Genomic DNA, 66,678 nt, shown 5'->3' on the forward strand with positions numbered 1-66,678 from the left:
AATACTATATCACTATATATTATAATATATCACTATAGTCTATAATATAATTATAATATACTACAATATATTATCACTATAGTATTATATACTATAATATACTATTATATATATATATATTATATAATATAATATATAGTATATTAAAACCAGAAAATCGGACCGAAACCGGTATAACCGAAAGTACCGGTTTAGGGAGGTAACCGATGCGGAATCAGTTCTTAAAAATTACAAAACCGGTGCATAGCGATTCGATCCCAAATTTTATCCAAGACCGGATCAAACCGGACTAATTACACCCCTAATTCTACACAGGGAATTCCTATGTAAATGTGGATTGCGTTGCCACAGTTTTCTAGTTTGGAGTAGGAGTCAACTTTATCCGTGAACATCTTCCCTTTTCATTTACTGGGAAAGGATTTCTCTGTTGAGTTTTTGCTGGTGAGCTTCCTTCACTTGGATCTTTGATGCGAAATGAAGGCAATGTTGCTATGGGAGCTGAAGGTAGCATTGCTCTGTGGACTGATCTGGTATTGAACACTGCATATTAATCAGATGATTGTTGCCTTGGGATGTCTGTGTTTATCCTTCTTGCTTTGACTGGTGCCTGCATTTCCGTTGGTGCTTGAATGTTATGCCTATAGTTTGAGTTTTCTGCTCGCATCCATGGCCCATATTGGGATATTTCCGGCACATCCCCGTAAATTGGGCAAGTTTGGGCGATATGCCCTAAGCAACCACAACCATAGCAAAAATCGAAAATCCTCTCATACTTTATCAGGATCTTTTTCTATGCTTTGCTCGGACGGTTTAAATCAAAGCCTTCTGGAAGAGGCATTTCAATGTTAATTTCCACCTTAATTCGAAAAAACCTCCTCAATGCTACTCCAAAGATTGAAGCTCTGGCCACTTCAATGCCTAGGACTTTCCCTGTTCTTTCAACATTCTGGTTGGTGAGCATCTCCAGAGGAAGCTCGTAAAGTTGGACCCAAAAAACAGAGGAATTAAGCTTAACTTCGTGAATGCTTATACTTGGAGACCAATTTTTGAGAACCATATGAAACCCTCTGAAGTTCTAAGGCCGGTTGGCTAGGACCATTTCGTTGTTTTGTTGGGATGGAAAGGTAAAGAGAAATGTGTTGGTTTCAATGTCTTCTATCATGAGCCCCAACACAAAACTCAACACAAACTTTAATGGTGACATGTAACGTATTTTTGTTTAGGGGTTTTGATGATACTGGTCTACCTATTAGGGTTCGGTTGGAGAAATGTTCACTAAACTGAGCTCTGGTTCAAGGCGAAGATCGTTCCATGATAAAGCCTCTGCTTGGCTAATGATTTTGTCAATTTCTAATTGGTTGGTAGGCATTTTAGGTGGAGACATCTGAGAATGTGCGAGGTGAGAACTAGGGATTGGGAGTAATAGGAGGTGATGAGATTTTCGGGAAGGGAATGGAAGGGATGTGAGGGAGTGGAGATGGAAGGAAGATTGTGTTACTGGAAACTAAAACAAACGACTACTAAGAGGGGTCTAGCACACTAACGAGATAGGGAGGACTCATCTTACAGAGAGAGCGAGTCGGAAAAATTGATGTATTTACATTTTTACTTACAAGACTCATTTTGTTAATTTTTTTTTAAAATTTTAAATTTTATAATTTTCTACCCATCAATAGACTTCATGTGGATAAGTAAATTTTTTATAAGTTTTTATTAAGTACATGTAACACTACTTTATATAAGAGACCTGAATTATTTGATATTAATGAGTGCATCTGTTTATATTGTATAAGGAAATGATACTCCAACTTATGATTTTCCATCACAAAGTGTACTGAATTTATCTTTTTTTTTTTTTTTAAGATTTGTGTTTGTTTATATTTTAGTATTGTGTTTTTTTTAAAAAGAAAAATATATAAAAAATACTTTAAAACAGGAAACAAAAATAAATTTACACATTTCGATTAGAATTGTTCATTCGGATTCTGGCTCGAAAACTTGAGTATATCCAGATCAGAATCCGAGTTTTAAATCCAGACCGGATTAATCCGGATTGGAATCCAAATAAATCCGAATTCTAAAAAATCCGAATTCCAGATGCCGGATTCCGGGTTGAAACGTTTTCTTTTTTATACATAAAAAGGAAAACCTATATTATTCGTATCTATACTTTATATTAATAGTATTATATAATGTAATACTATTATTATTCTGTTTGTAGTAATTTATTATTCGGTTTTCTTTTGTAGTCCGGCGGGGTGAAGCTCCTTGTACAAGTTATTTACAAAAGTAAAATGCTAGATCTACGGCTGGGTGCTCCCGCTGCCATTTTATTTTTATGTATATTTTTTATATAAATTTTTTTAATAATTTTAAATATTTTAAAAAAATTATAATATTATTAAAAAATATTTTTTTAATCACCAAATAAAATAAAAAATATTTTTTTAAAATTTTTTATTTTACTTCGCGATTAATAAAATATTTTTTAATATATTTTTTTAATTTTATGATTAAAAAAATATTTTTTTAATAATGTTCTAAATTTATTTTATTTTTTAAAATATTAAAAAATTTATATAAAAAATAATTTAAATAAAATATTTATAAAATAATCCTACACTCCAACGGAAGAGACATTTGTCCTTGTACACACTGTCGAATGTGACAGTTTCGAAATATTTAATAATTTATTATTATTTTTAGTTTGTTAGTACTATTAGAGATTCCGAACGTTGGTCTCATTTGGCTGGAAGTTTTGTTTTTTCTTTAATTCCTGTGAAACAAGTTTGGGCTCTGCGCACGATTTCCCTTCTTTTTTTTTTGCTATGACTTGATGTGACTTTACAGGCTTACAGCTTTACAGCTTCAGAGGCTCAGAGCTATAACATAGACACGGTCTACTTTAAAAAATAAAAAATGAAAACTGAATTCCAACTCAAAAGAACCCGGTATCGGATCGGGTTTCAAACCCGGATCCGGACAAAACCCGATCCGGACTGGACTGGTTTTGGCAATCAGAATTCTGGTCCGAATTTGATCTGGATCCAAACTTGAAACCGGAATCCAAAAAATCCGATTTCTCGGATTCCAGACTGAGTTGGAAAAAATTCAGAATAATAATAAAATTATTATCTTATTACTACTCTTTTTTTTTTGTATTTAATTTTTTTTAATTTTTTATTTTATTTAATGATTAAGAAATTGAGTATTAATAAAGTTATATATTTTTTTAATTTTTTATTAATAATTAAAAATGTTAAAAAAAAACTTAAAAAAAAAAAAAAAACTTAAAGTACATTTAAGTAATAGATGGATAGTAATATGAGAATAACCTTTCATTGCCCAACAAACCCAAATGAACAGGCTTTAATGTACTTTAAGTACAAATAGACGTTTATATTCGCAGCTCATCTTAACTTATCTCAACTCATCTCACTATTATTCATTACTATTCAGTAACTTTAACTCACAAATCTCACTACTATTCACAACTCATTTTATTACTATTCATAATTCATCTCAACTTATCTCAAGTCATCTTCGAATCCAAACATCTCCACGTATCAAATTCAGTACCACTATTGGTAGCTCTAGCGCCACCCTATTATATTGAGTTATAAAAAAAGTTTAAAACAAGTTCTCCTACAAATCAAAATTTTCAATATCACAGTATGTAAAATATATGACTCACAACGACTTAGAAGAATAATTTTTTATGTTTAGTGGAATTGGAGTCATTGGTTTCTTCCAAAAGATTTTGGCTGTCTTTACTTGAGTCTCCGGAGATGTCATGTAGTAAATCCAGATTGGAGAAGTGGATGGTTTTATTTGCTTTGGGTTGGAAGTTGGAACAGAGTGGCCATTCCCTTTGGGCGAGGAAGAAGGCCATGATACACCAGATCAAACAAATTAGATTGAATATATTAACAACCTATTGAAATCATGGTGATTATCAGAAGAAATGAAGAGAAAACTATATGATTGTTTATGGCAAGCACCATCTGCTAACACTCTCCCATACAATGACAGTAATAAAATAAAAATTACAATGAAATTAAAATTCAAACAAGATTAATTTCGACTTGATTTCGATTGAGATGCAGATATCTTGCTCTTTTAACTTGTTTCTTACGAGATACAACAAACATATAACTCGAACTAACCTTATACAAGTAGTTGAGTCCAAAACTCTACCAGGAGAAGAAAAAAAAAAACAATTCTCCCTTGTCCAAAAATTCTCAAAAAATATCTACACACTTTTTCTTTTATTATCTCTTATACATATAATATACTAAAGAGTAGCGCTACAGCCCCCGTTGGGGGCTCCCGCTGGGGGTGTAGTGTTGTTTTAGATGTATTTTTTTAAGTTATTTTTTATATAAATTTTTTAATATTTTTTAATATTTTAAAAAAATAAAATAAATTTAGAATATCATTAAAAAAATACTTTCTTAATCAGAAAGTAAAAAAAAAAAAAATCATTAAAAAAATACTTCCTTAATCACGAAATAAAATAAAAAATTATAAAAAATATTTTTTTTATAATTTTTTATTTTACTTCGTGATTAAAAAAATATTTTTTAATAATATTATGATTTTTTTTATTTTTTTAAAATATTAAAAATTATTAAAAAAATTATATAAAAAACAATTTTAAAAAAAATACATAAAAATACTCTGTACCCAACGGGAGCCCCAAGCAGGAGGTCCAGCATTTCCCAATACTAAAGTAGGCAACTACCCAACTACTATGTTCAGAAAATTGAGAAGCCTATTAAGAACAGTAAAACATTACCCCAAAAAGTTTCAGCCACTAAACATATTGAGCAAATGAAACTTTAAACGCAACCAATTAAGATTGGAACATTAACCAAAAGGAAAGATATGAAAGTCACAATCCTAACGTCAGTCGTCCAGACCCTGATGGTCAATCATTTTTTCTTTTATCTACCAAAAGATGTAACACTCGGTAGGAATCAGTAAAGGGTTTTATTGATAAAGTAAGTTGAGATGAAATGAGATAAATTGTATTGATATAAAAATTAAAAATTAATAAAATATTATTAGAATATTATTTTTTAATATTATTATTGTTTTAAAATTTAAAAAAATTAAATTATTTATTATATTTTATGCGAAAATTAAAAAAAATTGTAATGATAAGATGAGATGAAACACTTGTATCCAAATCGGGCTGAAACCAATAAAACTATTAAGATTTATTTGGAGTTGTGTTAAGAATCTTAAAAAGTAATTAAATAGTATTAAAAGCTCTTTGATAATAAAATTAAGTTGTTTAGATGTTACATATTAAAATACTTTTTAATTTCAGATAAGTTAAAAAGTATGTTTGAAGAAAAACATTTTCTCAAAAGATTGTTAATGAACGAAAAGATCTATACAACTGTAAAATAATTATAATTTTAAAACTTTAATATAATCATAATTATTAAAAAAATCAAATAATCATCATTTATGTTTTTATAAATTAACTAGGATACAACAATTGATAAGGTAAATTGCAAAGTGGGGATAGGAGTAATAGTGCGAAATTGGGATGGCAAAATCCTTTCAACTTTGAGGTCAGAGAGAAATTTTTCGAGGTGCATGCTTAGGAGAAGCTGTTGCAACTTGGCCTCGTTTGGTTACGCAATTCATATGAGATGAGATGAGATATTTTGTTGAAAGTTTTTTTTTTTTAATCAAGAAATCCATCATCTTTCATATATCAGTAAAGCAGTCATTACAACTCTTATCTTGTAACACAACAGAAAAAAACTCCTCAGGGCCATCCTCTATCCGGACCAATTGATGGGCACCAAGTTCTCCATCCATTGACTTGATTTTGACTTTTTTGAGTAAGTTTTTAAATTGATTATGAGGTCAAGAGATTTCATTCTCATGGGTTCATATCACCAACTCATCACTAGAATTTACAGCAAACTGTGCAAGAAAGTGAGCTACTCTATTTTCTTCTTTATATGTATGTTTAAGTATCCAATTTGGACGTGTACAAAGAATTCCTTTAATATCTTTTATAACCTGTCCATGCCATTCCAAACACTTCTCTCTATCATTTACAACTTTAATCACCTCCAATGAATCACCTTCAAATACTACCTTCTATATATCTCCATAAAGTAATAGCTTCAGCAATCACAGCAGATTGGATACAATCTTTTGGCAGGCATAGAGAAACATGTATATTCCCTTCCTCGTCTCTAACCACCACTCCAGCTCCTATCTTTCTCTAGTTTGCCTTGAAAGCAGCATCCCGATTTACCTTTACAAAACCTTCTCTTGGAGCTTCCCATCTAACCATCATTCTTTTCACTGCAGTAGGTTTAATTCTCTCTATCCCCCTCTGTTGTGCTTGTTGGAACTCAGCAGCACAATCCTAGGGCTATTAAACTTCCCTTAAAAAATCCACCCATTCCTTCAAAGCCATATATATCGCATAACAAATACCACCAGCTCCATACTTTCCAAGGGCAATTAAGCTATTAATTTCCTCCATACCACAACCAAATCCACCTCAGATGACATCCACTTCTGCACTGGACTTTCCCTCTCAACCCATACATCCATTGTTGTAGGATAGCTCTATAAGATATGGCAAATAGTTTCATCTTCCCATAAACAAATAGGACAAATTGGCTTCTCCATCACCTTCCTTCTATAAAGGTTCTCTTTAGTGGGAAGACAATTGTTAAGAGCCTTCCATAAAAAAATTTTAACCACTCCCAAGGTATTGAGTTGCCACAATTCTCTCCATCCTTCTTTGATCTTCCTCCCATTAGATGGTTCCCCTTTCAAATCCTTCTTCCTGCTAAGATCAAGATGGTAGGCACTCCTTACACTGAAGCATCCATTCTTAGAGTAGGCCCATATTATTCTATCCTCCAAACCAATATAACTCACAGGGATATTGTAGATAACTTCAACTTCCTCTTCATTAAAAGTAGCCTTCATTACCTCTCTATTCCACTTACCACCATTCCCTATCAACTCTGCCACATTTGCTTCAACATTCAGATGCTTAAGAGGAGATTGCACTCGATGAGAAGGTTTACTGGGTAGCCATTTATCATCCCATACTTTAATGTTTAAACTGTTGCCCACTCTCCATACAAGCCCTTCCTTCAGCAGTTTCATAGATCCCCATATATTTCTCCAGATCATAGAAGATCCATAGCCCAGCTTAGAGTTCAATACATCAGAATTTTTAAAGTACTTAGCCTTTAACACCATAGCAGTAATAGAGTCTGATTTATTGACAAGCCTCCAACACTACTTAGCTAAGAGAGCAGTATTGAAGCTTTCCAACTCTCTAAAACCAAGTCCCCCAACCATCTTTGCACATCCCATCTTCTCCTAGCTAGTCCATTGAATTTTTTTCTCATAGTTTTTATAACCCCACCATAATCTAGCCATGATACCAACTATTTCCTTACACAACCTTTTAGGCAACCTAAACACACTCATGTGGTACGTAGGAATAAACTGAATAACTGCCTTAAATAAAACTTCTTTACCAACAGGGGATAGAAACTGATTTTTCCAGCTATTGACCTTCTGCCAAGCCCTATCCTTGATTCCCCTAAAAGTGTCATAACAGGCTCTTCCAACCATAGTAGGCAAATCCAAGTATTTTTCACAGCTATTTTGCACCCTTGCCCCAAGATCTTGCACAATCCTCTCATTCTCTTCCTGTCTAGCTCGGGAGCTAAACAACATAGTGGTTTTTTGTAGATTCATGCACTGACCAGAAATTGCTTCATATACCCTTAGGATTTCCTTCACTTTCAACCATTCAATCCACTCAGCCCTTGCAAAGATGATACAATCATAAGCAAATAGGATATGAGAGACCCCTATATCTATTCTTGCAACAATCATTCCTCTTATTTCACCCTATCCACAGCTGCATTAATAAGGCTACTTAGCCCCTCGGCACACAACAAAAATAGGTAGAGAAATATTGGATCCCCCTGCCTAATGCCTCGTGAGGGGTATATAACATCACCTGGCATTCCATTCACCAACACGACATAAGATACAGAAGTTATACAATCCATAATCAAACCAACTCATCTCTCCCCAAACCCCATTCTCTGCATAACAGCTTTTAAATAAGCCCACTCAACCTTGTCATAAGCTTTTGAGATGTCCATTTTTAGTGTCATACTTCCTCTTTTCCCCTTAGATCTGGTCTTCATTGAGTGCAATGTTTCATAAGTTGCTATAACATTATCCAGGATCAACCTACCAGGAATAAAGGCACTCTGATTTTTAGCAATGATCTTATCAAGCACCAACTTAAGCATGTTTGCAAGGGTCTTCAAAATTAGCTTGTACAAAACATTGCACAAGCTAATTGGTCTGTAGTCACCAACCTTCTTAGGCTCAAACACTTTTGGTACAAGGGCCACATAAGTAAAGTTGATGGATTTTTCAAAGTACACCCCCATTCAGGAAACTGAGCACTACATCACAGACCTTATCCCCAACTATAGGCCAAAAGGTTTGAAAAAAGCATGCCCCAACCCATTTGCTTGGGGTTGTGGTATAAGTCTTAAAAAGTGCTTAAATATCTGTTGAGGTCATGTTTCACTGCCTGGGCAACTCCCCGCTGCTAAGCACGGTTGGGATCATGTTTAGATAGAGAATTGGGGGGGCTCGGGGTGCCGTGGTACCTTTGTTGCATAAGTTAGTCGTAGGGAGAGGATGAAAAAGCGAGTGTAGGAGAAAAATGTTTAATCAGAGATAGCATCCCAGAGGGTGTGTGAGGGTATTTATATACTTGGCCAATGGGTCTTTTGACAAAGGGATTCGAGGAGGTGTTGTCCGTACTTGTCAACCGGATCATGGGGGTGTCACCCACATCCCTTCCTGCCATGTTCTATGTCAGCCTTTCGTCAGGTGGTAGGGCCCTACGCCTGATCGTGGCAACCATTGACACTTCAGTCCATGTTGTGTTGTGCTTGGTGCCGTCTTCCATTTAATACGGCACGACCATGGTCAGGCGAGTCCGTCGTTGGTACTTGAGTGCAAGGGTTGTCCCTAGCATCCTGCTCCTAAGTTGTCGGTGCCTTTGTCTGTGCTGCTTTCAATGCTTGGGTGTCAGGGTCATTCCTGACATCTTGATTTGACCTTGACACCTTGATTGTGGGTGGTTAGAAGCAAACCATACTTCTAACCGGGCCCCATGTAAGGCGTGTCTACTACCATTTCCCATTATGGGCCTTCTAGGACGGCTTGACCTTCTTCGGCCTAGTCTTGGCCCATGTTACCCGAGCTACTTGGGCCAGACCCGTTTAGTTCAGCCTAGGTCTAAGGGATCACTCCTTTCACAACACCTTTAAAAACTCTTTAATAGAATAATTAAGTTGTTTGGATATTACATATTAAAACAATTTAATCTCAAATAAGCTAAAAAGTGCTTAAACATGTTTTTCTTGATAATGCAGAATGTAATTTGAATTTTAAAAAGACTGTCAATGGACGAAAATGCCTATACAAATTTAAGATAATTATAATTTTTAAATTTTCAAGGATATGGTCATAATTTTTAAAAATTCAAATAATTATCATTTCTACCTTAGGAAACACTTTTTTAATTTGTTTCTAAACAAACGTAATGTGTTTGAAAGTGTTTTAAATATATGGTTACTAAATAGTAAATAATTTTTTAATAGTAGAACTTATTACTTGTTATAAGCTATAAACCTTAAAGTTATAAGTTATATTTCCCACAACAATCTCAAATATGCACATAGTTATAAATATTATTTTTGGTTAAGTTATATTTCTCATCGCAATTTTAAATATGCGCTTAAGGATATAAAAATTTTAAAAATAAAAAATAAAAACACGTTAATGACTACTCTCAAATTCAAATGCCACCATTATTGCATTTGAAAAAAAAAACATTAAAAAATTATATTATTAAAAAATACCAACACAATGTACCTGGTAAGACAAGCAGGCTGCTAGCTTCTATTAACAAGCTAGTCACATATGAAATTACGACTATTAATTTATTGAGTCCTTCTATATAGCATCCACTGTAGTAGTGCACACAATGCACATACTACGTGGATGCATGTGGTCCATTTGTTTTTTTTTTTTTTCTCTGCAAAACGAGCAGATGAGAGATGCTACCCCTCTCTCTTCCTCTCTCTCTCATCATCTCTCTCTCATCATCTCTCTCTCTCTAGCTCTTTCTCTCTCTCATCAGATCTCTCTCCATCTCTCTCTCTCATCCCTCATCGTCTCTCTCTCTCCTTGACTCTCTCTCATCCCTCATGCTCTCTCTCTCTCATCTCGGCCTCGCTCTCTCATCGTCTCTCTCTCTCATCAGCAGCTCTCTCTCTCTCATCCCTCATCATCTCTCTCTCTCATCTCAGCCCCTCTCTCTCGCTCATCTCGGTTCTCCGCTCTCTCTCTCATCTCGGTCTCTCTTTCATCTCAGACTGACTCTCTCTCTCATTAGCAGCTCTCTCTCTCATCTCCGCTTCTCTCTCATCGGCTCTCTCTCTCTCTCTCTCACACACACACACACTCATTCTCGGTCTCTCTCATCTCTGCTTCTTTCTTATTGTCTCTCTCTCAGTCAGATGGTAAATTAGACTTAGGGAGATATGTAGTCTAGATGATGCCACATCATGTGTACAAAATGGTTGTTCCTAAATAGTGACTGCTATCTATATTTATTCTAATTTATTACCCGACTTGCAAACTTGGCACATTAGGCTTTGTGACGTTATCTAATAATAGGATGGATCAAATATTTATAAATATTTTTATCGTATTGTTTTTTCACATTTATATGAGTGAGACACGATCCTCATATCTCGACATGGATTACTATCTTTTTTAAGTTTCAAAGTTAGTCATGGAAAGTGTACTTGAATAGTGAGATGAGATGATTATTATTTTAGAATTTAAAAAAATTAAATTATTTATTATATTTTATATGAGAATTTAAAAAAATTATAATGATGATATGAGATGAGATGAAATAAAATAGATTAAAAATGTTTCATATCTAAACTGGCCTTAAATTCTCAATTTCTCCTTCCAGTTCTAACTTCATCGCATTCTCATCAGCTTAGCTCGGCTTTTTTGGACTTTAGGTTAAGAACTCATCAATTAACAACAATTACATTGAAATATAATAGAGATCTCTAAGTTCAGTCAGAACTTAGAGTAGAAGAGACATACGCATGAGTTGATTCTATAATATTTAGAGTCCTTCTATATAGCATTTATTGTAGTAGTGCACACAATACACACACTACGTGGATGCATGTGGTCCATTTGTTTTTTTTTTCTCTGCAAAACGTGCAGATGAGAGACGCTACCCCTCTTTCTCTTCCTCTCTCTCTAGCATCTATCATCATCATCTCTCTCTCATCAACGACTCTCTCCGGCTCTTTCTCTCTCTCATCAGATCTCTCGCCATCTCTCTCTCTTTCCTCGACTCTCTCTCCTCGACTCTCTCTCATCCCTCATACTCTCTCTCTCATCTCGGCCTCTCTCTCTCATTGTCTCTCTCTCTCTCTCTCTCTCATCTTGGTTCTCCGCTCTCTCTCTCATCTCGGTCTCTCTCATCTCAGAGTGAATCTCTCTCTCATCAACAGCTCTCTCTCTCTCATCCCTCATCCTCTCTCTCTCATTGTCTCTCTCTCGCTCATCTCGGTTCTCCGCTCTCTCTCTCATCTCCGTCTCTCTCTCATCTCGAACTGACTCTCTCTCTCATTGGCTCTCTCTCTCATTCTCGGTCTCTCTCTCTCATCTCTGCTTCTCTCTCATTGTCTCTCTCTCAGTCAGATGATAAATTAGACTTGGAGAGATATGTGGTCTAGATGATGCCACATCATATGTGCAAAATGGTTGTTTCTAAACAGTGGCTGCTATCTATATTTATTCTAATATTTATGGTTGTTGGGTAAATTCATGAGACATTAGGTATTTATAGCTTTTTTTTAATCTTTTATTTTTAGATCCTAAAATTCTACGATTCATTCAAAAACTAAGGCACGAAATCCTTGAAGGGCCCTCATGGCATCATCACCAATATGAGCTATTAGACTTGGATGCAAGACGCAACCCTGCCCGAGCGCTAAGACGTATATACTTCCCCTGGATCCCTCTCTCTTTCACGCGCACGCACGCACAAACACGTTGAGGGCATGTCGACACTGAAAGAGATCCTCACCCGGCGGCCTGTGGCCGCGACGATCCGTCTCACGGTCCCCGCCGGAGGGGCTCGCCCAGCACCACCGGTGGGACCTGCTCTGGGACAGTACCGGTTGAACCTGATGGCCTTCTGCAAGGACTTTAATGCCCGCACGCAGAAGTACAAGCCCGACACACCCATGGCCGTTACCATCACCGCTTTCAAGGACAACACCTTCGAGTTCATCGTGAAGTCCCCCTCTGTCACCTGGTACATCAAGAAGGCCGCCGGGGTCGAGTCCGGCAGCAGCCGACCGGGCCACGAGGTCGCTTCCACCATAACTCTCCAGCATGTCTACGAGATTGCCAAGGTGAAACAGTCTGACCCTTATTGCCAGTACATGCCCTTGGAGTCCATTTGCAAGTCCATCATTGGGACCGCCAATACTATGGGGATTAAGGTTGTGAAGGAGTTGGATTAACAATATTCCAAATCCTGTTCTTTTGATTTGGTTGTCAGCCCCTTTACTCGTTCTTTTCAATTTTTCTAAAAGATGGGCTTAAAATTGTGGTGATGGACTTGTGGGGTGTTGTTCTTGTCTTGAATTTGTTCTAGTTTGAATTTTAGTTTGATCATTAGAGTGTTGCATAATTCCTTGGTGATAAGATATGGAAGTAGTTACTTGGAAATGATACTGGTGAAAAAATGAAAACCTTTGCAATATTTTCTTTATTCCTTAACCTTCATTTACTGACACATATTGATTAGTATTTGACAACGTTTACAGATCATATTGATTTTACTTCATTTTTGTTTTCCTTTGGAACAAATTTCTGTATTTCAGATGCATGTTTAGAGATCTTGTTCCATTAAATTTTGTGTTGCTTCTATTGGATAGAGTTGAGGAATTTGGATAGCCTATTCTGTTGAACGAGCTGGAGAAATGTAATCAACCAGGTCTTGAGAATTTAGGATCAACTAGCTTCCCAAAATTTAAGAGGAGTCAAGGGGAGAAGTACTGAGCTGGTGAATGCATCGCATGGTGTTAGGAATTCACTATTTTATTTCTTGCATTATTGGAACTGCATGTTGGATATATGCAGATATCAGATTCAGTAGCAGTGCACGAGTGCGTAGTGAATATTGAACAACCCTGGTCCTGCATTTTCCTGTCTAGTTTACTAGTAGATTTTCAATTTTTAAAGACTTGTGAATGCACTGCAATTTGAGCTTTTGGATTTTTATATGAGCTTGGCAGGCCATTTATGGGAGTGAAAGTAGCAAAATTGGGGGGCATGTCCAAAAGTAACAGACCTGCTGTGCTTATATTAGCATTTTGTGCTCAGGTTTACTTGGAGATAAACCATTTTGCATCATGGTTTTTCTGGATGAGGGATTTATAGCCATTTGTCTTTGGAAGCTTGTTTCCAAAAGTGTCTTAGATCTTGGGTTCAGAATCATGGGTTTCGTTGCTTGATTCAGCATTGAAACTCAACCATCCATCTCCTTGATTTACACCTTTATACATATTATAGTATGTTAGAATGGGCACTTTTTTGTCTATATTTTCTTCCAGATGGATTTCTATTCTTTTGTGGCTAGTTCTTAAATTGCTTGTCAAACAATTGGAAACCTTGGCTTCTAATATTGGACAATTATTTTCTTTTTCTTTTTTGTTCCATTATCTAGCAACCACAAATAGGGCTGGGTGGCGGGGCACCCAGACCCAACTTGCCCGCCCAAACCGCCAGCCTGTTGAGTGTTGAGCAATGGGAGGACAACTATTTGTTTTTTTTTTCAAAGCTAGCGAGCAGGTGGGATACTCACCTGCCTGATAATCACCCGTCAGCCCACTATACATGTATATTCGAGAAAAGAAACCCAATCTACCATTACACATTCACACTGTTGCCAATCTCTTCTCCTTTCTTCTTCCCTTTTATTCTTCTTTTATTCTCTCGTCTCCTTTTCACAGGTCTACCTCATTTTCTTCTCTCTTCTTCTCCTCATGGATCTAGCTTTGTGAAGGGGAAAAATGCCCATAGCTCATAAATTGGGCCCAGCCCACCAAGCTATCACTAGAGACAAAAGGGAGACAAGGAAAGAGATAAAAGGGAACAAGAAAAGAGACAAGAGGGAGACAAGAGGGATATGAGGGCTATAAGTGTCAGAGGGTCAGAGGGAGAAGGCAAAATGTTCATGCAAGGGAGATCTGCCAACTCATGGCAGTCTGCCATGTACAATAAAGAGTCAAGCAAACATATAAAAGGGGATGTCCAGACAACATAAAGGAGAGATAGAGATAATGAATTGACGACCTCTACTTTGGAGACCAACTCAATACTCCCTAGATCAGATCATCTTCTTCTTCAGTAGCCTCTCGAAGAAGAGCTCCAACATTCTCTATACAGTGAGATATAAGGATCCATGAGTGATATATCATAGTGGAGACTTCCCTCTCCAAACCCCCCTGGACGTAAGCCTGTTGCCGAATTACGTAAATCCCCACCCCCACCCCCACCCCTACTCCCGCCCCCGCCCCCGCCCATGTGGGAAAGGGGTGGCCCTGCCCATAGGGGGCGGATAGCACCCCTAGTATAATTGCAAATAATTCATCTTCCTTTATTTTGTTTATAAATGGTATTAGAGAACTCTAAACCAAAAGTGACTAATCAATGGTATTGGAAGATGAATGAACCACGTGGCCCATTTAATATGAAAGTATTGGTAGCCTTGCAATCTTGCCATTTCGGCCAAGGCTAGTTCTGAAGTAAAAACAAGCCCACGCTCAAGGCTAAAGAATAGACTTCATGGTCAGGGCTACTAACTGCCCAGTACAGGTTGTTAGCTGCCCTCTCCGCCCCCTACACCCACTGCACGGGGTGCTCCCCAACCACCTTGCCTTTGATCCAGTTCAGTTATCTTGGCCTAAAATGGCCCAGAAACATATTCAAATATGTTTTTGGATCCAGAATTTAACTACAATAATAAATATATTAAAAAACTGAAAACAAAAAAATATTATATGGATAGAAACTATTAACTAATAACTATATACCAAGTTCCAACTAATATTATTAAGTATTAACTAATAATCATAACTAACTCCGGCACTAAACTATTATAATTATACAAATTAAAAAAACTAATAAACTATTACAATATTACAAACTCATCTAAAAATAGTAAATATTACAAATTGCACTACTAATTATTGTAGCAACATTACAATTAATTATAAATAAACAAAATCATAACATTTCAAATTTGATTAATTTGGGATAACGATGAGTTCACTGAATTGTGTCGAGATCATAAAACTTGCAATATTAATAAGTTAAAAATAAAAGAAATTAGAATTATAAACTATAAAGTTATAAACATGAAACAAAAATTATGGAAAAGTTTTATTGCAAGCGATTTCACGCACCAAATCGCTCACCGATATTAAATGTAAGACATTCTTCTCTCAAATTTTTTTTTTTCAATAAAAAAGTTATGTGAGTGTTGGTACGCAGTTTGGCACCAAACTAGTTGTACCTAGCAAGCCTCATTTAAAAAACATGCATATTGTGCCCATGGCAAATTGACAATGATGGGTCCAAATTTCCAATACAAACAAAGTTATACTGCATCGAAGATAGTCATAGACGTCGTCTCATGTATCACTATAACAATTAAATTTAAAATTAATAACGATTAAATGAAAATAAATAAATTAAAATAAGAAAAATAAAATTCAAGTCCAATGATTACCAGATCCAGGTTGATCACCACCCTCCTCCTCGACGTTGGTCACCTCATAGTCAAGAACATCCGGAACATGAATTGAAGTCCCGTGATCCAAATCTGCATGCAAATCAAAGCCTCCACAATGGTAGGAGCTAATGAACTCCGAAATGAATCCAATATGTGCCCTCTGGTGCTAAAGGCAATGTTTTGAATACCGTACCGGACGTCGTACCGGTCAAGGCACTGGAACGAAATATTTCGGTACTGGTACCGTTTCGAGATAGCGTTTCGGGATAACGTTTCGGGATAGTCGATATTTAAATAAATTATATATAAAAATATATATAAAATTTATATTCCAAAATAATAGTCTATATATAAATAAATTATATATAAATACATATATATAAAAATTATAAATAGTCTAGTCTGAATTAGGGGTTAAAAAATAAGTTTATAGTTTGAAAAAAAAAAAAAACAGGCCGAAATATCGACCGGTACCGGCCGAAATATAGGCTGGTATAGGCCAAAATTTAGTCCAGTATGGCCGGTATCGGCCGGTATTTTAGCCGGTACGGAACAAATATAGTACCTGTACCGGCCGGACGGCCGAAACGAAAAATTTCGGTCGTACCAACTGGTACGGTACGAAATTTAAAACACTGACTAAAGGCCGACTCTGAGACTACGGTGCTAATAGGAATGACCAAAATATTGCGGGCTATCTCTCCAAGGGCGGGATATTTCACGACATTTACATTCTACCAATTTAATATATCAAAGTCTCGTGAAAATGGTTGAAGCTCCGCTGCCAAGTATTTGTCTAACTCTAACTGAGGCTCTGTAGAACTCCAGACAAAGGGGTTCTGCTCCAACCTCTCACCCTAGTCCAATCTACGTCTTTTTCTAACCCCATCTTCTGGAACTGATGAAGGTAGGTGTAGGTGCCGCAATATTACCACCCCACAAGATGATAAACTTATTAAATAATCTACCAAGGGTTTTCCTAACCTTTGCTGCAATATGCTTCGCCCATGTTTGCCCGTACGCAATTCCCAATCCATATATCATGCCATCTACCTTAAATCGAGGGTTAACAACAAGAGCTACATATAATAAAATATTAGCCCTAGTGAAATCTCTCAAATACTTTTCGTATTTCGTCCTTATAATCAATGACATCTTCCGTAGCCTAATGTGACAACCCGCGACCATGTCATATAATTCTTTTTTTTATCCTACATATTTGCTGACATAAATGATGCGATGTGGGGTACAAAGTTCTAGATAGCGTCATGGTGACCTTGTAGAAAAGTCTAAAAAAATCTACAAAAATAGATACAACTTTCTAATCATCATCCATAGGCTTCCTTCATCTCCTATGATCATCAAAATATTTTACATATTGAATGTGTTCATCACCCAATAATGCAAATGCCAACTTATATTCTTGGGTCGCCTCCAATATAAAAAATGTTGAGTTTCATCGTGTAGACATATCAGTACAAAGACCCTTCTTGGATGTTAGTCCCGCAGACCTCGCAACAACCTTGACTTTCTCCAATCTCAAAGAAGAATATCTCACGCATCTCACAGCAGTCCTAACCCGAGCAATCAAGTCATGAAGATCCTTCAAACCATCAGTGACAATACGATTCAGAATATGTGCCGCACATCTCATATGCAAACAGTCACCACTCATAATTGTCTTATTTGCCTATCTAAGATAGATCTTAAGATGTCTCAATGCGACATCGTTAGACGAGACATTATCAACTGTGACTGTAACAACTCATGTCAACCTCCAATCCTTTATTATGGCTCCAAGACTCTCTCAATCGTCTCACCCTTGTGATCGGTGATTTGAGAAAATTTTAATTTTCTTATGCAATGTCCAATCAGAATCAACAAAATGCATAGTCAAAGACATATAATTAAAATTTTGGACCGATGTCTAAGTATTGGTAGTGAGGCAAACAAATTGACCCTTCAACTTATCTTTTTTAGAACAATAATGGTTTTTTACATCCTTTGATACCGTGTGGCGAGAAAGAAGATTAAACTTTGGTTCCAAGTAGCGAGAATATGTTTAGAACCTTTTCTCATCAACAACTTGAAAATGTAGCTCATCCATGATGACTATACGAGTTAGGTGTCTCCTACACTCATCGGAACCATACTTAGTATACCCCCTTTACGTTGCACCCCCACTACTCTCATCCGCCATTTTTTCAAGTCCAATCTCTACTCTGGACCGGCTCTTCTCTTGTAATGATCTTAATATTAGACTTTTTTTGCATTGTTCTTCTAGGTGCACCTTTAACTATGAGGTACTATGTTTCTTAGAGTTGCGCATCCATAAATTTTACCACAGTGATTACACTTTGCTTGGGGGTTATTGTGGTCACACCCTTTAGTTTGGTGAAATGAGACCAAACTTTGAAAGCGGGTTTCTTGCTGGTCTTGGGGGTGGGGGCAAGGTTCCGTAGGCATAGGGGTAGGTGTTGGGCCAAAAGTAGCAATAGGGTAGGGGTAGGGGTAGGGGAGCTCGCACTAGAATCTGTCGAATTTTTCATGAACTCAAGTAAATAATAAATCTAAAATTATACCAAACATGACAACATGCCAAACAATTAATATCTAAGTATTGACATCCAAACATGGCAATAGGCAACATGCCAAACAATTAACACCCAAGTATTAAGTTTTAACATTCAAGTATTAGGTTTTAATATCTAACTCCAAATATTAAGTTTTAACATCCAAGTATTAGCAAATACTATGCAATAAACCCTGTAGTTATAATTTGTTTATCAGAGTTTAAAAATTAGGCAAATACTTTTGAAAAATGTGATATCGAGGAATCAAAGTTCTAGCTAGTTCATTTAACTTGGAGTAATAAAATTTAGTTAGATAGGGGCATTTTCAATCAAAGTTTAGCTGGTGAAACTTTTACTAATTTCTTAAGGAAGATCCAAGTTTTCACATCTGTTTTGGTTTGACAAAAATGGATTGACTAGACTCTTAGAATGATAAGTGGAGAAGTAAAAGTAAATCTTGATTTTGACGCAATGGCCATGAATCCGTATTCTGTAATTTGTGCGTGTGTTTGTCTCTATATCATGTATGTGTGTGTATATATATATATATATATATGTATGTATGATAATTCTGTCTAGAAATAGACTCATTTTTTGATATTATAAGAATATTTTTTTTTTGTTTTATTTTAGAAAAAAATACATTTTCTTTCATCATACAATTTGATATATATACATATATATATATATATATATATATATATTACAAGTCCGACACAACAATTCTAATCACAACAGTAACCACCATAGTATATTTCCATTGGAATCGATGACAATTCACATGTAATAATTAATTCTATCGAACAAAATGTAAACAAATCAAGATCTCAAAAATCTCAGCAAGCATATGAATTCTAGGGTACAATATTCAAACATTAAACAATTAAATCATGAAGATGAACATGAAAACTTCAATCAAAGTTCAATCAATTCACATGCACATTCATCCTCCACAACACACAATTCACAATCTCATCCTCCATTTAAATTTTAATAAAAAAAATGCAAAAGAAAATGGGAAAACCCAATTGAAAAACTTACATTCGACAAGAACCACGATGGGCGACTACAGCAGGCGACAGAGAGTCGAGACTTCATGAAGCAAGCCCAAGGCTCAAGATTAGGAGCAAAGAGATTGGGAGAAAGAAGAAGGAAATCGCAGACAGGAAAAGACGGGGGGATTCCCCTTAGGTTAAAAACCCTACATCAAACGAAGCCATTTTGCACAATACAAAACGACACCGTTTGATGTAGGGTGTTTAAAAATACCTCCATACATAATATGACGTTGTTTTGCACAATGATAAAACAACGTCATTTTGATGTATGAGGGTATTTTTTTTTTAATTTCTAATATATATTTATATATATAATAAAAAGCGGGGGCGGGGCAGGAGTGCACCCCATCCTGTCCTCGTTGTGGGTGCCAGATGCCGGTGAGGCCACCCACCCCCCGCATTTGGCAGACGGGGGCGAGGCCTCACTGCCCACCCCCAAGTTATACGGTGGGTAAGTGTCACACATTACTTTTGAAAAAAGTAAGTAAAAATGAGATTCATGTGAAAAAATTTAATTTTTTAATTGTAGACTATACTATTTTTCAAAAGGAGTGCACGACACTTGCACAACCCATGACTGTATCTAATATATAGCATTGAGTAATGTTACGTACAGTCATGAAGTGCATAAGTGACGCGTAATCCTTTTAAGAAATAATGAGATTCACTATTAAAAAAATTAATTTTTTTTTTATGTAGATTCCGTATTTATTTTTTTTAAAATAATTGTGCGACGCTTATATACTTTACGACTGTAAATATCATTTTTCTTTTACCTTACTTTCAACAAAAAAAAAAGACTGGTCTACACACAAATATTACATAAAAATATTTATATGTGATAAGATTGTAATTCTTTTTATTATAAAATAAATTTAACTTGTCAGTTGAAAAATTTTATTCATCATTCAAATATAACACAATTATTTTTATTTTTTATTCTTTGGCGTAAAGATAATGACTATAATAAGTTATTAATAACTCTTATCAATTAGGCAAAATCCTTGCACAAGATTTGCGTGTTAAGCAAATATTTCTCTTTACAAAATGACTAAAGAATCCCTCATCTCTCACACGTGGAATTCGGACATTGGATACAGCAGTTCGTGAACTACCCGTGGAATTTGACTAATTTTTGTATTTTGCCCCTTTTTTAATTTAGTTTTACGAATTTGCCACCTTTACGGAAGAATTTGCTCAAAATATGGATAATTCGATCGAAATTATATTATTCTACGTTCTCCACCATCGATCGGTCTTATTCCTTCCACTGCCGATCCCCTCATCTCCCATGAGAAGCTGAGCTCGTTTCATCACCCCTTCTCCCATGGCGAATACCGTTATTTCATCCCCATCCTTCATCGGCCCGTCCCTTCCGTCCCTCTCTCGCCATGGCCTCCACACCCTCCCTCACCGAGGTCGGCTCTTCTCTACCACCACCAGAGTCAAGCTCAGTTTTCATGACATCCCTCCCATCGATTCCGTCCACTCTCCGGTTGATTTATCCGCTCTCCTTAACAGGGCTGAAGGCCTACTTTACACCCTCGCGGACGCCGCGGTCGCAGTCGACCCAGCCTCAAGCTCTGCTGAGGCCGCCGCGCAGAAAAATAACGGGTGGTTCGGGTTTATCTCCGATGCCATGGAAGCTGTTCTCAAGGTAAACATATATGAATTATTTGTCGGTAGTTGTGTAATTTTGCAAGAAAAGGTGAGCGAAATTATTAGATTTTTTTCTGTTATAATTTGCAAAGAGACATACGAAGTAAGTTTTGAATGAATTGCTTGTTGACTCCTGTAGGTATTGAAGGATGGACTTAGTGCTGTGCACGTTCCATATGCGTATGGATTTGCAATTATATTGCTTACAGTTATTGTTAAAGTTGCCACATTTCCCTTGACAAAGCAACAGGTGAGTCTTTCACTGTAAATGCATCAGATTCCAGAGTGCCTGTACGGTTATTATTTGCTGGCCTCGGCCGTGTTGGTATTATTAGTTCGTAGCATTCACTACTCTTTGTAGGTTGAATCAACACTAGCTATGCAAAACCTTCAACCAAAGATTAAAGCCATTCAACAAAGATATGCTGGTAATCAGGTGAGACGCTATCTCGGTTATATGTGATCGCACCAATCATTCAGTTTGAGCAAAAATATTTCGTACTTATTAGTTTGTTTTGGCCCCAAAGTAGTAAATATTGTGCTTTCTGATATCTCTATCCCCCTTTTCTGTGTTTAGGAAAGAATACAACTTGAGACATCAAGGCTTTATAAGCAAGCAGGGGTTAATCCTTTGGCAGGTGTTCTTTTCATAAATCTGTTAACGTTCCAATTAATACTCTCAAGTTCAACTTGTTGATTCTTATTCCAATTATATGTTCATTTGGTCGTTGGTCTTCAGGCTGACAAAAGTTCAAAATTCTGATGTTGTCCATGGCAATATATTAATTGTCATGCAAAGATGGCCTTAAAATGCTAATCAGCTTATACACACACATGCATATATTAACATCTTATTGATTTTCCTGCAAAGGTTGTTTCCCCACTTTGGCTACTATACCAGTCTGGATAGGGCTATATCAAGCTCTTTCAAATGTGGCAAATGAGGTAATTAAGAGGTTAATATCTTAGTATTGTTTTGGTGATGTTATTGGACATAAATCTTATACATTCAAAAAAAGTTGGTCATTGCTAATTTTTGTAAAAATTGTATCTGAAGGGACTGTTGACAGAAGGTTTTTTTTGGATTCCCTCTTTGGGTGGCCCAACTTCAATTGCTGCTCGACAAAGTGGATCTGGCGTTTCTTGGCTTTTTCCATTTGTGGTAATTACACTTTACTTTCACATGTCTCGTGGAGCTAAGAATTGTATTGCAGTGTCTTTAATTATATTGCTAACATTCAATCTTTCATAGCAATTCTTAAGTTAAACTCCATTTTTATGGATGTTTTTATCTTAATAACTGATCATGGAAGTGTTAGCTTGAGCTCTCGATTTTTGGCTCATATCTGAAACATGTAGTGAAGCAGAGATTTTTGGTCAGTAGTCAGGCATCAGGATGCTTTTGGTATTGTGGCTTGTTTCCCACACTGTCCTGTCTTCCCTGTCATCCTTAATCTCGTCTATTGTGTGCCTTGACCAAGACTTATCAGCCAAAAGAAGAGAGATAGGTCATTTCTGAAGTTTGGAAGGTTAGGCTTGCATTGGCAGTTTGACGTTTCTTCCTGTTTTGTCAGCTTCCATCTTTAGTTAGGTAGATGCATGTCATGGGTGGTAAGCATGTCCTAGGATATGAATGAGCTGTGTTCCACAAATATCTTTGAGGATCTACAACATTAGGTCCACAATTTACAAAGCGGGTTAGGGATACTGCCCTCATTTATCAGTTGTATTTTCTACTTGTATGGCACTCGATGCCCAAGTTTTTTTGCATGTTTATGCATTTGATGTAGCTTTTACAATCCATAATTCTTCGTGCAGGATGGCCATCCACCTTTGGGCTGGAATGATACTGCAGCATACCTTGTTTTGCCTGTCCTCCTTGTTGTTTCTCAGTATGTTTCGATGGAGCTCATGAAGCCTCCCCAGGTAAAGCATTGGCCTCTTCCCTGAATCTTTTCATTTCTCTGTTCTCAATTTTTCCTTCTAAGTATCATGAAGCCTTAATTGTATTTTTTTGGCAGACTGATGATCCATCTCAAAAGAACACTCTTCTTGTTCTCAAGTTTCTTCCACTCATGATTGGTTACTTCTCCTTGTCTGTCCCATCAGGATTATCCATTTATTGGTTGGTTTCTCATTAGCACTTTCACTTCCTTGTATCAGTCCCACCAGGATTATCTGCCTCCATATGCTTTTGTTGATAACTGCTTTGTTAAATAGGTAATCAAGAGGTTTTATTCATAAAACTTATAAAAAAAAAGTTTTATTCATAAAAGTAGGCAAAGCCCAAGTATACAGGGAGTATACATGAAAAGTACCTAACTAGGGTTTACCACCGAAAGTAGAAAATCATGGACATTAAGTCCATTAACAACAATGGCCCTCGCTCATAAGAACATAGTTTTAAAAAAGAAACTTTAAGCTCATTCATTGTTCTCTCACGGTCCTCGAAGCTTCCATCATTTCTCTCCCTCCAAAGACACCAACACATACATATAGGAACCATTTTCCAGATTGTTGCCACTTGTGAATTACCTCGAAGGCCTCTCTAGCTTGCAAGGAAATCGACAAGTCTAAGAGGCATGACCCATGATAATCCAATTCCCACAAAAAAAAAAAAACACCATCCCACATGGTCTTGGCCACCTCGCAATGTAGAAGTAGATGATCTATCGATTCTCCATTCTTCTTAAATATGCAATACCCGTCCAGCACCATTACCCAACACTTCCTTAAGTTATCTGTGGTAAGAATCTTGTCCAAGGATGCTATCCAAACAAAAAAATCTGCTTTTGAATGAGCTTTTGACTGCCATATACTCTTCCATGGGAATGTGGTCATTTTTGAGCTCGTTAAAACATGGTAAAACGATCTGACGGTGAATCTATCTTTCTTGGAGGGGCTCCAGTTCATCTTATCTATGGTACCCTCGGTCATGCTTACGGAATACAATGCCGCATAGAACTCTGCAATAGCCTCCAACTCCCAATCTTGGGTTGCCTAATGAAACCTACATTCCATTTAGGGGAGCCACTAGAAAATACCACGAGGCCAGCTATCGTTGCATTCTTCGCTCGTGCAAGCTAAAAAATGGCGGGAATGTGTCTTTGAGGCTTTGTTCATCACACCATTTGTTGTACCAAAATCTGACACGAGTACCGTCCCATCACAATATGTTCATGTCTCCGGAAGATCTCTCACCCTTTTCTAATGTATTTCCACAAGCCCACCCCATATGGGCTACGTACCTCATTTGAGCACCATCCTCCCTAGGGCTGTAATCAGGCCGAGGCGAGCCAATCTTTGGCTTGCCAAGCTCGGCTTGACTCAAAATACTCAAGCTTGAGCCCGAGCCCGAGCTCAAGCTCGAGATTTTTATTTATTCTTTGTTTGAGTTCGATTCGGTAAACTAAATTTCCAACTCGAGCTCGGCTTGAATTGTTTTTTTTTTTTTTGAATAAGATTTAATAAATAATACATTAGATTATTAAAAAATAAAAAATCTAATATTGAATTTTTACAACTAACAAGTAGAACCTCTATTGAATTATTAGATTTTAAAAATTTATAAATAATTAATATCTAACTAGTTGATATTTATCCATAATAACAATATATTATATGCTCACAGAAATTATTAATACATACACATAATATGATAACATATATCTATTTCATATATGGTTTCCATGTACTAGTATATGAAATTATTAAATCTTATCGACTAATTATTTTACAAATTATAAAATATAACTATAAAATATATTCAATATATAGAGACGCAAGTAATTAATTAGGTTACATATTATATATTTAATTGTAAAAGTGCTATACTTATATTATTAGCTAATACATATATATATGTATATATATATAGGTGCATGTATATATTTATCAATATATGAATGAACATTAATCAAGTCGAGCTAACGAGTCGACTCGGGCATAAACTAGCAGGCCTTAGCGAGCCTTAGCCGAGTCGAGTTTTGTCGAGTATATGTCATTTACTAATCGAGCGGGTATCTGTTTTCACTTTCACAAGTCGAGTTCAATTCAAGTTTAACCGAGCGAATACCAAGTGGGCTATCGAACAGATTGGTTCATTTACAACCCTAATCCTCCCTAAACTGTGAATCTATAACGGACTTCCATAGGGCACCCCTTTCGTGTTGGTGCTGCCACAACTATTTACCCAGCAGAACTTGGTTGAATTTCATCAAATTATGAATCCCCAATCCACCCCTAGAAATTGGAAGACAGACAATTGACCAGTTTACCATATGAAATTTGAACTCTTCCCCCAACCTACTCTACAAGAAGTCTCGGTATAACTTTTCAATACAATTGGCAACCTTTGTGGGGAGCGGGAACAAAGACAGAAAATAGGTGGGTAGGTTAGAAAGAGTACTTTTAATCAAAGCGAGCCTACCACCTCTAGACAAATACAACCTCTTCCAAGAAACCAATCTGCATTCCACCTTCTCAACCATTTTTTGTATAAATATCACTCTTTTGACACATGCAGAGTAGTTCATATGTCCGACAAGAATATGAAATAGTATAAAACTTTGAGTTAGCCCTATGACCCTTTTATGATTTTGTTGCACCTTCTGATTCTGCCCCATAATTTTGTGATTTGATCTACTATGCTGAGAATTCTCACAACGATAACAAATATGTTTGCTCAGTCCAATAGGGTGTCTCTGAAAGTCTGAATCTTCTTTTTAGCATTAGTTATTTCATTTTAATTCAAATAAATAATTAATGCCAGAAAGAAGATTCCGACACTTAGATTAGCAAACTATCCAATTGATTATAAGAACACATGCACCCTATTGGACTAATAAAATAATAAAATATATTTATTATCATTGTGATTATTTTGGGTGTAGCTGAATGGTCAAAGGGTGGGCTTGGAATGCAAGTTAGACTGGGTTCAATTCTGAGTTCATTTTTTATTGCCTGGTACATGGTATGTTGCTCGGCAGATTCTTTGTGATTGCTCTCGTAACAACTAACATGTCATGAACTGAAATCATTAGATATTTTGTGATAAAGTTAAATCATAGGGTGTTTGACCGATATATTTCCTTTTCTCCTTTTTTAAGCTTTATGCATGGACGTTATAAACTATGTATTCTGAACAAACTTGTTCGTTTGTTAATTCATAAAATTTATTGTGTGATTGTTAGGTTCACAAACAATGTTCTCAGCACTGCTCAACAAGTATGGCTACGCAAATTAGGTGGTGCAAAGCCTGTTGTAGCTGAGAATGCTGGTGGAATCATTACAGCGGGACGTGCAAAACGATCAGCTTCTCAGCCAGTACAGCCTGGCGAGAGGTCAGTTTTACATTACGTAATGCATACTAGTATCCTCAGCTTTTTCAAAGTTTTCTTACTGGAAAAATGGCAACCAACAGGTTTAGGCAGTTAAAAGAAGGAGAAAATAAGAAAAAGTTGAGCAAGGCCCTGCCAACAGAAGATGTTCAGAATCTGGCTTCGACATCTGATTCTGAGGATGATCCAGATGAAGAGACTAAGGATAAGGTAAAACTCAACTTTTAGTTTCTTACTATCCATTCAGTTGGAGTATTGTTGCTGTTTTCCTCCCGAAGCATTTTATTATGCAACAATATCATGTTTTCTTTTTGTGAGTAACTGTTAATGCAAATAAAGAAGCAAAGATGAAAGAGCTCCGTATTCTGTTGTTATGATACTCATGCACGAGCAGATAACCCTTCATCTTGATTGCACTTTTGATATCGTATGATGACTGCTACTTTTTTAAAATTATATTTTTATCCTTTAAAACAAAAAGAGCGCACTAGTTGAATGTTTAGGCTCATCAGTAAAATTTATTGGACCAACAAATAGAAGATGCAGAATTCATATGGCAGCATGATCATGAGCTGATAGTGTTGACATCCTGGTGGCAGTTGGTGGTTCCACTACCTCTAGTTTTTCATTGCAGCTATTGTTGTGAAGTTGACATTGATTGGTCTTTGGCTTAACACCAAACAATAAAGAAAACAAGCTGTGTTGTTTTTGTGTCTGGTGCCTGCATGCACGTCTATGGATTATCTAAATGGTATTTGATAAAAGGAAGACCACAGATGAGGAGGAAGTTCTCCTGTCTCACCATCCTACAACCCCAGGGTATACATATTGCAAAGAGACGATGAAGTGAAAATCAGGCCGGGTGCCTTTATTTCAAGATCAAAGTTGATCCATATGCGAACATAGTCCTAAACAAATAAGGGCACGTATACTAAAAAACACTATGCACTTTATATTTGGAATGGAGAATCAATCAATCTTGACAGCTTCTAACTCAATTATGATCTGATGTTGGGGTGCATAGTTTTTTCTTGTAAACAGCATTCTTACCTGGTTTTCTTTTTCTTAACACATGATTTTAGAACTAACTTAGAGATTTTGACAGGGTGAGGAGGCTCTTGAAGAAGCATATGCTCCTAGTAGCGGTAAAGATGTACCAAATTATCCACGCCCAAGGCGGAGCAAGCGATCAAAGCGGAAGCGTGCTGCATAGAGAGACAATGTACCATATTTTGTAGTTTTATGTTGAGTCCTGTATATCTCAGCAAATTGTATCTTGGTTAATATATAGTGGCCATTTTTTCTTATGTCGGCTCATTCATCTTAAGTCGATCTCCACGTTCCTTGTTATTTTAAGCAAGTTCTAGCCACCACGATTGTTATGCGTGTTTTGAGTAATTAATTACCTTTAGAAAATGGGGAGGCCCTAAAATTCTTACCATAAAATGAAGCGACACAGCATTTCAAGCTCTGTATCAGAGCAATTGAAGATCGTGTGAAGCAACATGAGTTTATGTTGATGGAGTTCATGTCGTAGAACATAAATAGCAAAACTTACAAATTAGTGGTGAAAATAACCTTCATGGTGATTCTATGGAGATTGATTTTTCTGCATTTGGCCTCGAGATATTCATACGACATGTCGGTTTCTCTCTCTCTCTCTCTCTCTCTCTCTCTCTCTCTCTAACGAGGGTCTCTCTTAACTCATATTGGCCTTAGAGCTGGTCAATACCCTTTTGAGATGTGTAGAAATATACCCAAACCGGGGGGGTAAATAAATTTTATGCCTTGGTTTCTTTCCTTTTGAGCCTTCATAGGCTGGATTTTAAATCATATGTTTGAAGATTTTACTGGGGATTCAGCTTATGGCGATTCTATGATAAACATAACATTACCAATTGCTCTGTATAAAGGCTTCTATAATACACACCCCCAACTAATTTCCATTTTTATACAAGCGTAACACTCCTAAAGACACAGCTTCTCAAGCTACATGGATATATCTGACCTTTTTTTAATCCTCGAAATGTGCTGTAAAACTAAAACTTCTAACTTCTACTAGCTTTTGCAGCACGTACAAGTTCATCCATCTATTTATGTCTAAACGGCGGGCGGTGATTCCCCACAGGGTTGGGGCTTGACGGAGTCTTATGAATCTTCTTTCCTTTAAGCTGTTTTTGGTTATTGGACTGATCAAAGAGTGCAGGATATTTGCATTAACTTATTATCCATGTAAATGAGAAGAATAATTAAACTTGAAAATAGAGTGCTCCTTATTCTTACCCGACTAGATGAGGCATCCCCATTGTGCGACCTTGAGCTTGGTTGCCCTTGTGTGAGCCTCAAATGAACTGTGTTCAGCATTCATAAAAACAGAAAGGCAAGGTACATTAGTGCCTGTAACAACAAATGGTCTGCTGGCTTGTTTTCCTCTGTATTTCAGTGTTATCATATAAAGTAAAGAGCTTAATCTATCAGTAAAAGAGATGGATGCATACTGAGCAGGGGAAAATGGGGTCCTGGCTTACCTGATTCGACAGGTTGGACACTCATGGTGAAGCAAGGGTATTGAGAAGCTGCAAGCAAGAGCCATGCCAAGATAAAATGGATTGGAGTGAGTCTTCTCATTTTTGCGCATGAGTTTGGTGCATGCTGCCTGTGGAAGCTTTTATTATTGTGTTTGAAGAAGCATGAAGAAATCATAACAAGACTTGAAAAAACAAAATTGTGGGAATGTTTGTTAAAAAGTGCTTGGGAATCCTATGCCATTACAAGCTGATCTGATAAGATCAGGAATGGAACTAGCTTTTCCTCATTGTGGATTGACTACTCGCAGGTATCATTGCATCCATGATAGATTTCTTAAGTACTTGTTTTCATTTTATTTTGAGTGGCTTCAGCCATGCTGTCGGTATGGTATGTAGGGACCCGCCAATTTATTTTTAAATGATTGAGCTCCCTGATATTGTCATATGTTTTGATTTGTTCTTAATGTAGGGGATTTAAACTCGTTCTTAATTTGTCCATTTATGCATAGACATAAGTTAAATTTCCATGAGGAAATATCAATGAATAAATTCATTAAATGTTCATAGATTTTATGTTGAAGGACCTGAACTTTTTCTTTTATAGTAGTATTAAGCATACACAAGTGCATCCAGTGATGAGGTTCTTATTTCTAACCATGTGAAGGAAAAGCCTTCCAACTGCTGTGACTCGAGTCTCAGGGTTTTGTTCCTATGAGGTTCTTATGGCTTGTATTCATGGCTCTCTCTTTCTTGTACTTTCCCTGATCTTGGACTCAGCCCGAGTTGCACATCCTAAACCCATGAACTCATTCTTCACTCTATGTTTTATGAAAGGAGGATTTGATCTATTTTGTTAAGTTATCCCGAGTTAAACTCACCCTGTTCCCCGAGTCCATGATGCTTTAGTTTCCTTTGGTCGTTGCAGTTTGGAAGGCTTCAAATGAAAAGGAAAGATTCTATAGCAAAATGATTGGCAATGTTTATTGTACGATTGGCAAAATGTTTGAAGTAGGCTGATCCCATCATTGATTGGTTTGAAATGAGTTGAGATGAGATGAGTTGAGTTTGGTACAACAACCAAACATAGCCTTAATAAGCTAAATTTTGATTATAAAATCAAATTGTAAAGAGCTGTGCTGCGCATCAGCCTGAAGCTGCAACACACCATAAGTTAATTTTTTTTTTTTTTCACTCAATACATTAGTGTGCGACGGCTGATGTATACAGTAGGCTGATATTTATATTTTCTCAATTGTAAATAATACTTGCTTGTTTCTTCCTCTTCCTTCTTCTTCTTTTATTTTTCCTTTTTTTGGTTGGTGCTAGTAACTCGTTTGGCTTAGATTGATTCCACCAACATTAATCACCGATCCACTAATGAGTTTAATATAAATTTTAACCCGAAAATTTTGGCTTTGGCAAGGATGAGACATTTAATAAGAAGACTCTACCACAAAGAAATCCCAAAAAGAGAGAGAGAGAGAAAATGAATGCTTGTTTGATAATCATTAAGATGGGAAGTCACCCAAGTCATGATTAGGATCGTGCAATCCATGCTTGATGTAGATATGTCAATGCCGAGATGGGGGCATAGGCCAATACGCCGGGTAATGATGAAAAGAAAGAGGACTTGAAATTTTACTCTCAAATGTAAGCTTGTTTAGAACTTGCACGAATTAAGCGTTGGATAATGACATGGCCCATGGGTAGTAAATATCAAAGCCTACATGAAAAGAAGCCAATAAGCTTTTACCCAACAGATCCAAGAATTTTGCTTATTGTGGTCCAAAAACATCATTCAAATGGACCCCCAAGCTCTTGAGCCTTGACAACCCAAAATTAGCTAAGATCCCATCAAAACCCCATGGAAAAGATGAAATGAAAGAAGTAACAGGAGGGATCTTGGGTTATGCCTAAAGAAACTAATAATAATATGGTTTTGTTAACTCTGTTTTTTATATATTCAAAGGTCTTTTACAAGCTGCCTATATATACTGCTATACATTTATAGAAGAGAGAGGAAAGCAACATTCTGCAGAGGATTCGGTGCAACGTTCATAAATCTTGTTTAGGAAACATTGTGCCGTTGGTGAGTTATTTGGTTGGTGCTCTGCTTGGTCTTGGTTAGGAAACATGGTACTGCCGTTGGAGCCTACTGGCTACTGGTTGACCAGATTTTATTTTATTTTATTTTCAATATCCCCCGCAAACTGAGCCGATCTATGAGGTTGAGTTTGTTATGTAATTGTGCAAGAGCAAATTGAGATAACGGGTTGGTGAAAATGTCAGCTAACTGCATGGATGAAAAAACCATGTTGGGTTCGAAGAAGTCCAAGAGCCACACGTTCTCTGACATCGTGATAATCTATCTTAATATGTTTACTATGAGCATGGAACATTGGATTGCAAGTCAAATGAAGAGCATTGAGATTGTCAAAAAACAGTGTTGGAGTCTTTTGAAGTGGCACGTTGAGATCATGGAGAAGAGGGGCAAGCCACGTTAATTCAACACTAGTCTGTGCGAAAGCACGATATTATGCTTTAGTATTGGAACGCGATACAATATTTTATTTTTTTGCACACCTAGAAATGCAATTGGTATCAAGGAAAGTGCAAAAATCAGTGGTGGAGTATCGAGTCTCGGTGCATCCAGCCTAATTAGCATCAAAGAAAACAGTCATATCTAGTGATGAGTTGGAATGAAGTTCAATGCCGAAGTTGGTTGTTCCTTAAATATAGCGGAGAATGCGCTTGACCATCTGATAATGAGCCTCTGTTGGATTGTGCATGAAGTGTGAGACAAAGTTCACACTAAGGGCTTGTTTGGTTGTTAGATAACACTTAGCTCTGCTGAGTTCGGTTCAGATTTAGATCTCTTCTAACATTCAAACACTCAACTCTCAAATTACTAAACTCATCTCAACTCAAAATCTCTTTATACATGAGACGCACAACATTTTTCAACTTTTCATAAATACATTTAAACTCATCTTAGGTGGGCCTCACAGAACTCACTTCATCATATCAACTCACTACTATTTATAGAGAATTCAAATCAATTCAACATCCAAATACAACCTAAAGGTTAAGTCGGGCCTAATAAGCTTGAGATACTAGAGAGCGCCAACAATACTTCAATAGTGTGAGAGATTTGAGTATGAGGTGGCATTGGTAGAATCTTTTAATTTCTTAGTCATAGGAGTTGGCATAGGTTGAGAATTTGTCATCTGGGCAGGATCATCTAGGCATATTTTGTCTGAGACAACATTAAGGGCCGGTTTGGTTATACAAAACCAAATTATCTCATCTCATCTCATATAATCATTACAACTTTTTTAAACTTCAACACAAAATATAAATAAATAATTCAACTTTTTCAAATCCTAAAACAAGACATCCGTGATCATTTCATCTGAACTACGTAACCAAATGAACTTTAGTAGTAAGAGTCATTTGAATGCCAGGAAAATAATGTAAGGGCCATAAACCTTTCATGTCAAATTCATGATGAAGAGTAGTAACAAAATCATTTAGCAACATGGGGTTAGAGCCAATGAAAATAATATCATCCACATATAATAATAAAAAAATAAATCCATAAGATAAATGACAAGTAAATAAAGAGGGTTAAGAAAGACTACACAAGAATCCAAATTCTAAAAGAAAAGTACTAAATCGATCAAACCATGCTCGAGGAGCCTGCTTGAGGCCATAAAGTGCTCGATTGAGTTTGCACACATGATCTGGAAGCTCTTGATTAATAAATCCAGGAGGTTGGTCCATAAAAACAGACTCAATCAAGAAACCATGTAAGAAAGCATTTTTGACATCTAACTGACAAATATCCCAATTTCTAACTAAAGCCACAGTAAGAACAATGCGGATTGTACCAGATTTAATGATAGGAGAAAAAGTTTCAGAGTAGTCAATGCCATCAACCTGATGGTAGCCTTTAGCCACTAATCGTGCTTTAAAACTGTCCAAAGAGCCATTGGCTTTAAGCTTGGTTTTAAAGACCCCATTTACTACCAATGATATGCATCTTAGGGGTATGGGGAACAAGGGTCCAAGTATTTTTTTTTTTTGTGGAGAGCTTCTAATTCTTCATGCATGGCATGAGTCCAGTCTTCATGTTTTAATGTGGAACGAATACTTCTAGGCTCTTGGGGAATAGGTATAACATCATGAACTTAGGCGTACTTTGGATTAGGTTTGTGAATACCGACTTTGGAAAGGGTGAGCATGTGATGATGGGGATTTAGATGATGAAGTTGACCAGTAGAAGGTGAAGAGTGGTGCATTGGTTCATTGATGAGGGTAGGACGATCAAAGGGTGAGGAGTCCATGGGTTCAATAGATGACAAGGGTTCAATGGATGACATGCGTTCAAGTGGTGCAATGGGTTTAGGATATGTGTTATTGGGTGAGATCGTCGCAGGAGCATGGGAAGGAGAAGTGGGAGAATAAATGGTAACACTTGGTGCTTGGAATGCAAGTGTATGGGTTCAATAGATGACAAGGGTTCAATGGATGACATGCATTCAAGTGGTGCAATGGGTTTAGGATATGTGTTATTGGGTGAGATCGTCGTGGGAGCATGGGAAGGAGAAGTGGGAGAATAAATGGTAACACTTGGTGCTTGGAATGCAGGTGTAAATGTGTCTATGATGGCCACGGGTAAAGTAGGATTTAATGGTGAGGGATTGTCAGTGGGGATAAAGTGTGGATTGTGATTCATACGAATGTCACTAGATGTAGGTGTCACTACGTTAGAATGAGGAGAACTTTGAGAAAATTTGAGGTCCAAAAAAATGGAAATAGTATGCGGTTGTGTATGAGGGCAATGAAGGTTAGCAGGGTGTTTGAAAGGAAAAGACTCCTCGTTAAAAACAACATGTCGAGAGATATACATGTGTCTAGTGGGATGGTAAAAACATTTATAACCTTTGTGCTTATCGTTATATCCCATGAAGACACATGGAAGCGATTTAGGGTCAAATTTATTTGTAGTGTTGTTCCATAGGTAGGGAAAACACTTGGAACCAAATACACGCAAGGAGGAGTAATTCGGGTGATGCCCATAACTTTTCTTTTTTTTTTAAAGGAGATTCATTTCCAAAACTCACGAAAGGAAGACGGTTTATTAAATAGACCGACGTGGAGAAGGCCGCAACCCAAAAACATCTAGGCATATTGCTATGATATAACACAACAAGGCCTAACTCCCGAATAGTGCGATGTCATCATTCAGTGATGCCATTTTGTTTCGGGGTGTTCGGACAAAAAATATAATGAACAATACCATTGTCTTGTAGAAAACTAGTGAATGCATTGCTTGTGAATTCTCCACTACCATCAGATTGAAAAATTTTAATGTGTTTGGAAAATTGATGATCAAGAAAGTTAATAAAAATACAAAATGTAGGAAAGAAATCAGATTTATTTTTCAAAGGAATGAACCACATGTAACAACTAAAATCGTAAACTAAAACTGCATAATAAGAAAATTTATCGATAGAATTAACGAGGCAGGGCTCCAAAGATCACATGAAATTTTTCCAAAAGTCCAAAATCCTTGGAATGAGAATCGAGATGAAAGAAACGGTAAGCGACTTGTTTTGCTAAGTTGACAACTATCACAAATAGTAGAGGACTTGGTAGTGCCAATGACTTTTATTAAGCCAATATATTGAAGAGTTTGGATGGTCGCAACTTGAGAATGTCCCAACCATTGATGCCAAAGATTCTAATCTACTGCCTGAAAGTGCATAGAAAAATGAGCTTCCGGAGAGGTGCCAGAGGTATAAAGATTACCCCGCTTGTGGCCTCTCAATAGGATTTTGTTGGTGCTCCTGTCCTTTAGAGTGAATTCGCGATAAAACAAAACTCACAGTCAATAGGATAATTAGTGGTTAATTGCCCAATAGAAAATAAGTTTTTTTCAATTTTAGGAACTAATAAAAAATTATCTAATTTAATAGAGTCGGGAAAATTACCAACATGGATGCCACCAATATGAGTAATTGGAAGCATGGTGTCAATATTCCCTATCATGACATGATCATGACCATGATAGGGACGTAAGTTTTGCAAAATACTTGAGTGGGTTGTGATATGTGCCGAAGCCCCTGTATTTACCATCCATTCTTCATCAGCGCCATTAGACAAAGTCAATGCGGCTAGAGCTTGAGGGATGTTAGTGTCTTGATATGCTTTGTCAAAACCGTGCCAACATCGAAGAGCTTCATTTCCCTTTTTTCCACAAATTTGACAAGTTGAGATACGAGCACCACTTGAGTTTTGAGGAGGAGCACTAGAACCATTGGGGGGTTTTGTTTGTTGAGGATGAAAGCCCTTGCCTTGAGAGTTAAAATGGTGTGTCTGAGTACGAGAGTTGGGGTCTTGTGGTCTAGTGTTTCGTTTGGAATGGTGAGTCTTACGCATATAGCATAATTGTTGCTGCAACTGGAATTGATGCTCTTGTGAGGCTTAGGCATATGCTTCCTTGAGAGCTTGCCAGACTTGTGTCGTGGAGTCTAGCCCAATGACTAGACCCAAAGCTTCCTCTATCAAAGTACCGATGATCCATTCTATGAGTAGTCTATCTGATTGTCTCCAATCGATATAATACTCTGGATTGATTGGAGTTGTCCATCATTAGTTCCTTCAGGACATGAGAGAAATTGAGCAGGAATTGAAAAAGTCCCTATGAGTAAGTAGGTTGAGCAGGTCTTGGCTCTCAGCCAAGCCTAGAATTTGTTCTCGGCGTAAAGGGTAATTGTCTTCTTTGAGAAGCAATGCGACAAAATTTTCCACATTAATAGTTGGGAAGGTCTTAGGAGAACAAGAAAAACATGAGGATAAAAAAAGACGTAAGACTCTGATGCCATAAAAAAATTAATAATAATATGGTTTTGTTGACTCTGTTTTTTATATATTCAAGCTGCCTATATATATACTGGCTATACATTTATAGAAGAGAAAAAAGAAAACAACATTCTGCAGAGAATTCGGTGCAACATTCATAAATATTGTTTAGTAAACATTGTGCCGTAGGTGAGCTGTTTGGTTGGTGCTATGCTTATTTTGGAAAGTTGGTTCCGTTGAGAATCTTGGTTAGGAAACATGGTACTGCAGTTGGAGCCTCGTTGACCAGATTTTATTTTATTTTCAATAATGCCAACCACAAGAGGGTTGCCAAATGGAGCGAGCACCAAGTTTATCTAATATGCTGATGTACACATCCTTCAGTTCGTTCAATTTCCATTCTGGCTTCCAACAAGAAGAGAAATCAAAAGAAAAGCACCGGCTTCAAGTTTTTCGCTAATTTACTACGTGCACGTGCATGTTCCTTCCTCCTCAGAGTTCCAGTACTTCAATCTGGCCTGGGGAATGGTGTCTTAAAACCCACAGCAAAATCAATAAAAAAATGCTTAGTAAGATATATCCTCTTCCAAGTTGTAAACCAGCAGTCAAAGATGGATCGACACAAGATAATCATATTTGGGACATGACTAACTAATTAGATTAGTATATAATTAAAAAAAGATAGAAAATATCCATTTGAAAAAAATATATATTCTTTTCGAGTTTTGTTTCTTTACTTTTACAACGTATACAGACAACAGGGACCTCGGAGACAGTGCTGCTTAGTGCTTATCCTCTCTTGCCAACGTTTTTGTCGTGACTGTCCGCCTCGAAAACAACGCTGCTTTTCCCTCACGCATGCACCGCGTCTTCAAACTCCACCTGTTTGGACCATTTTCACTAATTTAAAGTAAACAGGCTTAGCACTAAACATCCCGGTAAGGCAATGAAAAACCGGGCCGCGCGTAAGGCAACTGCCCACAAAAAGACAGCACTACGTACACTGCATGCGAAGAACACAAAACCTTTTGCAGAATTAAAGTGTTTAATATATACCGATTATAAGAAAGAGTTTAGGATATGTTTATTTTGAGAGATGAGATTAAAATTAAAATTTTAAATAAAATATTATTAAAATATATATTTTAATATTATTTTTATTTTAAAATTTAAAAATTTTAAAAATTAAATTATTTATTTAATATTTTATTAAAAATTAAAAATATTATAATAATTAAATAAAATAAAATGAGATATTTTCTCAGTCTTTCCGGACTCATTAAGAACACAGTTCAAATCGCACTCAATTAAGCTCCTTCCTCATCTTGCCTATAAAACTCCAAGCAAACCCTATGCTATTCTCTCGCGTCAAGAAAATGGCTTCTCTCTCTCTGCGTTTTACCCTCTTTTCCACTGCCGCATTTTTAATCTTGTGCATCTTCACCGAAGCTACACCTCACCACCCAGAGTTTATTTTAACCCTGGTCAACAACTGCCCTTTCACGGTCTGGCCTGCAATCCAGCCCAACTCCGGCCATGCCGTCCTCGAGCGCGGCGGCTTCGCGCTCAACACCCTGACCCACCACTCCTTCCCCGCCCCGGCCCAGCATTGGTCTGGCCGGATCTGGGCCCGCACTGGCTGCAGCTACAACCACGGCCACTTCTCGTGCGCCACCGGCGACTGCGGCGGTCGGCTCGAGTGCAACGGCCTAGGTGGATCCTCCCCGGCCACGCTAGCTCAGTTCAGCCTCCACCACGGCCACAATGACCTTTCCTCCTACGCCGTCAGCCTCGTCGACGGCTTTAACGTCCCCATGACGGTGACCCCTCACGAGGGCAAGGGCCTGTGCCCCGTGGTCGGTTGTCGCGCCAGCCTTCTCGCCACGTGTCCCGACAGGTTGCAGGTCCGTTCGCCACCGGGTCACGGTCCGGTCGTGGCATGTAAGAGTGGGTGCGAGGCGTTTGGGACGGACGAGCTTTGCTGTAGGAACCACTACAACAGCCCGCAGACGTGTCGGGCATCGAGCTTCTCTGAGTTCTTTAAGCACGCATGTCCAGCCACGTTCACGTACGCACATGATAGCCCATCTCTCATGCACGAGTGCTCTTCGCCACGTGAGCTTAAGATCATCTTCTGCCACTAGACACCTAGATTATGCTGCCATCGCGTTGTCTTGCTTAGAAAAATAAGTTTAGTTTGGTTTCTTATTCTGCGTCTTTGACACTCTGCTGTGTCTTATGTTGTCTGCGGCGTCCATGGCCGCTAAGCTTTTAAGATTGGAATGGAAATATTGTACTCTTTCGGGTCTGTTTGATATTTGTTAAAATGTAGATCTACGTATTTTCCGTTCTCTTTTTTCATTTTTTGCTTATAACGTGAGGCAGTGAATGGATATGGGCATGCTCCATTACGAAGAAAGTGAGTTCATTCATATCCCCACGAGAATGAGGATGCATGATTGCCTACCAAAGTATGCATTAGGCGGTACAGCTATACAGCGAATTTACTTTACAATTTAAACGGAAATCTATTTTTGTGATTAAAATATTTTTTAAATTATTAAATAATTTTAATCATCCCTTAATAATTTGTAATTAATCCCGAATTTTTATTTTTAAATTTTCTCTCGGTAGTTCCAAGATTTGGTGAAACATTGGTTGCGTCCAAGTTCGAACGCAAGTATGTTACGTACTTTCCATGAAGAACTCATTAGATAAAAGACTGTTTGTCCGGTCACCATCGCGAAAGAGATTGGGGAGTGCAGGAACGAATCTCTGAAGAATATCTCGTGGGAGCAGGAAACATTTTTGACAGTGTTTTACTGTACGACTTTAAAAAAAGCAAAAAAATCACTAGCATCTTCAAAATCACGACATTGGTTTTCCCTTCAAACTCAATCTTCAAAAAGTAAAAAATAGATTTGAATAATAATATCTTCAACTCAATCTTCAAAATGCGAAAAATAGATTTGAATAATAATATCTTCAACTCAATCTTCAAAAAGTAAAAAAGAGATTTGAATAATAATATCTCTTGAAGCATTGACAATGACAAGTTGAGTTAAAATTATTTTATTATACTAATTAAATAAAACTCTGAATTATATTTATAAGTGTATTTATAAAATATATTTTTTTAAATATTATTAAAATATATAATATAATATTTTTATTTTTATTTTAAGATATCTAATCTAATATAAATTAACATCTCTAAAAATTTTTACTATAGTCAGAATCTTAAATTCTAATCAAAATTTGAATTAGGTCTTACTAATGCTCTTGCATAACTAGATTCTTAGCAAATAGAAAGGGGAGCCTTTGGTAAACATACAAGATTCGCCTCACTCTCTTCAATAAGAGTATTGGCATTAGACTCATGAGTCTAATTTTTAAAATTTGATAATTTTAATTTTAAAATCTTAGCATTAGATTTATTATATGTTCAAATGTCAAGTTTTTAGTTACAGTATATTTTCCTTTATCTTCAAATTTAAAGATATGTTCATCATCGCTAATCACATTATTTTATTAGAAAAATTATTTCATTTCGCCCGTGATGTCGTTACTTTTTCCCTTTCTTTCCCTCTGCTTTCTTCCTCTTACTCCGAAATTATCTTCCTCTCCCTTTCACTGCCTTTCTTCCTTTCCCCTCGAAAATCCCTAAATCCCTTCCTATGCCTTTCTTCATCTCCCCTCGAAATCCCCAATCCCTTTTCACTTCCTTTCCCTTTCTTCCTCTTCGTTCTTCCCCCCTTTTTTTTTTTTTTCAACCTATCCATTCCCTTTGTCGTGAATTGGAAGCATTTCATCTTCGTCCATTTGAAATACTGAAGTTCAAGTTCCTACGAGTACGAGGTATATTCTCTTCTTCAATTCTCCGCTCTTCTACGAGTACGGACCTCCATCACCTCCAAGCAAGCTGTTATAGCTCCCTTATCTTCTTCGAATTTTTGAGTTTCTCCGCTCTGAACGTGATCTATCTCTGTGAGTTCACTCTCTCCCCGCCTTTATATATTAATCCTATATGCATTTATGAGAAATTTTGATAAGCAATTTATATGCATGTATGAGAAATTTTGATAAGCGATTTGTATATGCATGTATGATAACTTTTGATAAGAGATTTGTATACTTATGTATGTATTTTTGTTCGTGAAGAAAATTTGCACTCCATGTATATATTTCAATCCAATTGTTGTTTTTTCAATCCTTTTTTTCAATCATTTTGTTGTTTCTTCACAAGTATTTTCAATTAATTTCATTTCTTAGAGCTTTGTATTTGGTTGAGCATTTTTTAGTTAAATTTCGGAATGTACGTAGGCTATTTTGGTCTTCGCAGCATACACTGTGCAAACTAATTCTAATTTCTTTGGTTGGATGTTGCTATTTTTAATTAGAAGCGAGACTTTAGGAAACTCAATGTTTTTCACGACTAGTCAGTCAACTTGAAATTGTTTAATGGTTAGGATTTGATCTTGTGTTGGAACCATATGGGATGAGATTAATTTCTGTGGGAAGGTATTGGCTGAACGGGTATGATTGAAAAGGGGATGAATCAAAACTTCCAAAAATTGATGAGCTTATGATATTATTTTGTTTGTTCATTTGTATCTCTTCCTTGAATGCAATTGAAGATAAGAGTTTACTTTTATGATATTCTAGAGTGATCTTCAAATATCTTGGTCTCTAGCTTTGCTTGGCTAGGATTATAGTTTCCTTTTACTTTCCTCAGGTTTCATGTTGAAAAGCCTTATCTTTTTTGGAGCAGAAGTTGCATGATTTACTAGTTATCTTATTAAACTAATAATTTCTGAAATTATTGCCAATGAGGTATTTGGATGCTACCATCGTGGGTAAATGAGTCAAATATTTTTCATGTAAATCCTTTGTAGTTTTGATAGGATTAAAGTGATTCTACTAGTTTTCTTTGGGCCATTTCTTTGTTTATGATTATGACATGTTGTTTCTACATGCTATTATGATTCCTAATCCTTCAAGTACATTATTGTTGTATCAGTGTATAATTGATATTAGTAGGACCATTTAGATCTGTATCATTTTAGTAATTCTTAATCATAATGATGAATTTTAATTAATGTGAGATATAACTCTTATGAATTTATTGTCCATATTTGATTGACATTTTAATGATTAAATATTTGACATTTTCTCTGTCTTGTACCTTAGCTGGATGTTCAATATATTTATCCTCATGCAGCAATTGATTCCAGTATTGAACTAAACCCAACTCCTCTTTTGGAGCTTTTAGCTGCAATTGACAGCAAGAATCTCAGTTAGCTTAGGTCAAAGTTGGATTTGATACAGCTTCTAGTTCCTTCCCTCATTAGTTTTAAACGAAATCAATTTATTTAGTCTTTTCCATACTCATTATTTTTTATATTTAGTCACGTAAATCATCAAGTCAATGGCCTAGAATTGGCAACAATGCATTCTTGATAGGTAAAAGAGTATTTTCCATACTCATTGTTTTAATTCTTGGTCGGTAATCAAAACACTTGCTACACAGGGATAAAGGTCATTTATACGAAAAGAATCACAAACAAAACAAAAGGCTTTCTTGCAATCATTTAAATAAATGTGTTTGTTGGTTTCAAAAATTATATATGTGATTATTGGGTAGAAGAAGAGTTGGCCAAATATGTTTGTTGGATTATTAGGTTGAGGAAAAAAATTAGTTGAGAAACAATAATTTAAATACAAATTAAATTATTAATTAACATATGGTTAGTATAATTGTAAAATATGAAAAAAAAAATTAAAGATATTATTATTAAAAAATTAAATTATATTATTATTTTGATCAATCTAATGATTAATTCAATGTGGAATTATAGATAGAAAGATTTTGAATTTATGAAAAATATATACTTTTTATCAAATTTTAAAGATGATTTTGATAAAGCCAATGTCAATATTCTTAAGGACGGTAAAGTGAAAAAACTACACTGGTTTGGTTTTTAAAAGGCAATTAATATATATGCCCTCTATGTATGTGCGAGGTACAAACTGAAAAGGACCTATTGATTACATGCCAGTTCACTATAGGGAATCCCCATGGCCTATAAACACTTCAAAGTTCCTGCAGATGCCAATCATAAGCTAAGATCAACTGCATCATACAGCCCAAGCAGAACGTTTTTTTTTTTTTTATGAAAATTTTGCTTTCATTACTCCTTAGAAGGAGGAAGAAATACAAGGAGGAACGTCCTTTGATCAATCAAATCATCATTAACCCTAAGGCATTTTTAGTTAAAGCATGAGCTACATTGTCGGTACCTCTTGGAACATACTAGATGAACCAGTTATCCACCATTGAAAGGACTTTCCTTATATAATTAATTATCATTCTTGTACTGTTCCACCTCTCCTTAGATACCTTGATTGCATTAACAACTTGCAATGAATCTCGTCCAATATGATATGCTTTAACTCCAGTTTCGTGCAAAGAGTAGTAGCTTGTAAAGCACTGATGGATTCTGCAAGAAAAATATTTGGGTATAGGAATCTTCTCATTCTAAGAGTAGCCACCATGACTTCCTAGTTATGAACTACAACTCCTCACGTCAGCCCCACCGGAAAGATTGCATTAGTCTGTTTAGCTCCTGCAGCAGACTTTTTGGGATTTTGAAGATTATCATGCTATGAGTTGGAATTGCCTGGATAACTACCTTCATCAAGATTTCCTTACCAGCTTGAGATAAAAACTTTACTTTCTAATTACTGATTTTGCTCCTGACTTTGTCCAAACATTCTTGAAAGCTTTTAATCTTGATCTACCTAGGAGAACAGGTAATCCCAAGTATTTTTCATGTGAGAAAGAGGCTCGAATCTCTGCTATAGCCAGGACAATGTCTTGGACATCTTGCTTAGTGTTCCTGCTAAGAAAAATTGAAGTTTTTTCCTTGTTGAGCCTTTCATATATATATATATATATATATATATATATCCATCAATCTTATAAGTATACTCCACTCCAAAGGGTTAGCCTTGCAGAATAACAGATTGTCATCTACAAAAAATAAATGGTTAATAGAGATAGAGCCTCTTGTAGTTGGGATCCATGTATTGTGACCTCTTGACTCAGCATTGTGAAGGATGGAGCTAAGTACTGCTGAGCAGATGATGGAAAGATAGGGTGATAGAGGGTCTCCCTGTCGAATACCTTTATAAGGCCGCAATTTATTTTGAGGAACACCATTAATAAGGATAGAGTAGGATACTATACTAACACATTTCATTATGAGCTCTATCTATTTGTTATCAAATCCCATCTTTTTCATTGTTGTTTTAAAAAAACTCCATTCGATCCTATTGTAAGTTTTACTCATTGTGTGCATAGTTTTACATGCCACGATTATGTTGTCTGAGATTAACCTTGCAGGACAAAATTACTTTGATTTGGAGAAATGATCTCGAGAATGATAGATTTAAGCCAATTTGCCAAAACTTATGCCACTATTTTGTAAAGTACATTGCATAAGCTTATTGATTAGAAATCTTAGACTTCGATTGGTGTTTCTTTATGGGGATCAAAACAATGAAAGTGTCATTTAAATCTTCTGACCAACTTCTTCGATTAAGAACTTCCAATGTAGCTTCACAGACACTATGGCCCACTGTTCTTTAATGATCTTGGTAGAAACTAGCAAGAAATCCATCAGGTCCAGTGAACTCAGTGCATTCATCTCAAAAATAGCTTTTTCAACCTCCTACATTATAAAAAACTTAGTGAGATTGGAATTCATCTCACCGGTTACTCTTAGTGTTGTACTAAGGACAAGGCTTCTTCAGTTCCATCTATGAGTGTGGATGAAAACAAATCTGCGAAAAACTTCTGGAAAATCTCATTGATTTCCTCCTTCATGGTAGAAAATCCACCCACTCCATTCGAAATCATGGTGATTTTGTTGACCTTCTTTCTTTGGTTTGCACACGTGATAAATTTTGTGTTCCTATCCCCCTCTTGCAACCACCTCTATTTTGCCCTCTGCTTCCACCTTATGTCCTCTTCCTCCAGCAACACCCCCACTTTCTTTTTCAGTTCTTTGGTAAGACCTTAAGATCAGCCATTTTGTGAACTCTACAAATGTTTAAGCTGCTCCATTTTTTTGTTTATTAACCCCTTTTGCTTTCCCAGTACTGTTTTGCTCCATGATCCCTAGTTGAGCTTACATATGTTCAAACCCTTGATGGTGACTTCAAGTTTACTATAATAATCATATATGGGCTCCAATGCATTTTTAATCACCTCTTGACAATCCTCCCTCTAGGACCGACTGATTTCATATCTGAACAGCTTCCTTTTTGTCTTATGTCCCTAATTTGGTTACATCAATTTATTAATAAAGGGCTATGGTGTGAGCTTTGATCAGCAAGAACATTCACCACAATACTGTTTGAAAAAAGAGAGTGCCACCCATTATTGCCCAACACTCTGTCCAATCTTTCCTTTGTGAAACTGTTGCCTTCTCTATTGTTATACCATGTGAATTTTGAACCATGATAACCCATGTCACTCAGTCTACAATCTTCAATAGTTTCTCTGAACCTCTCCATCTGGAATTCATTAAAGTCCCTCATGGATAACCACGATACCTGCACATCTTGTTTGAGCAACTTCAGTAAGCTCCACCCTTCATCTCTTCTTGCTGTCACAGGATGTCCATAAAACCTTATTAAGGACCAGTTATGATCTTCAACCGTATCTGTTACCTCCAAAGTAATCTGCCTTTGAGAGAAAGAATTTAGAGCAATTGTGATGCCTGTTTTCCACAAAAATGCAATTCCACCACTCCACCCGTTACTGTCAACCACAAAACTAAAATCAAACCCCACTTTATTACAAATCTTCTCTACCTTTTCTCTATTACACTTGGTCTCAATAAGAAAGACCAGTGTAGATATAGAAAAAGAGAAAGACTTCACTCTTTGTGCTGCCATAATCATGGATACTATATGGTTTGGTCGAAACCAAAAAAATCCATCAAGACATTCATCCAGGTGTCATGCAGATGATCACTAGAGTAAAATACAGAACAGAAGAATTGTGTGGAGCACAGAAAGCTGAAGATATGGAAAAAGGAATTAGCTGGACCCCTGCAACGGACAAATGGAAAATCAACTATGATGCTACTATGAGAACAAAATACTCAGTCTTTTTTGCAAGAGAAATTATAGTTGCAGTCATCAATGTGCAAGCGCCATGTAATCACTTTAAAAAAAGTAAATAAATACGGAACCCACATGAAAAAATAATAATTTTTTAATAGTAGATCTCATATTTTTTTAAAGCGATTGCACGACGCTTGCGTACTCTACAACTGCATGTAACATTACTCTTGCTGCAATATCAAGGAACTCATCAAGGATTATCCATGGACATAAAAGATTCCAGCCACATCGCTCTTTGAAGCATAAGGTAAAGCAGCGATTCTAGCATGCCTACTTGCAGAAATAACATGCATTGACCACGTACAAATCGAAGGTGACTCACAGGAAGTCTTTAAAGCCATCAATGAAGAGCCAAATTAATGGAGATTAAGAGGTTCGGTTGATGATGTAAATGAATAACTGCCTATAAAAATGGATTGAAAGTTTATGTGGATTTCCAGAACTGTTAATCGACAAGCACATATAATTGCTAAGTGGGCTGCGGATACCAATACTATAGGCTTGTATGAAGGAAATTGTATCCCTGACTCTTGTAAGATAGGCGGAAGTCTTTGATCACCAAGAGTTAAAAGTGATCTTGTAATATGTTTCTATTAACGATTGTCTTTTCTCAGCAAAAAATAAAAAGAAATGAAGAATTTAAGAGGGACACTCACATCAGTCCAATGGATTTAATCCAGTTAGCGAATCCGGCCCAAAGGTCACAGACCAATGGTGTAAGGCTGAGTCAAAAGTTTCCTCTTGTAGAGTCGACAGCATCACTCACATCAATCCATTCGACCCAGCTACAGGCCCATAAATTATCTTAGCATATTTACTGGTACCATAACTCTAAAGCAAGAAATAAAAAAGCATATTTTTAATATGTTTTCAATTTTAATTTATTAAAAAATATATAATTTTAGTTTTTTTTTTTATAAATAAAATCTTAATAGTGTCCAATTGATATTAATATAAGAAACTCTACTGGTGTTCTGCCCGTGGCTTCAGGAGGGTGAATTTGGCATATGCCTGCGGATGCAAGTAGAAAATTTGGAACTGTATAACAGTAAGAGATTAATTAACATTAACATAACCTTAATAAACATTAACCATTTGTTTTCGCAAATAAGATGAAATGAAAGTTGAAAGTTAAATAAAATATTATTAAAAAATATTTTTTTTAATATTATTTTTATTTTGAGATTTGAAAAAGTTGAATTGTTTATTTTATTTTATGTGAAAATTTGAGAAAATTGTAATTATTAGATGATATGAGATAAGATGAGTTGAGAATGATTGTGAAAACAAAGAAAGCAAAAAATATTAATTTTTAATTTAGAAAATAAGAAAACAAAAAATTGCATTGTCTGTGTGTTCTTTCCAAACTAGATAAATTAGGATCCTCTGTCTCCAATGTATCAAGATTATATTCATTAGATACTCAAATAGAATAGGGATCTTCTATGATCCCCTTTTGATTTATATATATATATATATATATGAGAAAGAATAATATTAAGTATAAATTCCAAATAGACAAATCATGTGCAAACTCTTTATAAAAAATAAGTCCCACTAAAAAAGAATAATTTTTTATACACATTTTCAAGATGTGGTTCACATTTTTACAAAGGCATGGCAATACTTGTCAATTTAAAACTTGTATAAATTATTTCTTTTTGTCAAAATATAAAAAAACTCTACTTGGGGTATGGCTCTTAGAGCACTGGCATAACTTTCAAAATTTGATGATTTTAGCTTTAAAATCCTGACATTAGATTTACCATATGTTCAAATATCAAGCTTTTAGCTAAGTACATTTTCCTTAATCTTCAAATTTAAAGACCTCCTGTTTATGGCTATTGGAATTATTTTATTAGGAAAATTTCATTCGCCCATGATGTCGTTACTTTCTCCCATTTCTTTTCCTCTGCCTTTCTTCCTCTTCCCCTGAAATTCTAAAACTTGCTCTGCCTTTCTTCCCTCTGTTTCCTCTCTCTCTCTCTCTCTAATCGCCAAGCTACACATTCCCTTTGTCGTGAGAGTCACCAGTTCATCTTCGTCCATTTGAAATTAAACCTCCACTGAAGTTCAAGTTCCTACGAGTACGAGGTGTTTCAGGTGAAAGATGACCTTCTCCATCACCTCCAGGCAAGCCTTGTTTTGACGTCACCACAGACTCTCCCTCTCTCTACTGGTAAGCTCATGCGTGTGTTAATATTTTTGTATCCGTCTGGTTCCTCAAAAATTATAGGAAACGAATTGAAAATTTTAACGTCTGCTCATCCCTAGCCCATTCCCCTTTCTATGTACCAGAATTCAAAGAAAGAAAATAACATAATTTGCAGATCAATTTCCGTTTTTGTAGGAACTAAAAAGGGTTTTTTTTGTAAGCTTATCTCTCTATGTTTGTGTGGGTCTGTGTTGATTGCATACGTTTAGGCAAGTGTGTATGTAGGGTTTCCGTTTTGTTGTTTTGCTGCTTTCTTGATTTATTTAGGTACCCATGAATTACGGTGGCTTTGGAAATGTCTATAATTTCTTTAGTTTGGATAACGAGGGAATTAAACATTTTTTTTTCTGTATCTTAATCAAAGTTTCAGATTGAGCAATAATCGAATTGATATGAGGAAGGTTTGTTTGATGATGGGTTTTGCCTTTAAGCTCTAGGGATAGTCACTTCATCTATCATCATTGCTGTCTTATAGGTCTTAGTCTCTCTGCTCTTTTAGCTATTCTCCTATATCATGAATCTCTAATTGCCGTCTTAGACAATATCAAGGTACTGAATTTTGGTTGTTGTTTTTAAGACTTCGTCGAAGATGTTGTGTGTTTCACATGTAATTGAGGCCTTCTACGCTTGAATGGGTTCTAGTCGTATATGTGACAGGGTTCTACGCTTGGCCTTTGTATTATAAATTGTTGTTAGTTTTTGTATTTTGGGTTGCGACTTGTTTTTATGATGGAAACAAGTTGGTTGGCTACACTATGGTTGGCTACATTATGGTTGGAAACAAGTAGATGAAAAATTAGTTAGGAAACAATAATTTAAATATCAAATTAAATTATTAATGTACATATGGTTAGTGTAATTATAAAATATAAAAAAAAATTAAAAAATTATTATTAAAAAAATAATATTATATTATTATTTTAATGAATCCAATTACTAATTCAAAGTGGGGTTATGGATAGAGAGATTTTAAATTTATGAAAATTTGTATTTTTTTTCAAATTCTAAAAATAAATTTAATAAATCCGATACTAATACTCTTACACATGCATAAATGGTATACATAGTACATACCCAATCAATTTAGGTTCCCACAACTTTCCCCACTTCCACCGCCACCCAAAAAAACCCGTGTACAAGGGGAGAGAGTTAAGTTTTTCCACTTTGAAAGTCTCTTCAATTCAATTAGTTGTGGCGTAATGATGTATAAGTTTTAAATATATAAATTCTGCACAATTAATTTATTAAAAAGTGAACCCATAATTAGTGGCGGAACCAGAACTTTGATTTGACTTTGAGGGGCCATATCGATCCATACGATGACAATTATGCTTGCATATATGAATATGTGTATGTATATGTATATGTTTATATTATACATTTCGTTGTTTATAATTATAAAAAACACATTATAGATGTAATTTCATTTGTTATTCCTTCAATTTATAAAAAAAAAAAAAAAGATTGACTCATCGATTGAAGAAACTTAACAGAGGATATGCAAACATTTAAAAGGTTTAAAAAAAGACACTTTAATTTTTGGATTTTATAAAAGAAATATATATGAACGCATATAGATATATAATTTCATAATTTAGCAACTGGATTTTGGGATTTTTAACTCATATCTTCAAGTTTTTAAATTTTTGGAGGTATATTCTTGAATTTCTTAAGATACAGATATTCATTTTTATATTTTGGAGGCAAAATTTATGGACGTAAAGAGAATATAGAAACTGACTTTTCATACTTTTAAGAAGACTCAAGAATTTTAGATGGGATTAGAAGAAAAAATTTATATATTTGAAGGACTTGAAGAAGTTTTTAAATTTTTTGAGATCAATATTATTTTTTATCAAATTTTATTTAAATTTAAATATTAATTATTTTTTGAAAGCCCTTAAGCCAAACATGGTTCCGTTACCGCCTATCATGAAAAAGTATAAAAAAAAATTATTCTTTTTAATAGAATCTAAATTTTTTTAAATGATTTGTGCAGGTAGAGAGTTAGCCGGAGCTTCTTCCTCGAATCACGTCATGATCTCGCACTCGATGAAAGAGCTTTCCAAGCGTCATTGGCCTTCTTCACTTGCGCAACATTGTTGGATTGGACTTTCACCCATTGTCCAAGATTCCCCACTGCTATCTCCTGTGGGAGTTCGGGTCGTGTCTCAGTCTCAACGTGGTTGATCATCCGAAAAGACCAGCTAAGCATCATTAGCTTGGTTAGCCTTTAACTAACCAACTACTTAATACTACGTAGGCTCATCAAACAACGTTTTTTTTTTATCCTTCTTCAGGATTTGGCCCCCTATACCATAGCAAGCAATCAAATACATAATCAAATACTACACTAAAGAACTCTTGAAAGATGCAGTTAGGTATTCCTATAGTGATTAATCATCTATATAAAGAGACTTGACTACTTATTATAATACACAATTCTCTTCACAGAGATAATCAGAATTCATCTCTTTCTCAACAAAAGGCTCAATTCATATCCAGAAAATAAAAAACAAGAGTCTAAACAAAGAAGAGGGGTAGTGCCCAGTCCCAAACAATGTGTTCTTCAGTTCTGCCTTTCAAGAATTAGATTATAAGAGAACCAAAGCTAGATGATCGTGTCATTCTCTACACGCCTAAAATCCAATCACTTTACCTAGCATTTACGAATAAAAATAACAAAAAACTAAATTATAATACAAATTGAAAAAATAGTAATAGTAAGTTGAGTACACATGTATCGCAGGTTTGAGGCCTTAGATGAGATAGAAAATTCTCATATGATTTCATTTCATCTCATCTCATTCCCAAACATAATTCAAATATAAAATTTTCAAACTAATCATTACAACTTTTTCAAATTAATCATTACAATTATTTCAAACTTTTAAATAAAAAATAATTTCAACTTTTTCAAATCCCTAAATAAAAATAATATTATAAAATTATATTATTATAATATTTTAAATTTATAATATTTTTTATTTAATTTTATCTCTCTCATTTTTTAAAACCCAAAAAATATTCAACTCAAATTATCTTAATACTATTTATAAATTACCTTATTACTATTCATAAAATTCTCACTTTATTTTCTAACTAAAAACAAGCAAGAGACTACTATCGAGGAAAGCTTAGGTGGTCCAAATTGAGTACAAAGGTGGCTATAGTAGCAATCGCCCAACGAAGGCCATTCCTTGTCGGTGGTCCTTTTTTTTAATTTTTCCAATTATTTTTTATTTTTATATTTTGGATACATATTTCCAAATTCCAATAGATAACTTGAGATTCAATTTAAAAAATAAATAATAGTTTTTTAAAGTAAAATAAAGAATTTTCCCTCGAAAAGAAAAAGAGTTGGGCCTACAGCGAGGTTGGAGAACCTTTTCTTTTCTGTATATTCGTTATCATGAAGGTACCCCAAAAAAAAAACAATATTCGTCATCATGAAAGCCAATCAAATCGAATCTAATAGATGAAAATATGAAATTTCATATGTATATTCATATAAACTAGAATCTATAAAGTATTTCTGTTGAATGTAAAGATTATAGGGGCAATGGGGGCTGGATCTAACGCATGTTGCAGTCCTAAAGTCACATTTGTTCTCTCTGTATAATGATTAATACTTTTATTTTTACGAAATCTCTTTATGATTATAAAAATTATTCTTTTTAAATATACAATCAAATATGAGTAGTGTTAGATACATGAACGCCCATATATGAATTGTGTGTGAATTGACATGGCATTGCCACATCACCCTAATTAATATTTATTGCGGACATTAAATACTATAGTGTCATGTTCATTGGGAGTTTGTGCATCAACCATTATTAATTAAATAGAGAAATAATATTTGTAGTTTTAGATTACATAAATCTTGCATTTTTGAAAAAAAATAATTAAATCTAAAATTTATATATATAAATATTTTAATGGTAGACTCTATTTTTTTTAAAGAAAAGTACGAGATTTACACATGCTAAAACTATATTTAACATTATTCAATCAAATATTATTACTAATCATGTATTTGTATTATATTGAAAGGTTGGTTAATTACATCATTTAAATTGCTTAAGGAATTAATACCAAAATAATAATCTTGCTAACAAATAATAATGATGACGATAATAATATATACGATGATTTAAGATTATTTAGATCTTGATTATTTCATACATATTACTTTATTGCTATTTTGTTTTGGTGTGAACTATTTTAAGGTAAGAATAAGTTTTATACATGTTACATAAATCGTTATGTTATTTTAACATAATCTTTTTAAAGAAACACATGTTTTCAGTTACGTTTCTTTTCCGGATTAAAAAAAAAAAAGTTGTCAAGTATAGAGTATGAGAGTGAATAGTGACTGATATATAGCAAAATCCTATTTAGATACCAAGAACATCTTAGAATACCTGTGAATTGTAATGAAATGATTTAAAAATAGTAGTGATATAGTTTGAATTAAGATATTTTATTAAGTTTTGAAAAATGAGAGAAAAAATGTTGAATAAAATATTAAAAAATTAAAAAAATTATTTGAATATTATTTTTAGTTTGAAATTTGAAAAAATTATATTACTTTTTTTGTGTTTGTTTATAAGTTTTGGAAAATTATAATATTAAATGAAAAAGTTAAAAATTTAAAAAAATATTTTATATTCGAGTGATGTTTATAAATGAAATATAAAAGAATACGTGAGAACAATTATATTCCCAAACAGAACCTAAATAGACGTAACTAGAAAGAAGAATAATATAAAAAATAGTCATACATGTTGTCTTTGTCCAAAAAATTCTTTATCTATCTTTCACTTTTTTTTTGGGCTTTTGGTCCCAAATTTGTATTCATAAAAATAACTCAAAGTTAACAATACATTTATCTCTTTCAAATATAATTTTCCATTAGATACAATTAATAAATTTTATAATGCTTAATTAATGTATATCTTAACATTGTGAAAAGGAAAACATTATATACTACACATTTTTTGCGTCGCATGGTTACCATTAAAAAAATAATAATAATTTGCAATAGAAGTTTTGCAAATATCATGCTTCTAGGATCAAGTTTTTTTTCCTTTTTATTTTTTATTTTTTTTAATGGAAAATCAGTTATGAAATCTATTTTTTATTCATAGGGAAAAATAAAATAAAAAACTACATTCGGTCACTCATTTGGCACACTTTTTTTTTATAGTCAAAGTAGCATTTACCTTTTTTGCAAATATATAGATAAGAATGAATAGGGACGTAGCATTCATACAAGTCTATGTAAAAGAAAAGAAATATACATGTATGTGCGGCGATAATGGACTGGATCTAACCAGGGAGGGAGAACACACCGACCCCAACCCCAACTTGCAAAGGTCATGGGGAGCCCGCAATCGGAACGTTCTATCTATAAATACAAAGCATGCCTCTACTGTACAACTCTCTCTTTCTCTGTGTCTTTTTGCCTCCCGCATACACAGAGCCTGATCAGGCTCCTCCCCCATCCTCTCTCTCTCTTTCTGGAGCCTCCTCTTTCTCATGGCTTCCCAAGCAAGCCTCCTCCTTCAAAAGCAGCTCAAAGGCATATAAATCTCAATAATCTCTTCCCCTCCCTCCCCTCTCTCTGCGTGTCTTAGAAAATTTAAATTTAGGTTTATTTTTATTTTTTGTGGGATTGGCTATGAGTGGTTGTGTGATTGATCTTTTTCCGTGGTGCAGATCTTTGCAAGAATCCTGTAGATGGGTTCTCCGCCGGCCTGGTCGATGAGACCAATATCTTTGAATGGAGTGTAACCATTATTGGGCCTCCAGATACTCTTTAGTAAGTCATTTAAATTGTTTTCTAAGCATAAATTTCGTGTCTTGTTTGTCATGGGATCACTGATTGGGTCTTGAGGTTGAGCTATAATGAGTGAGGCGGTAAATTTTGGTTGTAGGATTGGATCGAGGCCTGGGATTGTTGTTTCGTGGAGACTTTGCCTATAAGTAGTTATTGGGGTTTGGAATTTGATTGAATTAATTGGGTCTTTGGTGATTGTGGATTCTTTGATTTGACGTGTTTTCATATGGTTATAGGCCACTAAGGCCAGTTGATAACTTGACATGGGGTATCCATTTATCAATGCTTGGGAAAAGAAATTTTAGAAGGAAACTTAAGCAACTCTCAGCTTGTTCCTAGGCTACGAATTTCTGTTTAATTTAGTTTCTGATAATTCCTAATCGGCTGGTTTGGGTTTGGAATTGTTGAAAGTTTCATATTTTGAAGTTAACCTTTTGTTACACACGGGTTTGTTTAAAAAGATGAGGGCAAAGAGAGAGAGAAGAAGAATTTCTCATAGAAGCTAAAGAGTCTTACTTTTTTCAGTTATAATGGTAGATATTTTTCTTCTATTTGTCCAACGGCTTCTAAGTCCGGGGATGTATCAATTGTATCAATTGCTGCTGTTTTTGGTTATTTAGTTGGTTACTTTGATAGCTTGCATAAGCCAGTAACATTGGTTAAGGATTTGGTTGCTTGAATGTTGCGTTTGAAATATCTATCTAATGGTCCCAGAAACATAGATATCTACCAAATGTTTGCTATATGGTTGAGTGAATTTTTTTTTTTTCATATTGTGATTATTGTGTGCTCTATAATTGCAGTGAGGGCGGTTTTTTCAATGCCATTATGACGTTTCCATCCAACTACCCAAACAGCCCTCCAACAGTGAAGTTTACTTCAGAGATATGGCATCCTAATGGTTGGTTACTTAATGAAGTATAATCTGTTTGGTCTTTTTTATTTTGCTAGTGGCATGCTTCCTAATACTGATGTTTTGTTTCACCTATCAAAAAAATACTGATGCTGGTTTTAAAACTTTTTTTTTTTTTTTTGAAAAAAGAAACTGATTTTGGTTGCTGCATCAATTGCAGTATATCCTGATGGCCGTGTTTGCATATCAATCCTACATCCTCCTGGTGAGGACCCAAATGGCTATGAGCTTGCAAGTGAACGCTGGACACCGGTTCATACGGTATGTCATAAACACTTCAAACTAGTGCTCTCTTACTTTCTTTTTATAAAGTAGGTAAATCTGAGCTTGGAAGTCTTTGCTTTCCAAGTTCTGGTTCAGGGAAGGTTGTGCTATGTTCATATTCTAAAGCAGTTGTTGAACTGTAGATTAAATTGCAAAATGTTTTATAATATTTCTTTGTAAGTGCAAAATACTATTAAATATGATTGTGAGCATCGATGAGTGTGTGAATATACTGGATGGCAGGTTGGTTTGGATACATTGAAGTATAAAAATAAAACTTGTGATGTTTCAATAAACTAATAAATTAATAGTAGTTCAATGAACTAATTTCTCTATTATAACTTACAAGAACTAAAGACTGTGAAGTAATTTTTGTATTAAGCTTTAGGGCTGGTTTGGCCACACAAAACCAAACCATCTCATCTCATATAATCATTACAAATTTTCCAAACTCCCACATAAAATATAATAAACAATTCAACTTTTTCAAATCTCAAAACACAAATAATATTAAAAATTTATATTATAACAATATTTTATTCAACTTTCAACAAAACATCTCTTCTCATCTCATCTGAACTGCATAACCAAACGAGGCCTTATTAGATTTCGTGTATACATATTATGTACTTGACAGGAAAGTGGTAGTTTTTGCTGGATTTACCATGCAATACAAGCATGATTATTGTTAATAATAATAAGTACAATGGAGGATCTCATAATGTAGAGCTATCTTGCAATGGATGGTGATCAAGTTCTATCTCCCCTTTATATAGCATCAGATGTGATACATGCAAAAAGCTAGTGAATCATCTTAAATTCCTCATCTGAAGTATAGTTGAGCATTTGACCCAAAAGCCTGTGCCCCATACTCACTTTCAGGCATTGAGTGTCGGTCATCATTATTGGCAGTGATCCACAAAATCTGACCTGAACAGTGTCTATTAAAACCTAAATACTCAAATCTATTTCCATTTTCCTTCCTCTGACCAGTTTGATAGTTCTTCACTTCACCTAAATACTCAAATCCATTTTCCATTTTCCATTGAACTATTTTGTTGCTTGGTTTTAAAGGATCTGAGGCTTGCTTTGACTCTCATCCTGAATGCCTAGGAACCAATTCAAGTCTTAGACCCGCCTCTTCAGGGTTCTGCCCTGGGATTTGATAGCAGACTAAAACAAACACCTAGATGCATTTTAACCCAACCATTCCAGCTAATGCTTGCATACTTATTTCCCAAGTACATCATCACACCTTCTTTGGGGAAAAAAGTTTACAACTTGTGGGCTTACTTGTAGTTCTTTGATTCAAACAATACCCATTTTTAAGACTAGATCTATCAACCACCACCTTGAAAGACAGTTTATATTTATATTTTTTCTTCCACCAAGTAGTTTATATTTATATTTTTAAGTTATATTTTATATACCCTTGAAATATTATGCCCAGGGTTCACCCTTGATTGAATGTATGGCAGAAGCTCTCACACTAGATATCTATGGCTTGGTGCAAGTGATTGATCGATCTTTACTATAACCTTACACTTACAAATGTGTTCTCTCTTTCTTGGTTGCAGGTTGAAAGTATAGTTTTAAGTATAATATCAATGCTTTCCAGTCCTAATGATGAATCTCCCGCAAATGTGGAAGCTGCTGTGAGTGATTGTTAGCTATTATCTTTTATCTTAATATTGATTAAAGAACTTATAGTGTAGATATAGAATTGTTTTGACATGAACATAATTTTAGTAGTAACCCCCACGGGGAGATCCATAATGTTGATAGCCTTGTGATAGATTACTTTAATCAGAAAGACAGTTAACAGATGAAGAACATGCTAAAGCTTGTCATACTCATAAGGAAATTAATGGATCTTATAGGAATTCCCAGGCAAAGGGGGATTAATCTAGTGTTTTTTAAGCATCCGTTGAGGGAACTAAATTCTCTTAACTAGATTTTACCCAATGAATTATGAACATCATTTAGTGAATGAAGAAGAACACAAACAGGTTGCTATCTTAATTTTAGTCATTCATATGGTGGCGCTTGTGTAGGTGGTAGAACTCATCAAAGAATACTGTGCTTGTGTGAGGATCTTGGGACAGTGGACATGTTGCAGATTACTCCATTGACTATGATGAGTAAAATGTAATATGTGACTGTGTTCTCGGACACCTGGTGCCAACAAAAAATGTAATATGTCATATAATCAGGGATCTACGTGAATCCAAGGCAACTGAGTGAAATATGCTGATGATACTTGGAGAAGTACCCTTTTATGATGAATGTTTGAGAGAATGGAGGAAAATGTCTCAACAGATTTCTTCTCGCTAAAAAAAGGTCCATGTAATCTGGTGGCAGAACATCAAGGAACATTATACTTCCGTGCAAAATCCAGAAACGTGGTGCCCGCCACTGTGTGGTGGGTTATTTCTCTGGTGTTGGCTAGTGCCAAAATGTTAATATGTACTGATTGCTGAGTATGAATTAATCTCGTGCAGTAGTATTTACAAATGCTGATATCTAAGATGCCCTCAGGACTGCTTATTGCTGGCTAGTGTCATAATGTTAATATGTACTGATTGCTGGGTATGAATTAATCATGTGCAATGGTATTTACAAATGCTGATGTCTAAGGTACTCCCAGGACTGCTTCTTGTCTGCTAATAAGTATAGGAAGCCAAGGTCTCAAGAACATATGATTCGGTGCATTTGAAATAGCTTCCTTCTTATTCCTCTACTGATTTTGTGCTTTGATCCACTAAGTCCTTGTGTAATTTTGTTGACTGTTCGGGATATGGTTGCTGTTCTTTTTTCTTCTTTCACGAAATTGACGTTTGATTTTCCTTTTTTCTCTTTTATGGTCGTTTATTGGTAAGTTACTGCTGCTCTTTTAATCTACCCCTCCATACATGATTGGTAGAGCATTACTTTGGAATGGATACAGCCAAATCATTTATATTATTGTTATCACATGTATTTTAATACTGTGAAGTTAATATGACAAACCCGTGCTCTATGATCTATGCTTTCATCTCTTATTGCAGAAAGAATGGAGAGATAGGAGAGATGATTTCAAGAAAAAGGTCAGCCGGTGTGTAAGAAAATCACAAGAAATGTTATGATCCATCGTGCTATGCTCTTTTGTGCTAGTGAATGCCAGAGAGAGGTTTTAAGTTCTTGTGCTGGGGGGGACTGGTTCACTGGGCAATATGTTGGTTCTTTTAGCATGCTGCTGAAGTTCTCACACCTCTCTCTTATTTCGTTCATCGGCTTTCTCAGCATGGTCAATTGTATGACGTGGAACATCTATGTATCAAAAGGCTTTGGTTAGTGGCGTTTTGGTGACAAGCGGTCTTGTTGGGTACTTTATGTTATCTTTGTGAGTATCTTGGGACTAATACTAGCAATCGATTTCGTTTCTGATCAAAATCTGTTATGTGTTTTTTTTTTTTTAATATTTTATTTTATAATTTGTATTGCAAAACCAAAATGTGTAGACAAGCTAATAGAAATGATTTCGGATTCCTCCCTAATATTTGGATATTGAAGCTGCCTGTAATGCCTCTGTTCTTTACTTCCTATTTTCCAATCTTCTTTGATTCATTTCCTTCATGGGTAATGATACTTTACTATTGTTTCAGTTATTTTGTTTTTCTTTTACTCTTTGAATCTAGATTAAAAATCAATAAACTTAATTAACTAACATAATTTATAAGATTGTTTTTTGAGTCAATTTTTATAAAATTAAATTTATTTTTAATTAATTTATATGATTACGTTAGATTGAATTTATTTTTTTCGAAAGAAAATTATGTAAATAAGGGATAATAGGGCCATTATCCGAAATCTCTCACCGTGTTGAGTTGACTGGCCAAAGGGCCACACTGAGCATTGGCCGTGGCTATTTTTAACCAAAGCTGACAATTTTATTAAATGCCGTCACGTGTGGATTGGTTACTTTACATGTGTGTTGAATGCAGTTTTGAATTTTATTATCATTTTTTTTCCTGGATTTTTAAACAACATCCCTTTATACGTGTTATGAATTATCCTCATAACACCAAATTAACGTGTTTACTAAGTGCGAGGAAGTTGCCATTAGTCCCTGGCCGGGATTGACGCATTCTCAAACAAATGCGCGCATGAGTACACTACCCTACCCTACCAAGTACGCACCATGTGTCTCGTATAGAAAACAGCACGTACGTATTATAACATAAGACCTGAAATATATCGAAACTGCATGTTCATGCATGACAACACATGAAGAAACACGAAATTACATGCATTTGATCCCACAAAAAGATCAAACCCTCCCCAAAATTAAACTCAGTCTTGTTTGGGTGGGTTCACGTAGCTCCCCATCCTCACCACGATCCCGTCCATATCACGCACATAACCAACTTTCTGGCCCCATTCTTTTGTCTCCGGCTCGCTCACCGGCACCGCACCATTCTCCACCGCCCTCTGTCCCAATCCACATTAAGTCACAACAACAGTACCAAAATTTTCATGTAAATTATTTCAATCTTATACAATATAATTAATGAAGCTGATTCGTGGCATACAGATATCTATATACCTTGTAGGCAGCATCGACATCTGGGTAGGCAAAGCAAACCTCAACCGGCTGTCTCTGGCCACTGGACCTGGCGGTCTGCACAGCACCGGTTAGGTCATCGGTCTCGTGCTGGTGCAGCGGTGTAAACGCTATGGTGGTCTGTCCGCTCTCTAGCTCTCCCCACCTACAACTCATGCAGAAATATTAAACCATAACACATTCATTCATCTACAATATTTTTGGATCGATCCTGCCAGCTTATATATATTATATACTATCGGTTTAGATTTGACTTGTAAAATATACCTGTGAGATTCGTCTAAACGACGAACACTGTGGCCGAAGGCTTTGGCGTAGAATGCCACCGACTTGGCCACGTCCTTTACGTATACGACTGTGTAGGCAAATGCTGGGCTTAGGTTAGACGCCATTGTTGTTGATCACCTGGTTCATGAGCAGCATGGTCATCTGTTGACAGCTTTTTATTCTTTGAGTTTCTGACGGATTTTACACGTGGCAACCGTTTGTAGAAACTTAAACATACACGTGGAGCTCATGCGTATTGTGACCAGATCCTTGCTGTCCATCTGTCATTGGTGCATGCATGCTTGGTTCACTTGGTCCAAATAGAGTTCAGATTTTCCCAATTTTCACGTCCAAAATGTAATTAATCAAGTTTTTTTTAATGTACTAGTAATTTCCCAATTTTCTAAATTGTCAAGAGATAATAAATTTTCTAAATTACAAAAATGCAAAACATGATAAATTATAATCGATCTACTTTATCCTTAAAACTCGTCTATTAATTAGATAAATGAAAGGCTGGCTGTGACGTGATGATCATATATGATTTCAAAAGAAGAGGTGAATTAAAAGAGAAGAGATAGTTACGTGGTAAAATGACAATTTTGATCATTTGATGATGATATTGTAAAAATAATAATAATAATAATAATAATAATAATAATAATAGTAATTTGATGGGGATAAAATGGCTTTTAATTTATAAAATTAATATCTAGATCATCAGGATGATTTCATTAATTACGGATGAATATAAAAGCTAACGATTGCATGGTTTTATGCTATATGAAGTATCATGACTGAACCTCATATATACTATTGGAGAGATTTTTACTATTGGAGAGATTTTTTTTTTTCCTCTAAGCAAGCATATTTTATAGAAAATAAGAAAGTATATGTATAGATCAAGTTAACTGATTGTTCTAGGTGGATCATTTCCACACTGACAATTTAGTAAACATTGTGAAATTTTAATAATGGGTATGCTACCAAATACATTGTTTGATGTGGCCCATTGCACCAATTAGTGTGCCCATCAATTCTTATGCCGATGAATTTTCTGCGTAGTCCGGCTTTGGAATGATTTCAGAAGGCTTGAAATGTCACTAAGAATATTGAGGATGGACAAGTTCGGAGATTTGGAGGGATTTGTGATTGTAGAAATTACTTTGATTGTCTCCTTCAATGATGATTTATGTTATATGATATTGAATTGCCTCCTCTATTGCTAGCTTTGCTGCCATAGCTTCTCCAAAGTTTGGATTAACAGAATCCACGTATTGTTTTTTTGCAAAAATGATTTCCACTGAATTTGATCTACAAATGACAGTTGGAGTAGATCCATTTTTTCTGATAACTACATCATAGGAGAGTGAAAATTGCCCTACAGGGAGAGGAGACCATTCAAGTAGATTGTTGTTTACTTGTATCTTTGTATTCCACATACATTGATATTCTCTGAAGATCTTGATCACCATTTGGGTAAAGGGGATGGGGGGTTGACAAGGAAGATGATGGGTGACTTGATTTCTCAAGAACCACATGGAGTTCATTAATGCAATAATAGTAAAGAGCTTGAAACTATGGAACATATCTTTCTAGGGGTGAGCAGTGGGGGCCCGCCCCTGCATGGACATGCTGGTTACCCCGCACCGCCCATGTGGGGGCGAGGGCCCTCGCCCCGCATGAAGGACCCCTAGCGGGGGCAGGCGGACCCCAGCGGGGCCCTGCCCCTCAGCCTCCCAAATTTATAATAAAAAAAATATTATTTTTTATATTTATATAAATATATATTGTATATAAATATATACAATTTGTTAAAAACTTGAATTCAAGTTAATGGATTGTCTTGGCCTTCTAGGCCAACCTTTATATATGAGGTCAAGGCAATAAAATAGTCATTCTTAAGCAATGTGAGACTTATTGTTAAGCCTCACAAGACAATCCAAAATACAACTCTAATAAATTTATATTTTTTGAATAAAATTTATAATTATATTATATTATAATTTGGGTTTAAAAAAAATTTAGACCCAAAAAGAAATTATAGACCCAGTGAATCACTGGGTGGAACGGAGGGAGGGGCGAGATTGAAACCCTCACCCCCACATGGTGTGGGGCGGGGGGCAGGGAGGGGGTGCCCCCACCTCGCACCATGTGAGTAGCACCCATATATCTTTCTTAGAATTGAAAAGTTTGGAGGGATCTAAGATCATTTTTAACCAGATTTGAGTTGGTTGTGTAGCAAATGATTAGATGCTTATAGGCCAAGGGGAGTTTCTCCAAAGGATTTGGGAGTGAGCACACCTCAAAAATAGGTAATCAATGGTTTCCTCTTCTGATTGACATATGGGACAAAGTGATTCATTTTATAAGAGGGATAAAGTGGATTTTAGTTTGGATCTAGTTGGAAGAATATTTGAGATTACCTTCTATAGAAAGAGCATGAGTCTGTCTTGGATTTTAATGTTCTAAAGTTTTTTCCAATCTGATTTTGTGAATGGAGAAGGATGAAAAGCTTGGTTAGTCTACTGAGAAATTATGTAGTCATAGGATGACTTTACAGAAAATATGCCTGAGGGGTGATTTACCTAGATTGGTTTTTCTGTCATATGAGGATGATTAATTTGAGGTAAAGAGATTTTAATAATTTCTCTAGCACTTTAGGCTTGAGCAAGGTTGTAAGGTGTATATCACTCCATCTACGGGGTTGTTCCAACATCCAAGGAGGAAACAATTATTTCAGGATCCATTTAATGGAGTTGTCATTTGGTAATGGTTTGAAATATTGAAGTGAAGGTATCCAGGGATTTTCCAAACTTTTGTGTTAAATCGATTGACAATTTGGAAGCAAAGATTTGCTTAGATGAGGGGTTTGGATTTCAACACACTCTTCCAAAACCAAGAGTCGGAAGTTTTTTGAGAGACTTCTAAAAAGAATGGGGCTTTTAAGTACTTTGAAGAGAGGAATTGATGGCAAAGGCTTGGTTTTTTTGAAGTTAGATTTCATCCAATTTTGAAAGTAAGAGTTGTATTGAAGTTAGAGAATAGTCTAATACTGAGACCACCTTTGGATTTTGGTAGATAAATGGAGTGCCATGCTTTTGGAGTGAAGTTGTACTTCTTGTTGGGCTGAAATCCCCACCAAAAATTTTTAATACGAGAGTTTAGTTTTTTACAAATCGATTTGGGGATACTTAGAGATGACATTGTGTAAGAGGGGATAGAACTTGCAACAGACTTGATCAAAGTGGTACTCCCTGCTTGGGAGAGTAATTTAGAACGCCAACCAGATAGTTTGGTTTGGATTTTCTCAAAGAGATTAGCAAATATGATATTCTTAGATCTACTAAATATGAGGGGAAGACCAAGGTGTTTGATTAGGGAATTAATGGCATTGAAGGGAAGAATGAGGGTTATAGTTGAGACAGTATGGGGATTGGTATTGACACTGAATTGGATTATGGACTTGATGCTGTTAATTTTTTGTCCAAACCAATTTGAATAGGTATCAAGACAACTGGATATTGAGAGTGCTGATTGGGGGGTAGCTCTACTAAAAATGATCAGGTCATCTGAAATAACAAGTGAGATATGATGGAGCCATCTCTCTTAACTCTAATCCTTTCGAAAAAGTTTACATTTTCATCTCTAGGGATTAATCTGGACAATACCTCACTGCCTAAAATGAAGAGAAAATGTGAAAGGGGATCCTTTTGTCTTAGCCCTCTAGTTGGTTTGATAAAACCATGAGGAGAGCCACTGATAAGATTGAAATATGACACTGTTGAGATGCATTAAAAAATCCAATTAATCAAAATTTGACTGAAGCCCAACCATTTTAAAACAGCAAGGATAAACCATTTCATTGATTCAAAAGTCTTTTCAATGTCAATTTTTATAGCCATAAGTCCAGCTTTACATTGTTTTTATTGTCATGTATGAGAAAATTTCTTAGACAATAATGATATTTTCTTGGAATTGAGAGATGATAGAAGGTAGTAATACCTTGAGTAGATCAGCCAAAATTTTGGAAATGATTTTGTAACAAACATTTGCAAGATCTACAAATTTGGAATCAATGTTATATGAGTGTGATTCATTTCCTTAAGAAGACAGCCGTGTTGAAAGAAGTTTTTCATTGTAACAATCATATCAAATTGGACTACTTCCCAGTAGAATTTATAAAAAATACCAATGAAACCATCTAGGCCAGGTACTTTTGAGGATGGTATATTTTGGTGGCAAGACTGATTTCATAAGCATATGGAATTGAAGTTTTCAAATCATTTTCTGATTGAAAATTTTTGAAGGGAAAAAGTATTTTATAGGTCAATAGGGAAGTTTGGATTTGAAGTAGTATAAATCATCTTGAAGTGATCAATGAATGAATTTTGAATAATGCTAGAATCAGAAGACCACATACCTTGGCCGATTTTCAGGCCGTCAATCACATTGCTCTTTCGTTTGATTGTTGTGGACAAGTGAAAGAACTTTGTATTCAAATCAATAGTGGTAAACCAAGTAAGACGAGATCTCTATTTCCAAAGTATCTCCTCCCTTTTTAAAAGTTCATTGAGATTTTCTTGTAACTACTCTTCAAGGTTCCTGCTAAAAGGGAGATGTGGAGATGATTGAATATTGATGAGAGATTCATTGAGAGATTTGACATTTGATTGAATGTGACCAAAGCTCTCCTTATTCCAGCTTTTTAAAGCATTTTTTGTAGCCCTAAGTTTTTTGCAGAGGATAAAGGCAGGGGTGATTAGATTTTGTTGGAGCCAAGCTTTTTAACAATTTCAACACTGGAAGGGTCTTGTGTCCAAAATTCCTCAAGCTTGAAAGGTTTTTGCAGGTTTAAACAACCAAAAGTTGATAAAGGAAGGGGTGAATGATCTGAGGAGGCCATTGAAAGGTTAGAGATATGAGCATTTGGAAATAGAAGTCTCATTGATTGTTTGATATACCTTTATCTAGGCGTTTCCGAGTGTTGGCTAGATCATTTCTTCTATTTGACCAAGTAAATTGGGGACCAGAAGTGCCTAAGTTAATGAGACCATTTTGCTCCATTAATAGATTAAGACCATTGGGGTTAGAGGAGCAAGCTAAGGGGCGTTCACCTCTTTTTTCATATTGGTCTACTATGGAGTTAAAATCTCCCATGTCTATCCATGGTCCTGGAAAGGAGTTGATCATTACTTAATAGATTTCATAAATTAGATTTGTGCTTATTCTGAGTTAGGTAGTACACAAAAGTCAATAACCATGGAGTTTGCACTGAATCCGAGTACACCAAAAGAGCAATCACATTGCTAGAAATATTTACAATTTCAAGTTTCCACATGAAAATTAAACCTCCCCATTTTCTAGAGGGGGAATATGTATATGGAAAGGAAAACCTAACCTATTTACAACATCTTGAGTATTTACATATACCAAAAGTGTTTCCGCAAGGAAGACTCCATCAAGGTGATAAGTTCTAATGTTTACCCTCAAACTACACATTGCATGGGGTCAGGCCATGCCCCTGCAATTCCATGAGAGGAGCTTCATTGCTTAGGGGTGGTAGCTTATGGCTTGCCACATTGACCTCTGGTGCAATGGGAAAAAAATAGATAGTAGGAATCGAGGGCTTACCTTTAGAAGGATAGATGTTATGCTTTGGATATGAATTTTACCTTGATTTATTTTAATGAGGACGTGATTTGCAAATGAGTTTGGTTTTTTTATACAAGATGAATGCCGACAAATGAATATTTTCTTCAAGAGATGAGGATTTTGCAGGATGGGAATGGAGGTTGATGGACAGTTGGTTTTTATCATTTGGGGTTGGTTTGATAAGATATGAAAGGGAGGTACAATGGATGGGTCATCTTCCATAGTTTTTGAAATATTCCTCTTTCACGGGATAGTTGGAGAGGTTTGGTATATTGGAAAATTCACAAAGCTTTGGTATATTAGAGATGGGGGATGGGGTAGGGACACTTGTAGAGATTCAGTGTGAGAGGATGAAGATAGGTGGGTTTCAAAGGGGATGGTCGACATGAGAGATTGGATTTGGGTTGGGCCAGATTCTGCAGGGCTTAGTGAGAGAACTGTTTTTCCAGATGGGCTTACTAAGAGAGAGATTTTATGTTTGTGTTTTGATAGTTCAATTGGGCCTAAAAGTTGGTCAAATTGGGTTATAATGGATTTGAAAAGAGAGGGTCCAAATTTGGGTTGGTTCGAATGAAAGGATTTTGAATTAAAGGGACAAAGAAATGAAGCTTGCATTAATTGAGAGTCAGGAGATGAGATCAGGGTTGAGTTTTAGAAAGGATCTCATAAGAATTTTGATGGGCCAGGTGTATGGTTAGATTTGGGTGAGTAGGTAGAGTGGGGGACAACATGTTTTCTGGAGTGCAAGCTGGCGGGCTCGAGGGTGAGGGGAGAGAGACAAATGGAGTGAGTTGATTTGTGTTTAATGTGGGTGTCTGTAAGATTTTCTGACAGTAAAGAGCCATGTGGCTTCTGAGAAGTTACTGTAGGGCTACCTTGCATGCATGGTGTTTCGTGGATGATTGCTACAATCTCTGAGTTGGGGCTGTTAAGGATGAAAGGGGGGTTTGGGGTTGCAGAAATTTGGTTGCGGGCTCCAAGAATCGGATGTAAACTCCATTTTTTGTTTTCCTTTGTGAGAAGGGAAGGCATCGTTGGTAACTTGAAAGACATTTTCTTTTGAACCTGTAAAAGGAGGGAGAGGGAGATGATTTTCCATTTGAATAGAGTATGGAGGGGAACGAGTTAGGGAGGGAATATCAGTGTTAAATGTGTTCCTTTAATTTTGAGACTCAATTCGTAACTGGTTTGGATTGTCTACCCTTATCCATGGACCAAAGTGAAAATATTCAGATGACCTCTCGGAGAATGTGCATTGATGATAGGTATGGCCAAGACGTCCACAAGAGTAACAAAAGTAAGATAAACATTCATATTTGAAAGATATTTTGGCTTGAGACTGGTTTGGGCGAGGAAGATTGAAACCTTCTTGCAGAGTGTCGATATTTTAACCTTTATTTTGATCCTAAGGAATTTCTTTGGTGAGACACTTAAGTTGGAAGAGTAATCAACACATGTAGAATAATCTAACTCAAGGATGTTTCCCATAACTTTTCATATCTTTGTGGCATTTTTAGAGGACATCAATTCTAAAGGGAGGCCATGGATTTGGAGCCAAAAAGCAGAGAGACTTTGTCTTGGGTACCAACGTTGGAGAATCATACAGAAATCTCGAAAGTTCCATGGACATTGAGAAAGGATACGATCCTTGTCGATGACCATTGGGAAAGTAAAGAGGAAGGTATTGCAATCTATGTCATCTATTGAAATTCCAACAGTAAAACTCCAAATTGCTTTGATAATAGTGTAAA

At 35.8% G+C, this 66,678-nt stretch overlaps 6 protein-coding genes across 7 annotated transcripts; 4 read left to right on the plus strand and 2 right to left on the minus strand.

The window, feature by feature from the left end:
• Positions 1-12,011: 12,011 nt before the first annotated feature.
• On the plus strand, positions 12,012-12,919 carry LOC108992931 (54S ribosomal protein L19, mitochondrial). Its single transcript, XM_018967653.2, has one exon. The coding sequence runs from the start codon at positions 12,201-12,203 to the stop codon at positions 12,666-12,668; it is 468 nt and encodes a 155-aa protein (XP_018823198.1). The 5' UTR covers positions 12,012-12,200; the 3' UTR covers positions 12,669-12,919.
• Positions 12,920-20,801: 7,882 nt separating this feature from the next.
• On the plus strand, positions 20,802-27,945 carry LOC108992998 (inner membrane protein PPF-1, chloroplastic-like). Its single transcript, XM_018967752.2, has 11 exons — positions 20,802-21,234; positions 21,376-21,486; positions 21,598-21,672; positions 21,814-21,874; positions 22,108-22,181; positions 22,294-22,398; positions 23,055-23,162; positions 23,258-23,361; positions 26,429-26,578; positions 26,659-26,785; positions 27,681-27,945. The coding sequence occupies exons 1-11, from the start codon at positions 20,905-20,907 to the stop codon at positions 27,786-27,788; spliced, it is 1,353 nt and encodes a 450-aa protein (XP_018823297.1). The 5' UTR covers positions 20,802-20,904; the 3' UTR covers positions 27,789-27,945.
• A 558-nt stretch (positions 27,946-28,503) lies between these two features.
• LOC108992960 lies at positions 28,504-29,232 on the minus strand. The gene is made up of 3 exons (XM_018967685.2): positions 29,104-29,232; positions 28,859-28,926; positions 28,504-28,764 (listed from the first exon to the last, which is right to left on the minus strand). Exons 1-3 carry the CDS (start codon positions 29,201-29,203, stop codon positions 28,666-28,668), a joined length of 267 nt encoding a protein of 88 aa, XP_018823230.1. The 5' UTR covers positions 29,204-29,232; the 3' UTR covers positions 28,504-28,665.
• Positions 29,233-37,250: 8,018 nt separating this feature from the next.
• Positions 37,251-38,331, plus strand: LOC108993002 (osmotin-like protein). The gene has a single exon (XM_018967757.2). The coding sequence runs from the start codon at positions 37,323-37,325 to the stop codon at positions 38,112-38,114; it is 792 nt and encodes a 263-aa protein (XP_018823302.1). The 5' UTR covers positions 37,251-37,322; the 3' UTR covers positions 38,115-38,331.
• A 14,482-nt stretch (positions 38,332-52,813) lies between these two features.
• LOC109004351 (ubiquitin-conjugating enzyme E2 7-like) lies at positions 52,814-57,979 on the plus strand. Of its 2 annotated transcripts, none has more exons than XM_018982878.2 (6): positions 52,814-52,967; positions 53,105-53,207; positions 54,029-54,126; positions 54,299-54,399; positions 55,980-56,057; positions 56,457-57,979. In XM_018982878.2, the coding sequence occupies exons 1-6, from the start codon at positions 52,925-52,927 to the stop codon at positions 56,532-56,534; spliced, it is 501 nt and encodes a 166-aa protein (XP_018838423.1). In that variant the 5' UTR covers positions 52,814-52,924; the 3' UTR covers positions 56,535-57,979. The 2 variants fall into 2 exon arrangements, with proteins under 2 accessions (XP_018838423.1, XP_018838422.1); XM_018982877.2 differs by having other exon boundaries at positions 52,815-52,967; positions 57,450-57,979.
• Positions 57,980-58,590: 611 nt separating this feature from the next.
• LOC108992954 (uncharacterized protein Mb0911c-like) lies at positions 58,591-59,422 on the minus strand. The gene is made up of 3 exons (XM_018967680.2): positions 59,273-59,422; positions 58,988-59,150; positions 58,591-58,872 (listed from the first exon to the last, which is right to left on the minus strand). Exons 1-3 carry the CDS (start codon positions 59,395-59,397, stop codon positions 58,735-58,737), a joined length of 426 nt encoding a protein of 141 aa, XP_018823225.1. The 5' UTR covers positions 59,398-59,422; the 3' UTR covers positions 58,591-58,734.
• Positions 59,423-66,678: the final 7,256 nt, after the last annotated feature.

The sequence above is a fragment of the Juglans regia genome, chromosome 14 (assembly GCF_001411555.2).
Source record: "Juglans regia cultivar Chandler chromosome 14, Walnut 2.0, whole genome shotgun sequence".
NCBI lineage: Eukaryota > Viridiplantae > Streptophyta > Magnoliopsida > Fagales > Juglandaceae > Juglans > Juglans regia.

Excerpts from the sequence above, each read along its gene's own strand:
- LOC108992931 (XM_018967653.2), top strand. The coding sequence starts at position 12,201 with ATGTCGACACTGAAAGAGATCCTCACCCGGCGGCCTGTGGCCGCGACG.
- LOC108992998 (XM_018967752.2), top strand. The coding sequence starts at position 20,905 with ATGGCGAATACCGTTATTTCATCCCCATCCTTCATCGGCCCGTCCCTT. Across the intron at positions 21,875-22,107 it reads AGGGGTTAATCCTTTGGCAG|GTTGTTTCCCCACTTTGGCT; the intron begins GTGTTCTTTTCA and ends TTTCCTGCAAAG. Across the intron at positions 23,163-23,257 it reads AGCTCATGAAGCCTCCCCAG|ACTGATGATCCATCTCAAAA; the intron begins GTAAAGCATTGG and ends TTTTTTTGGCAG.
- LOC108992960 (XM_018967685.2), bottom strand. The coding sequence starts at position 29,203 with ATGAGAAGACTCACTCCAATCCATTTTATCTTGGCATGGCTCTTGCTT. Across the intron at positions 28,927-29,103 it reads TGTCCAACCTGTCGAATCAG|TTCATTTGAGGCTCACACAA; the intron begins GTAAGCCAGGAC and ends TGCTGAACACAG. Across the intron at positions 28,765-28,858 it reads GGGATGCCTCATCTAGTCGG|TCCAATAACCAAAAACAGCT; the intron begins GTAAGAATAAGG and ends CTCTTTGATCAG.
- LOC108993002 (XM_018967757.2), top strand. The coding sequence starts at position 37,323 with ATGCTATTCTCTCGCGTCAAGAAAATGGCTTCTCTCTCTCTGCGTTTT.
- LOC109004351 (XM_018982878.2), top strand. The coding sequence starts at position 52,925 with ATGGCTTCCCAAGCAAGCCTCCTCCTTCAAAAGCAGCTCAAAG. Across the intron at positions 53,208-54,028 it reads GGGCCTCCAGATACTCTTTA|TGAGGGCGGTTTTTTCAATG; the intron begins GTAAGTCATTTA and ends CTATAATTGCAG. Across the intron at positions 56,058-56,456 it reads CCGCAAATGTGGAAGCTGCT|GTGGTAGAACTCATCAAAGA; the intron begins GTGAGTGATTGT and ends GCGCTTGTGTAG.
- LOC108992954 (XM_018967680.2), bottom strand. The coding sequence starts at position 59,397 with ATGGCGTCTAACCTAAGCCCAGCATTTGCCTACACAGTCGTATACGTA. Across the intron at positions 59,151-59,272 it reads CGTTTAGACGAATCTCACAG|GTGGGGAGAGCTAGAGAGCG; the intron begins GTATATTTTACA and ends CATGAGTTGTAG. Across the intron at positions 58,873-58,987 it reads ATGTCGATGCTGCCTACAAG|AGGGCGGTGGAGAATGGTGC; the intron begins GTATATAGATAT and ends GGATTGGGACAG.